Genomic DNA, 72,089 nt, shown 5'->3' on the forward strand with positions numbered 1-72,089 from the left:
TCAGTTTCAGGCGGCTGTTCTTCATCCATTCGGCTACTTCTTTCATCCCTTCGTGAAGGTTGGCTCTGGCGGTGGCGGGGTCGTTGGTGAGGGAGAGAATCAGCTGGGTGTCGTCGGCGTAGGAGATGATGTTGAGGTTGTGCTGGGGTGCGATGTCTGCGAGGGGGCTCATGTAGACGTTGAAGAGGGTTGGACTGAGCGAGGAGCCTTGAGGAACGCCGCAGATGACTTCGGTGGCTTCAGATCTGAACGGGGGGAGGCGGACTCTCTGTGTCCTTCCGGCGAGGAAGGAGATGATCCACTCCAGTGCCTTCTACTGGATTCCGACGTTGCTGAGTCGCTGCACTAGTGTACGGTGGCAGACAGTGTCGAAGGCCGCGGAGAGGTCTAGGAGGATGAGGGCTGCTGTTTCTCCGTTGTCAAGCAGTGCTCGGATGTCATCGGTGGCTGCGATCAGGGCGGTCTCGGTGCTGTGGTTGGCCCGGAAGCCAGACTGCGAGAGGTCGAGGGAACCGTTCGTCTCAAGGAAGGCGGCCAGCTGCTTGTTGACGGTCTTCTCGATGACTTTTGCAGGAAACGGGAGCAGCGAGATGGGGCTGTAGTTCTTGAGGTCGGCGGGGTCGGCTGATGGCTTCTTTAGTAGAGCGCTGAGTTTGGCGTGCTTCCAGCTCTCCGGGAAGGTAGCGGTGTCGAAGGAGGTGTTGATGATGTCCCGCAGGTGGGGTGCGATGACAGCGTCGGCCTTGTTGAAGACGTGGTGAGGGCAGGGGTCGGTAGGAGATCCGGAGTGAATGGAGTTCATCGTGCGGACGGTGTCTTCGGTGCTGATCGGGGTCCAGGCGCGGAGGGTGGTGGTGGGGAGGGTGGTTCGGTCGTGGCGTGCGTCGGTTGGGTGCTGAAGCTGTTGTGTATGTCCGTGATCTTGTTGTGGAAGTAGGAGGCGAGGGAGTTGCAGAGGTCTTGCGAAGGGGTGATGTCGTTGTTTCCGGCGTTGGGGTTGGAGAGCTCTTTAACGATGTTGAAGAGATCCTTGCTGTTGTGTGCGTTGTTGTCCAGTCGTTCCTTGAATGCGGTTTTCTTGGTGGCGTGGATGAGTTGGTGGTGTTTTCGGGTGGCGAGCTTGAGGGCAGTCATGTTGTCCGGTGTTGGGTCTCTGCGCCATGTTCTCTCGAGGGCTCGGCAGTTCTTCTTGGAGCTCTTGAGTTCGTCGGTGAACCATGGGGCTTTCTTGCGGCCGGGTCTGCTAGGCGGGGTCTTCAGAGGGGCGAGGTCGTCGGCGGAGTTGCTGATCCACTTCGAGAGGTTGGTGGCCGCCTGGCTTGGGTTCGTTTCGCTGGTGGGAGGGTTCATGCTCAGGGAGGTCGCGAGCTGGTCGTCTGTGATCTTGTTCCAGCTTCTGCGTGCAACCTGTTGCTGGTGGTGGTGGATCGTGGTCCTTCTGAAGCTGAAGTGGACGCAGCTGTGGTCCGTCCAGTGGAGTCCGGTGGCGTGGCTGAAGGCGATGTCCTTGCTGGATGAGAAGACTGCCCTGGAGCCTCAGGTGGTTCATTCCTGTGCAAGACTTAAAATCTGTGTGTTCAAGCACTGGTTCTTTCCAGACTAGATAATGGTAATTAATTTTTCTCTAGTGTCCCTAAAGTGCACCTTTCTCGTTTGAGAGCAGTGCTCCATACTGCTGCCTGCCTTGTGGTGGAACGAGGACATTTAAACACATATCTCCTATTTTCTTCTCCCAGCAATGCCTCCTCATCAATGCAAGATCCCAATTTAAAACTGCATTTGTTTGATACAAGATCTGGAGGTTATCAAGAAAATCGATATCCCTAGGACACCGCAGCTGGTAATGCTGGGCATTCAGAGTGGTGTAGATATCCCCAGAATGCAATTGTTGTTTTTCATGTTGGGATTTATACTCACAAAAAGGGATGTGGATGAAATGTGGGGACAGAAACAAGGTCCACAAAGGCCATCTGAAAAGAGGGTATGAACATGTTTATGGAGGCAGAAAGGGTGACGTACGAGGGCAGGAATGCCCAAAGAAATTCAGCAAGGTCTGAGAGAAAAGGAGAACTTATTATGGACTCCATGAAGAACCATATGATTTGTCAAGCAGTGATATCTTTATTTGGGTCCCTCAAGGGTGGACAATGAAGAAAATAGTTATGGGAGGGAGATACAGAACAGTCACTCCGGCTATCTGGGAAGAAAAGTCAATCAATATGGGGATGGTTGAAGTGTCTTGCACGGGTGAAACTGATTCCTTATTTGACCATACTGTGTGCGTTGTTTGTGATATTAAAAAAATAGAAACAGTTGAAAAAAAACTGCATTAATTTCTTATAAAGTCCTTTATGAGCACACTTTCTGCTACATGATTGGAAACAAAAAAGTCTCCACAGATCAACTAGGATCAAGAAATGCTGAGTCCTTACCGCTCGAACCTCTGACTTATTTGGCAAGAATGCTGCAAGGTCGAACTAGAACAGAAACAGGGCTCATGCCCCAAAATAAAAGTGGGCCACATTAATGAATTAGAAAGCTAAAAATGATGCAGGTGTTTACAAATTGGGGCACTTTTGAACCTCTATAGGCATTTTGCGAAAGTATTTTGAAAGTAATGGAAGATTCTGTGGATTTGAACTTGCTGCAGGCAAAACTTTAATATCAGAGACATGAACAGTAAAAAAACGGACCGGTAGATGATAAAAAGGACCACAAATAGCCAAAAACTGGCCCAATTACTGACCTACAGACCAGCCCATGGGGAACTGCCTGATTGCCCTGTAGGCTAGGCCGATCGGTTCCCTGGTAGTACAAAAGGCATTAGAATTGCCTCCTACCAGCTCTTTCCAAATCTTGTCTGTTCTCTTTCAAAAGGGAACTAAAAATCCTCCTATTTGAAAGTGTCTTAGGCTAAAAAAGTGGGAATCGTTGACTTGACCTGTCCTTATAAAATATTCTTCTCTCTGCTGTCATGATCAATTTACTGCTGATATACTATGATGGTTTGCTAGCTACTTCTTAGCCCCTAATGTTTCGCATGAAATCTTCTGCTTGCGCCTTGTTTTCTTGGTGCTAATAGGTTCTTTCATCTTTGGTATTTTTTAACTAGAACATACTTTCTGCTCTCTATTGCCTTGGTCCAGGTATGTGTTATATAAAAACCACAATCAATAAATAAAAAGAATTAAAATAATGTTGTCATGCTACAGCCGTTCAATCACATTTTCCAGTGACCCTGCTACTAATAATTGATTTGAATACGATCATGCTGATGTTATGTTATGTTATATTATGTTATGTTATGTTAGGGTAATTTTGTAGAGCGCACAGCTACCCAACTAGGGTTTCCCAGCGCTAACCCTGACAGGGGACCAAAAGCAATAAGATAGAAACAAAAAATTAAAATTATTGATCAAACATGTTTTCAAAAGTTTACGAAAAATCGAAAATGAGGTTTCATTGCGAATGCAATGGGGAGAGAATTCCAAAGCACTGATCTTTCTTGTTCTGTATTTCGGCTCAATGCGGTTTGATATCCTAAACAAACATTATTATGTAATAATTAAAAACAAAAATGCCACAGGAAATTAGATGTTTTTGTATCTTTATTTTCAAACCGGGCTTTCACCAACTGGAACATTGTAGAAACGGGAGGAATCTCTCACTCTGAGTTGTAATTTATGTTATTGCATCTCAGGAGCTGAAGAAGGTACTGTTGTTTGCTCATGTGTAAATCACTGTTCTTAAAAAGAAGTACTGCAATGTACTAGATTCATATTGATCAATATAAAGCCCTTAATCTGTTAATGTTTGTATTAAACTGCGCACAGTTTTAAAAATATATTTATATGAAGTAGTTTTTTCTATGACTTGTGTATGGCTTGGCATCTGTAGAAGAAGATAAGGCTGGGAGCATGGTCTGCTGACGACAACATGCAGTAATATGAAAGGTATAAATTAATATTCTGGCAAGGTAGACTCAGCCTTTAGACTGAAACAAGTTAATGTGATTAATAAATAAATGAAATGAAAATGTTATACATTATTAAAGAGTTTATATAAAGCTATATAAAATATGAAACATAGGTCAATAACTGCTGCTGAAAATTGAGGGGATCGAATTGTTGTAGGCCATTAAGTTATGCCCTCGAATCAGAAAAACTGCCTTTCTGAATGGATAAACTCAGATCTGGGGTGAGTAGCTGCGGCAAAGGACACCAGCAACAACCTTTTTTCTAGGTGATTAACTCAACGATAAAAGGCACTAATATCAGGATGGTTGTTTTGTTTGTTCACTCAAGGAAGCAGAAGGGCACAGGGCTTTCCCTCCTCCAAATATTATTTGTATTTGAATGAGAGATTCTGATAAAATAGTATCACCCACACAAGAAATGCACGTAGGTTAAGGCAATGACTTGAACATCTTCTATGCACGTTTATCAGATTGAGATTGGAGAGGGTATGTGTTTGTGCGTGTGTGTGTGTGTGTGTGTGTGTGTGTGAGTCTTATTTTTCCACTTCCTACCTTCATATTTGCTTACTTTATACAAGGATGCACACAATGCATTGAAGAGAGAATGGAGAGGTATGGGTTGGCCACATTTTCCCAGATTCCTGGTTGAGTTTCACATACTGGAGGTAGATGGAAAGTTTTACATATTGGGAAGAGATCTTTCTCCGTGTAGATAGATGCTCCAATCTCCACGCTGTCTGGCCCACAATAAGAGGTGAGAACTGGAGGAACCTTTTCATCAAGAGTCAGTTGACAAAATGCTAATGCTAAACTTATAAAGGTTTTCTAAAATGTGAAGTTTGCACAGATGTTAGATGTTTAGCTTATTCTTAGGTCTTGCTAAGGCAGCGCTTGCGCTATCACTTTGAGACATGCTGTATTCAGGTATGACCTGTAAGCTCTGCCTACTTTCCGCCCAGCTTTTTAATTATCTACTGTCACTGTCCTTTGTAAACGTTGGCCTTTGATTTGCTAACAGGCTTGTTTGTCCCTCCTTAGTACCTCCCTGTCTTCAGTTGTTACCTCCCATGAGGACTGGTCCTTTTACTAGAGTTGTAACTCAGTCTGTTTTATTTATAGTCACTGGCACTATTTTCTTAAATTACTTCTCCTGCCTGCCATTGCAGGCAGGACATGCTTTCCCAACCAGGAGCGAGGGCAGCAACCTAGAGCACTACAGCTCTGGAGGCCTTCACAGCAGTCGGAATGCTAGGTGAGGGGGCACCATGCATAGCACCTCTTACAAGCAGCCTGCCAGGCTGACAACATGGACAAAGGTACTTTTTCATTCTCCTCACTCCTCCCCCTTCTATGCATGTGTGTACGGAATTTCTGCTGTAACCTTCATCATGTATTATTTTAAACTCTTGCATCTTTCTAATTTCTAATTTCTTAAAATAGCTGCTCTTTCTGGCCTGGAATTCTGGGGCGCGGTCTTGCCTCTTCTAATCACCGTTGCCTTCCCTCCTGCTGATTTCATTTGTGTAAACTTAGTCAGCTGTAACAAGTTGAAGCCAGCACTGGGCACTCCTCCACACCACAGACAGGCTAAGTGTAGTTTCTGGAGGTTAAAGCAGGCTCATAGATTGACTGCATCTTTTTCTGTTCAACAAACTGAAGGCACACAAAAAGTAAGTGTGAAAAGGCTGTTGCTCGTAGAAGTGAGCAATCTTTTTCTTTCTTCTAAAAGTTATATGGCAAGAAATTACAATTTCACAGATATTGTGAGGTTTTTCGCTTTGTCATGCGCACAAGAAAAACCACGCCTTTTAGGATGATTTACATCGAACACATCCTTGGGACTAAGCAGACTTTGCATAAAACAGCAATGCTACTTTGCATGGAAGAAACTGCAAAATGTGAAGAACAGTTTATTGGCAGGACAAAATACAAAAATCTCTAGTTACTGTGCTCTGGGACTGCTGCTTAACTCCCACAGCAGTTGTCATACCTTTACCCCAACGTGTTTCCATCCTGCAGCAAATATTTTAAAATAGCACTGTATGTCCTCATCCGGCTTTTCAAAATGTCGAAATGCTTTAGTTTCTGTCTTTAACAATGTTAGCCTTTGTTTGTCTGTTTCGCGGTGCTCACCATTTTTCGCAAGAACTATGCAATGTTTTTACATCTTGTGAAACCCATTGGAAAAGAATCATATGATATTGTGCCACTGGTTTCAGTTAAGCGATCGCCGGTTTTATTGAGTTAACTCAGCAGGCTGAGAAAAAAACACACACCAGGAGATTGAGGGGGTGGGGGCGAGTGGTAAAACTGGGAGGGGGAGCAGGGCGTCGGCAGGGGCGTAACACAGGCACCTGCATTCCCGGTAGTGCGGGGGGCCCCAAGCTCCAGGGGGCCCCCTCAGCACTACACTTCGGCCAGGGAATCCTGATAGAGTCCGGAGGGGGCCCCTCCACGTACCTTGCAGGGGGGCCCCCTCAATTATCATCTCGCCACTGGGCGTCGGGACTGTGATAATGCTAGAACTGGGCACGTACACTTGCATGCAACCACAGCATCCACGGTGATATGCACATATCAACAAGGGTGCTTTGGATTCAAATAGGGGTGGGCGGGCCAACAAATTAACAGGAAGAGCTGAGCTGAGGGACTGGCCTGGCTCCAATAGTCTGTCCACGAGCTGAGCCATGAAAATGTTTGCCATAAACTGTGCAGCCAACACCATATAAAATATGATGAAGAATCAAAGTTTAAAAAGTTAGTATTTTAACTTAGTACATCAGATCATATCACTGCATTGGGAGGCAATTATAAAAAGCTTTCAAGCATAAACCTAAAAATATTTATGCCCCCGCATACTTCACCATGACCACAATGCCATTAGTGAGTTAAGAGACAAGTCAGTTGTAATTGTGCGCCCTGTATGTGGCTTAGATTCTTATATGGAGCAACGTTATAGTCTAAGTCAGACACAAGAAACATGCTTGTATAGTACACACCGGACCTCACATATTTCAAAGTGCTCTCACAAGCAATAAGGAACAAGCATTTGCAATGCAAAAGGTATCGCATTTGCTCCTGTTTTATTGCCAGCATTGCTTCTCATAAGCAAGGACTATAAGTACAAAGTGCACATTTACACCCTACGTGCAGGTTTTTAAAACACATAAATAAAAGTCATTGTCATTTACAATGCCAATAGCTCAAACTCTCGCACGTGCGAGACCTATTGCATTGCAAATGCTTGTTTTAAATTACTAAACGCTTTATGTGGTTGATCATGGTGAAACAGAATGTTGCAATTTGTTGGAGATGCTAAAACTACAAGTTATCTTTCCTTTGTAGGAGCAAATTTGCTGACAAAATGCTTTTATTAAAATAATTTGCAATGCTTATGTTAAAGTAAACGTATACTAAATGCAAATGTTGTGGTAGGCAACAATACTTAAATGTTCTAGGCCTTGAAAATGAAAAGAAATATTGACTTAAGTTAGCCTGCCGGTGCCATGCTAACTGAAAATAATGCATTATCACGGAAAGACCTGTAATTCGCATTGATTAGTTGTTTGTGCAAGATGTGTTAATTCTCTTACCTGCAGGTGTTGCCATTTCAGAAGCCTACAGTTAACTAGTGGCAACTGGGAACGGTCACACCATCCAGAGAAGACAATTACTACCTATTATTTACTCACAGATTGCATGTGGTCTCCAGCCTTACCCTTCCTTTTCCGTCATATTTCTCAGAGGATCAATTGTGAACATTTCTTGTCTGTTCATTGCTCTAAGACCCAGCATGTTCTCTAGCTTTACCCATTCTTCCTAAAGTACAGGGTTCTCAGACAGTGGTATTATATTTTTTGTCTGAAAGGCCAGCTGGAAATAGGGTCATAAAAGAAAACACATTTGTGAGAATTCATGCTAAATGGCATCCATATAGCAATGAGTTTACACGCTGGTTTATTTAACTCCATACTCATATGAAACAGTCTCATGTTTATGTCTTTATGTCGCCCTGTAGGCACATTTGGGGCTTCACCAACCGGAGTCTTGAAACCACTGAGGTACCCTGATTACTTAAAAACCTTTTATATTTTACTTCTACCGAGTAAGCACACATATAGTTCTGTTAAAAATGATGCTCCATACAATTGTTATGCTTTTAAGGCGTGTAAAGGAATATATGTTTCTCTGCACCAAATTAGGTTCTATCTCATGAACTCAGTGCTTGAAGTGGAAAAATAGAAGTTCAGGTACTCTGTTCCAGAGTACCTGCTTGTTTTTGAGAAGTGCTGGTACTCTCCAATTAAAAGTATTACGTTTCTCTTGAGAAGTTCAGGTACTCTCCTTCTCAAAATAAAAAAAGAGCTGATACTCAATACCGGACAGTACCGCCACATTTAAAGCACTGCATAAACTACGATATTCCGAACATACACACATAATGAAATGCACACGTTTGTTGATCACATTTTTTAATTTGTGAAGCAGTTAATTTGAGTCACTTTTTCTTTACTTTATGGCATACTTTACGAACGGCTGTAATAAAAGCCCATTCCATAAAGGAGACGTCCCTGAAATGCATTGCAACAGTATTCCAATTGTTTACAGAACAAAATGTACAGTTTGAATAAATATAAATCATTTTGATTAAAGTCGGAGTACCATTACTTCATGAAGAAGTGCTAATGATCCATCTGTGAAAAAAGTTATCTTTCACAGGATACAATAGACACATCTATTGGCACTCTTACGGTTTTATTTATATGTAGCAAACATACAGAATGAATCACCCCAGGCCAACCAATCCCCACCAGATTAACGTCGGAGATATTGCTACATTTTGTCCACTGTAAGTGACCATATTATTAAGCCTGGGCAAAGTACTACGCTACGCTCGCGTAGTTTGCGAAGTTCGCGCTACTTCGCACTACGCGAATTGCACGTAGCACAGTGCGAACACGCGTAGCGTAGTGTTGCGTAGTGCTGCGGTCATTTTTTGCTTGCTCGCGGTTCTCAACGTCAAGTTGGCGACCGCGAGCAAGCAAAATGACTTCCCGGCGAGACTTTTTCCTTGTTCGCGATCAGCAACATCAAGTTGGCGATCGCGAGCATGAAAAATAAACCTCCTGGCGAGATTCCCAACATGAGGAGGTCAGGTTTCTCATTGTGAGTGGTCGCGTATGCTCGCGACAGCTCGCGATGAGAAACTACCAGTTCGCGTTGAGAAAGCTGCCGCTCGAGTAAAAATCTACTCGAGCAGTAGAAAACTACAGCTCGCACTGTGCAAGATGCCATTGTCAATGATTGCACAGTGCCGGTTGCTTGTCCGCACTGTGCAATCATTGAAAACAACATCTGGCACAGTGCGAACAAGGCACTACGCAGTTCGCGAAGTGCTACGCGTAGCTCGCGTAGTGCGAAGTGCACTTTGCGTAGCTTCACGAAGTGCCACTTCGCGAACTACGCCCAGGGTTACATATTATAGACTGTTAGATCAGACTGAAATAGGCTTGAATTGAAAAGTGGCAGCTCATTCAGAGCCCTGAAAGTAATGATCTATCCATCGACAACATGAAATTAAAAATAATGGTTTTGGAGAAAAACATCAGGTGTGGTCAAATGATTACTACACCAAGCAAACTTCCCGTCTCTTGTCTGCACATTTTCAAAAATCTAAATAGGTTAAACTGAATTATCCCAAACGGGAGTATTCATTCAGGGCATCGAGAATACCCAACAAAGTTTCAGCTGTTACATATGAGTAGAACTTTGTAACTTGGTCACAAAAATAAGTGACAGAGTTTATCGGGAATATGTTATCACCATGCAAAAATATGCCCTTAGGGTCTATTTGATTCAAGATAAATGTACAAAGCATGTACTTGGATGCAATTCAGAGGGTGTGCCTGACATAAGTTACTTAATACTCCTTAATTTCTTAGTCAACATACTCTGCATGTCAGTAGCAGTATGAATATTTTAAGATATGTAGTCTGCACCTCATGCACTCGTTTTGTGAATTAAAATATTGGTGTATGTACTCTGAGAAGCATGGGCCCAATTTACAAAGGTAAACTTACACTGTTGTATACGTTTTCTCTTTGTTTAATCCTGAAGTCGCCAAAGTTTACCAAAATAGTACGTTGGTATTTGGCATTGGTGGAGTGCCCCGGTGATTGTTAAATTTGTGCCTTGCATTGCCTTCTCAGGGCACATATACTTGTTGATGGGGTCTGAAATTAGCTTGGTGACTGTCTTCCCTACTTCGCTGCCCTCAGAAATTCCTGCTAATCTTAGATTCGATCAGCAAGATATGTTTTCCATGTAGTCCAGCTTCAGTTGGAGTTCCTCAATTTCTGCTTGGATTTTGAAAGTCACAGTGTCATGTTAATTTCTTGAATCCTCTAGGTCCACAACCCTTTGCTCCACCTGGGACATGCAAGAGGTAAGCAATTGAATGCTAGCGTTGATCTGCCCCAATTGACCGTTGGTCTTTCTGTGCGCATCCTCTTGTCATATTTTCATCTAAGTTTCCCTAAAGTCTTATTTAGTATCAATTCGATATGTTGGGATCTGCGTTTGGGGTGATGACAACTATACACCGCCCTGAGACTGGACGTGTGCAAGTACATTTGGGGAGTCCCCTGTCAAGTTCAATATTTTCAAATGCTGTCAGCTGTCAGATTAAGATATTAGAAGGATTGAGAGTATTTGAGTAAACTTTGGCGACTTCAGGAAAAAAACCAGATTTGTTACATGCCACAAAGAGTAAATCATATTCCACTCCAGATAATTTTGCAGTCAGATATTTTCAGACATGCCAATATTGCCTGCATGGCAATTCAGAGACTTCGTAAGACTGATTGATGAATTTAAGAGACAAGGGGCACCTGCTGGCATTATTCAGCAGTCAAAAGTAAAAGTTCTTTTTAAGGGACAAGTGCACATTTTTCACTCTGTTGATCTAGCTAAGGGGTTTCTACATTTAATAAGGTTGGAGGGCAGGGGAGCAAGAAGTAGCACCTTCTAAGGTCTACTGTATTTTTAAATTGATTGATTTGATTGAAACAGTGAAAAAACACATGAGATTATTAGGCTGTATAATGTTTTGCTTGGTCTTAGACTAGGCCGAAGTAATTTGTGATGACTTGGCTTGCCCTCTGTTACCCTCGATTTTAGGTTCAGGGAGTGCCATGCCAGGGCACTCATCCAGGGGGGAAGGGTGTGGGAGGAGAACAAGGGCATGGGCACATAAGGGTGGGTGAGCTACTGCCTTGGAGGGAGTCTAGGACAGGTTGGGGTTCAGGTTCAGCAATAGTGGGGTGGGGGACTTGGGCCACTTTGGAGTTGAAACATACAGGTAGAAAGGTCAGGGTTTTACATTTGTTTGTGTTAAATGTAAGGCTGGAACACGCTGATGCCACAAAAGACTCTAAGTGGCTAGGATATAAGCAGTCAAGCAAGGAGAAACAGAGGTGCAGGGCTAAGTCGATTGTATATCCACCACCATGAATGTTAAATCTTTTAGAATGGTTTCATGTAATTTTAATGTGATAAATAACCTAGTTAAGTTTAAGTCCATACTTCAATGGCTTAAGGCATCTCAAGCTCAGAAAATTCTGCTTCAAGAAGCCCACCGTAAGGCAGAATCCAAATTGCCCAAATTGCCAAACTTTATCTCGCACCCATTCTATTGATCAGCCAATGCAGCTGTTCGAGGTTTGTCAATTCTGATTTCGCACAATTTTACAGGCAAGTGCAGGAGGTTGTTAGAGATCCCAAAGCCAGGTGGATTTTAGTCAGCCTGAAAGTAGACCACCAACGTTTCCACCAGTCAGCTGCTACGGCCCACTAGAGGGCAATGTAACCCCCCTTAGTAAAATGTACAATCATTTGCTCCCATTTTTGTTTTTTTGTGATGGGGGTCACTTTAACTAAGCCTGGGGAAAGCACTACGCTACGCTCACGTAGTTTGCGAAGTTTGTTCTACTTCGCAGTACGTGAATTGCACGTAGCACAGTGCAAATATGCGTAGCGTAGCATTGCGTAGTGCAGCGGTCATTTTTTGCTTGCTCGCGGTCCTCAACATCAAGTTGGCGACCGCGACCAAGCAAAATGACATCCCGGTGAGGAGGTCAGGTTTCTCATTGCGAGTGGTCGCGTATGCTCGCGACCGCTCGCGATGAGAAACTACCAGTCCGCATTGAGAAAGCTGCCGCTCGAGTAAAAATCTACTCGAGCGGCAGAAAACTACAGCTCGCACTGTGCAAGATGCCGTTTTCAATGATTGCACAGTGCCGGATGCTTGTCCGCACTGTGCAATCATTGAAAACAGCATCTTGCACAGTGCGAACAGGGTACAACAGGGTACAACGCAGTTCGCGAAGTGCTACGCATAGCTCGCGTAGTGCGAAGTGCACTTTGCGTAGCTTCACGTAGTGCTACTTCGCGAACTACGCCCAGGGTTAACTTTAACATTATTCAAGACAGGTTAGACCTGTCTCGTAAGAATAAATTACAAAACAAACCTAGAGCTACTAGTTTTTTAGCTAAAGTAATTAGTGATCTAGCCTTAGTAGACCCTTGGTGTCAAGAATACCCACAGGCATAAGAATTTACCTGTTTTTCTAAATGGTTTAATTCAGTCTATAGGATCAACTTAAAAAAAAAATTGTATCAATGGGCTAGGAGAAATCCCTGCACATTATCCAATCCATTTTTGGATCATTCGGTTCCCTCGATTGATGTACTGGTAAGCACTAATCCGGTTTGATCGACCACGATGGTCGCTTCATAAATCACTTCTAACAGATACCAGTTGGCTAACAATAAGGCAGCCCACCCTTGATGATTTCCTTTCCAGGAACATAGGCTCAGCCTTTACATTCGCAGTTTGGGTGGCATGCTAAGCCTTCATTAGGGGTAAAGTAACTTGTTATAAAGCTCAACTATGCAAGGTAAGAAAGGGAAAACATTAGTTTTTCAGCAGGAATGAGACTAAACAACGTTAGCCCATTCTGTACTTTATGCCCAAGCCTCTGGGGCAGGAAATACAAAAGCAATTTGGTGTTTGAGGAAGCATTATATATCCCAGGAAATTATAAATCAGAACACATGCTTCCAACAATATTACAAAGAAAGCGAATAAGCCGGGAGATTTCTGGCCTGGTCCGTTCAGAAGAGACGTAATAATGAATCTATTAGATCAATCTATGGCAAGGCTAAGCACCAACAGTCAATCAACCCAATGATATTAATAGGGTATTCCTAGAGCACTACACCAACTTGTATACCTCTACATCCATAACCACCTCAGAACAAATACATGAGTATCTCGGCGCAATTGAACTAGCAAAAGTTAATAGCTAACTTCAGACTTCCGCAACCCTGCCAATTGCACTTGCGGAAGTAAAAGGCACCATCAAGACATCTCCTAATGGTAAAGCTTGTGGGAACAATGGGTTACCAACTGAAATGTACAAAATGTTTGCGGCTCTAATTGCTCAATTACTAGTTATATTATTTAACTAAATATTTGGTAGCTGTGAGGTGCCTAGTTCTATTACTGAAGGCAAAAGACACACAACTGATGGTCCGAATGCAGAACAAATCAAAACATCCATCTCATTCAAGAGATCTGGGTTAAATCCATCATTCTTTTGCTCACCATGCCACCCCAGTTTAGACCTGGCCTTATGCAAATCTGTCTTGACCCTGTGCCTCAAGGGAACAGTCCAGCCCAAACTGCCAAGCCAGGTCCTCCCTGGATCGGAAACAAGCATCCTATGACCGGTTTCAGGGTTTCACCCCACATCAGCCAGGATAGCTTGATTCTAGTGGCACACTGAGCCCAGGACCCACGTCTGAGTATACCTGGCGCAGTTAGGGCGAAAAAGCAAAAGACACACAATTGATGGAAAAAATTAGAAACAAATCAAAACATTCACCCCCAGTCAAGAGATTTGGGTTAAATCCATCATTCTTTTTCTCACCTTGGCACCCCAGTTTAGACCTGGCCATATGTAAATCAATATTGACCCTGTGCCTCAAGGAAACAGTCCAGCCCGAACTGCCAAGCCAGGTCCTCCCGGGACCAGAAACTAGCATCCTAGGACCCGTTTCAGGGTTTGACCCCACACGCCAGGATAGATTGGTTCCAGTGGCACAGTGAGCCCGTGACCCATATCTGGGCATACCCGGTGCACTTAGGGTGATAAAACAAAAGATACACAATAGATGGACGGAATGCAGAAAAAATCAAAACATTCACCCCCAGTCAAGAGATCTGGGTTAAATCCATCATTATTTTGCTCACCATGCTACCCCAGTTTAGACCTGGCCATATGCAAATCAGTCTTGACCCTGTGCCTCAAGGGAACAGTCCAGCCCAAACTGCCAAGCCAGTTCCTCCCTGGACCAGAAACAAGCATCCTACAAGCGGTTTCAGGGTTTTACCCCTCATCAGCCAGGATAGCTTGATTCCAGTGGCACAGTGAGCCCGGGGCCCATGTCTGGGCATACCCGATGCACTTAGGACGAGAAAGCAAAAGACACACGATTGATGGATGGAATGCAGAACAAATGAAAACATTCACCCCCAGTCAAGAGATCTGATTAAATCCATCATTCTTTTGCTCACCATGCCACCCCAGTTTAGAACTGGCCATATGCAAATCAGTCTTGACCCTGTGCCTCAAGGGAACAGTCTAGTCCGAACTGCCAGGCCAGGTCCTCCCTGGACCGGAAACAAGCATCTTAGTACTGATTTCAGGGTTTCACCCCTCGTCAGCCAGGATAGCTTGATTCCAGTGGCACAGTACTCTTACCACACCACTGGATCTAAGCTAACCTTGCTGATGAAGAGTGATGCCCTTAAACCGGTCCCAGGATGCTTGTTTCCGGTCTAGGGAGGGCCTGGCTTGGCAGTACGGGCTGGACTGTTCCCACAAGGAACAGGGTCAAGACTGATTTGCATATGTCTGGGTCCAAACTGGGGTGGTGTGGTGAGCAAAAGAATGATGTAGTAAACCCAGATCCTTGTGACTGGGGTGAATGTTTGCATTGCCCAGCATTCTGTCCATCAATTGTTTCTTTTGCATATGTTGCCCTAAGTGGGAAGGGTATGCCCAGATATGGGTTCCTTGCTCACTGTACCACTGGATTCAAGCTAACTTGGCTGATTAAAGGTGATGCCCTGAAACCGGTCCCAGGATGCTTGTATCCCGTCCAGGGAGGACCTGGCTTGGCAGTTCAGGCTGGACTGTTTCCACAAGGAACAGGGTCAAGACTGATTTGCATATGGCTGGGTCCAAACTGGGGTTATGTGGTGAGCAAAAAAATGATGGATTAAACCCAGATCCTTGTGACTGGGGGTGAATGTTTGCATTGTCCAGCATTCCGTCCATCAATTGTTTCTTTTGTATATTTCACCCTAAGTGGGATGGGTATGCCCAGACATGGATCCTGTGCTCACTACACCACTGGATTCAATCTAGCCTGGCTGATGAAGGGTGATGCCCTGAAACCGGTCCCAGGATGCTTGTTTCCGGCCCAGGGAGGACCTGGCTTTGCAATTCGGGCTGGACTGTTCCCACAAGGAAGAGGGTCAAGACTGATTTGCATATGGCTGGGTCCAAACTGGGGTGGTGTGGTGAGCAAAAGAATGATGTTTTAAACCCAGATCCTTGTGCTTGGGGGTGAATATTTGCATTGTCCAGCGTTCCGTTCATCAATTGTTTATTTTGCATAGTTCTATTATGGAGGCAGCAATTGTTAGTTTCCTAAAAAAAGGATAAACGGTCAGACAGGCCGGGTTCATATTACCCCTTTTGTCTCTTGAACAATGACTATAAGCTATTTCCAAAAATCATAGAACCTATGTTAACCCCATTAGCAAAAGCTGTGGTCCACAGGGATGAATGTGGATTCCTACCAGTAAGAACTATGTCAATCAATACCAACTCATTGTTGCAGGCTATAGACTGTTTCTCAAACAATAAGAATAATGCTGCTATCCTCTTGTTTGATGCTGACAAAGCCTTTGATTTAGTACAATGGGAGGTCCTATTTTCTAATTTCTATGAGTTTAATTTCCCACTGAAACTGGTACATTTGTTGGAAAATCTATACCATGAATCAGAAGCCAAAGTCATCGTTAATTCTTATAGGGCTAATACTCAGTTAATCAGCCGAGGTACACATCAGGGCTGCCCTATATCAGGGCATTCACCAAAATCAAAATCTTTACTGATATAGGGGGATACAGCATAAATCAAACAAAATCAAAAGCCCTCCTTTAATAAAAGCTTAGAGTTAGTCCTACCTATTGATAGGTGTCCACTCTTCCATTTGGACTTATATTAACTCAACTACATAACAACTCTCAACAAAGTGTGGAGTCTATGACAGCAATGGCTCTAACATTTTTTAGACGTAAAACTCTGATTAAAATGATGATTCTCCTGTTGTTTCTTTATATTTTTTCCAATGTCATGATTAAAGTTCCTCAAAAATATTTTAATGAAATAGATCAGATGTTGCACCAATTTGTGTGGCAGGGGAAGAAAGCTTGCCTTAAGAAATATTATCAAGCTGGCTTTCTAGATTGGATTATTCGGGAAGTTGTGTCATGTAATTTTCTTATCAAATTGTTATCTCAAACAAATGCTCCTAGAAGATGCTATTCAGCTTTCCCACTTTCTCAAAATTTTCAAACTTCTGGAATGTAGCAGATACTATTCACCTCATATGTTGTTTTTCAGATATACTCAACTCAAAACTACAGAAGTTCCTTAAGATTTCTGGGTAGACAAAAAAAACAAGTTAAATTGAATGAAAAAGTTTATGCAGAAAGATTGGGGGCCACTAAAGAAATATCAGGCTATCTGGGATTGCGAGCCTAGTCAATGCCTAAATGATACGAATTACATACAGCATTAGAAAGCCATAATTTCATTGACATTTATTAGATATGTATATATGAATTTTGGGCAAAAGAGAATCATTGTCTATCTTCTATATGTAATATTTCTTTTTTTAATACTAATGAATTAACTGCTATTCAGCATTTTCAATGTTTGTTTCTTTATTTGTATTGTTATCGACCTTTTTTACCTGATCAACTAAATAAAATATATATTTTTTCAAGTTTTTTCTTTTTTTGATACTCACAAACAAATGCTGTAATACTAACTTTATGACTGTGGAGACTCTGCAGTCATGGTGGAGAACTCCGCACATAAAAAGTTAGGATAGGCCTAAAGTTACGATTAAATTGTTTGTTTGTGAATACCTAAAAAAGTTAAATTACATAAATGTGTAGGTTTACCTTTATGAATCTTCCCCATATTTTATTGAAAACCGGTGCATGGTCCACTTCTGAGCTTATGTGCAGGATCAGAATGGGATTGTGATACTGCCGCTTGTGGACATCAGACAAAAACTTATAAAGCAATGCTATTACATTTGGATTTGACTTTAAGTATGAGACTCTCAAAAGTGTTTGATGTGTTGCAATTATTCTGGTACCTAAAATATACAGAGTCTGTGTTTAAGCTCACAACGATAAAGGAAGCAATACAGCATGACAGATGAAAGGAATTACATCTACCTTCAATAAAACCATTATTGATGAGCACAAGGGTATTATTACATGCAGTCCTCACAAGTTATTTGTGATCTTTACCCTTCACAAGAAGCAGGTGGAAGCTAGGAGTAGGGTAGGCCCCAGCTAGAGCAGTTGAATAAAAATGTGTAGGACTACTAACTGACTTTTGTTTTTGCAGGCTTTGTTGTAAAGTTTTAGAAGATTTGAACACAAAGGTGTAAAGTTATTACAAAAGTGGGTACAGCACACATGCAATGTGTGAAGAAAATCAGAGAAATTAAAACAATGTTCCTACTTTTCAGCTGCTGCAAGCCTTTGGTGCAAAGCTCTGCTTATAAAGTTTATTAGCTAGGGTTTTGTGCCAAAAAGCATGTGAGGTAGCAAAACCTTGGGAAGTAGCATGGAAGCCCCAATGTACCACACATGAAATGCCCCCTTGACTGAACCTTCTGCAAAGCAGTGTTAAGCAGGACAAAGAGTTTATTTGCATTAGATTTAGGGCTAAATTTAGCACAAAAAAGTATTGAATTGGGTAGTTAATACTACATTAACACTTTGCACCACTTTGCAATGTGATGATAAATCTGCCCCATAATATTGAACTGACACGAAGTTATTAATAAAAAGAAAAAAATTACCTTTTGGCAGAAATTAATTTTGTCTTCATCACTTAGGAATCAAATGCATTAAAAATGCTTTTGATGCCTTCCTTTTTGCTCCACTTGGCATTTTTGTTTTGCTGAAACAAACTCCCGAACTGAGATTTTGTTTCAGGAGAACAAACATGCAGTAGCCCTCACATGCACAAGCGTTCTCCCTGATGTCACTCTTATTTCTGCCCTGTTCACTTTTGTTGGTCGTAGTGCTGGAAGTGTGGGTAGGGGTCCAATATTGGTCACTGGCCATGAAGTCAATTGATGCCCCTATGTCAATCCGAATGGTGACTGTCGGGTCCTGCAGGTTAATCTGACTCTTAGGGGTGTTCTGAGTGGTGCTTTTTTCAGCTCTACGGCTTGGATGATGTGAATGTAGTCCTCGGTGTCATCATCATCCATATCACTCTCCTGTTAGGCCTCCTGTGAAGTTTCGATGGCATATACAATCTTCTTTTTGTGTTTTGTTTGTTTTCGGTTCAAGCGAAATACTTTTGAGAAATAGTACAACTTTCCACAGTCTGAGCATTTCTTTCCTAGTGCATTACTCTTTCCTGAGTGGGGATATTGTCCTCCACATCACCAGTATTGTGACAGGAGCACACTCTCCACAGCTCTGGCTTTGTGACACAATGGCTCCGAGCCCTGTGGGGCTGGCATCCACCATGATTTCAGATTTTTTCTGGGGGTCAAAGTAGGTGAGTGTAGATGCTGCAGAGGGCACCTCTTTCATGCTGGGAAATGCTTGACTTGTTCACTCCACATCCAGGGAGAAGAGATTTTGGTGAGTTATCAGAGGGGGACAGTGAAACCAGCCTGGTTCTGTATGAAGTTTACTGGCTTCTTTTCTTCCTTTTCAGGGTTCTTTGTTGATCGATTGATGGATTATGTTTTAGTAGTTTGCCATAGGACAGTCTCTGTATGGGAGGCTCTGGATTTCAACAGTTCTTTTGAATGTCCGAGGACAAATATGGAATGCATTGGCATGTTGCGAACTTACAAGATTTTCTCTCTGAGTTTAGCTGATGCACAGCCTTAAATTAATAGCACCCTAAATTCGTCTTCCTCATCTGGCAAGGTGCAGGTGCTGGCAAGCTCCTTTAGTGGGCATAAAATGCATCCATCTTGATTCTGGTGCACCTGCCGGGGTAGGAAAGATTCATAATCTGGATTTGTAAAAGGCTAGAAGTATACTGTTATCACGTTCTTGAGTATTTCGTTGGTGCATGGTGGTCCTGCTTATATGACGTTCTTGGAGATTTTGTGACTGTCTGGTGCAGATGTAGTGGTTACTTTATGCCATTTACACGGTCTACTGCATTAAAGTAGGTTTCCAGGCCTTTAACTTATGTCTTCCATCTGGCAGGTTGTGTGGGGAGGGGCCCAGTGATCAAGAAATGTTCTAGGGCCAGAATGGACGCCATAGGGTGGGTGTCTTCCTTTGCCTGATGCAGTTAGTGGGACTGTGTGGCTATGATAGATGCAGAACTTTGGTGCTGTGTGGCACCTGAGAAATGCAAAAACAACAATTGATGGACAGAATGCAGAACAATGTCATACATTCACCCCAGTACAGAGATCTGGGCCTAAATCCATCGTTTTTTTGCTCACCATGCCGTTCCAGTTTGAACCCAGCCATATGCAAATCAGTCTTGACCCTGTGCCTCATGGGAACAGTCCAGCCCGAACTGCCAAGCCAGGTCCTCCCTGGACTGGAAACAAGCATCCTAGGACCGGTTTCTGGCATTTCAGCCGTCTTCAGCCAGGCTTGCTTGATTTCCAGTGGCATGGAGAGCAAGGGACCCACGTCTGGGCATACCCTTCCCACTCGGGGTGACAAATGCAAAAACAACAATTGATGGACAGAATGCAGAACAATGTCATACATTCACCCCAGTACAGAGATCTGGGCCTAAATCCATTGTTTTTTTGCTCACCATACCGTTCCAGTTTGAACCCAGCCATATGCAAATCAGTCTTGACCCTGTGCCTCATGGGAACAGTCCAGCCCGAACTGCCAAGCCAAGTCCTCCCTGGACTGGAAACAAGCATCCTAGGACCGGTTTCTGGCATTTCAGCCGTCTTCAGCCAGGCTTGCTTGATTTCCAGTGGCATGGAGAGCAAGGGACCCACGTCTGGGCATACCCTTCCCACTCGGGGTGACAAATGCAAAAACAACAATTGATGGACAGAATGCAGAACAATGTCATACATTCACCCCAGTACAGAGATCTGGGCCTAAATCCATCGTTTTTTTGCTCACCATGCCGTTCCAGTTTGAACCCAGCCATATGCAAATCAGTCTTGACCCTGTGCCTCATGGGAACAGTCCAGCCCGAACTGCCAAGCCAGGTCCTCCCTGGACTGGAAACAAGCATCCTAGGACCGGTTTCTGGCATTTCAGCTGTCTTCAGCCAGGCTTGCTTGATTTCCAGTGGCATGGAGAGCAAGGGACCCACGTCTGGGCATACCCTTCCCACTCGGGGTGACAAATGCAAAAACAACAATTGATGGACAGAATGCAGAACAATGTCATACATTCACCCCAGTACAGAGATCTGGGCCTAAATCCATCGTTTTTTTGCTCACCATGCCGTTCCAGTTTGAACCCAGCCATATGCAAATCAGTCTTGACCCTGTGCCTCATGGGAACAGTCCAGCCCGAACTGCCAAGCCAGGTCCTCCCTGGACTGGAAACAAGCATCCTAGGACCGGTTTCTGGCATTTTAGCCGTCTTCAGCCAGGCTTGCTTGATTTCCAGTGGCATGGAGAGCATGGGACCCACGTCTGGGCATACCCTTCCCACTCGGGGTGACAAATGCAAAAACAACAATTGATGGACAGAATGCAGAACAATGTCATACATTCACCCCAGTACAGAGATCTGGGCCTAAATCCATCGTTTTTTTGCTCACCATGCCGTTCCAGTTTGAACCCAGCCATATGCAAATCAGTCTTGACCCTGTGCCTCATGGGAACAGTCCAGCCCGAACTGCCAAGCCAGGTCCTCCCTGGACTGGAAACAAGCATCCTAGGACCGGTTTCTGGCATTTAAGCTGTCTTCAGCCAGGCTTGCTTGATTTCCAGTGGCATGGAGAGCAAGGGACCCACGTCTGGGCATACCCTTCCCACTCGGGGTGACAAATGCAAAAACAACAATTGATGGACAGAATGCAGAACAATGTCATACATTCACCCCAGTACAGAGATCTGGGCCTAAATCCATCGTTTTTTTGCTCATCATGCCGTTCCTGTTTGAACCCAGCCATATGCAAATCAGTCTTGACCCTGTGCCTCATGGGAACAGTCCAGCCCGAACTGCCAAGCCAGGTCCTCCCTGGACTGGAAACAAGCATCCTAGGACCGGTTTCTGGCATTTCAGCCGTCTTCAGCCAGGCTTGCTTGATTTCCAGTGGCATGGAGAGCAAGGGACCCACGTCTGGGCATACCCTTCCCACTCGGGGTGACAAATGCAAAAACAACAATTGATGGACAGAATGCAGAACAATGTCATACATTCACCCCAGTACAGAGATCTGGGCCTAAATCCATCGTTTTTTTGCTCACCATGCCGTTCCAGTTTGAACCCAGCCATATGCAAATCAGTCTTGACCCTGTGCCTCATGGGAACAGTCCAGCCCGAACTGCCAAGCCAGGTCCTCCCTGGACTGGAAACAAGCATCCTAGGACCGGTTTCTGGCATTTCAGCCGTCTTCAGCCAGGCTTGCTTGATTTCCAGTGGCATGGAGAGCAAAGGACCCACGTCTGGGCACCTGAGAGGCATACGCTTAATAACCGTTGGTCGTTGTAAGACCTGCTTTTGCAGCTGGGCTGCTGGAGAATCCCCACAGGGTTTCAACCTGTCAGTGGTGTAGAAAGGGGGGTGCGGTGAGTGTGGGCCGTCCCGGGTGTCATCATTGAGGGGGGTGACAAAATGGCAAAAATATGTGTTTTAAACACATATTTTTGCCATTTTGTCAAGCCGGGGTTGACAAGAAGATTTCCGCACCATGTACCACCTGACCTTGCTACGCCCCTGCAACCTGTGTAGTGGATCCTGCTGGTTCATGCAGGGATGACCAATGGATTGTGATCTGTGCAGTGGCTTCTGTCTCAAGGGCACAGAGATATGTGCTGCTGTGGTGGCAGAGGGTTGCAATGTTTAATTCTCCAAGGGATTTGTTTCTTTGATTCAATTCACGTTTATGTGCGAGGCTGCAGGCAGTTGTAGGCGGGTCTCACGGTGGTTACAGGCGGTGGCGATCCGCCCGCCAACATAATCGACCCCTAAGTTTGAGAGTCTATAATCCACATGTTTATGTTACAATCAGTCACATATAACTTGTTTTTTCTCTTGATTAAATTACACCTTTGTAAAGTGCTCTGACAACTAATTAGTCTAAAAACTAATAATAATGTTAATACGCATATAAAAATAATAATAAGGCAAATAAAAGGAGCAATCAATGGTGCAACATTTGGTGAGATAACATTGCTGTAATATTGGGAAGGATGGTATCAAGTGTAGTTCTATTTTGAAGTGCTTTCTTGTGATTTCATTGTAATGAGGGAATATTTGATGCTAATAAAGTTGAGTTTATATGATTTAAAAAACGTAAATAAATAGATTATAAAGAATAAAAAGTGAATTAAAAGTACCACATGTGAATACTGAAAAGGAGGGTAGCACATCTGCATAAATTTGAGCCACCTCTACTGTCTCCCCTCTCCTTCCATCTCACAGGCCCTTCAAACCTGTAACCTAGGAATAGGACCTCACAAATGGTACCTCCCTGGTGATGGGCCCACTCAAATCATAACGTTGACCCTGGTCAGTTTGACCTTTTTGACGGTAGCTATAGATAACGACCGTAGATGGCTTATAGATGGTGCTCCCTTCTACTACCATCAACATTCCTTACTTTGTAGGTGTCTCATCCCTATGCAACAGCTTCTATTTTTGTCAATTTTGGTCTCTATTGTAATCTATAAAGAGTGCTTTGTAGACCCTTTACTGCTTTTAATATGGAGAATGTTAGCGATTAGTCAGGGCCTTATCATACATAGAGGCGGGCAGAACTCACGGAGTTTCAATGCATGGAATTCCACAGAGTTACATGAAAACTCTGCGAGATTCCGTGGAGATTCTCTTGAATGAATGGAAATTGTCACTGTGTACTACTCGTGCTGATTTTTAGCACCGGGAGGTTGTTCCATGCTGCAAAATCAATGTGAATGGCACCACGCGGTGTGCCAAAGGGAGCTGCTTTTTTGCTGCCGCTCAAATAGATTTTCTACGTGAGAGGCAGCTTTCTCACCATGAACGGTTGTGTTTGCACGTGACTGACATTGAGAAAATCTTGCCTGGTGCCCTACTAGTGCACGAAAATCGTACTAAGAGAAGGCATTTCTCACTTGCCAACTTACAGTTGGTGAACCTTGTGTGAGAAGAACTCCACTTTGTGGTATTGGTGGAGTTTGGCCAGATCTCTGCATTACAAATGCAATGCGAAGTAACCAGAATTTATCACCCACCCCTAATTATAACTGTCCCTTGAATTCCTAAGGAACTATCTGTTTGCACATCGATTCCAATGATAAATTGTGTCATGTTTATCGCACTTGGTAATTACTTGTACCCTCTTTTAGAATTGAGCTGGTTAATAAATATTGTATGAATTTAACAAGAGGAAAAATGCGTGGAATTTAATGTGACATGTAGACTTTGGTATGTTAAACACCAAAATCTACATGGTTTTTCCCATCAAATTAGAAAAGTTGCAACTTAACACACACTCCTGGGTGTCGGATCAGGCATGATACATTGTGCTATCCCTTCAGAATACTCTTCAGGCTTTAGGTGGGAAGAGGCATCATCCATTAAGGATGAAGGGAATAACTATGGAAGCAGCTATCTCTACTATCAGACAAAATCCCCATAAAAACCCTGCAGCTGTAAAAATACTAATTGGGATGGAAAACTAGCACCCAGGGTAAAATGATTAAGAATAAAATTGTGTGGTGTTGAAAAAACTTGCAACCCATGGAGAGAAAAAAAGCACTAAAGTCAGAGTGTAGTCACCATTTCAGAGTTTTAAAACACCCTGATTTGTTCAAAGGATTGACTGAACATATGCTCAATTATTACAATGTACGGTCCAGTAAAATGCAAGGAAATAGATCAGTACCTATGAAACGAAGACATTGGACATTAAATGCTATGATCTGCATGGGCCTGTCAGGTTCATAGCAGCATTTCCAACACCCTAGGGTTCAGAATATAAAGAGACAAAATTAGCATGATTTGAGACTCCAATACTTCATGTCAGTCTTTTAGTTCACAGTATAATTTGAAAAGGGCATCTCTTATACTTACATAAAGAGCTCAAAATAGATGAGTCATATAACCTGTGTCATAAAATGTCATGAAAGAAACCATTTATTTTTATTACAAGGATTAAGCGGCTCTGGAGTTCTAATATATGAAACTCGGCTTCTCATTCAGGCACCAGCTAGAATGGTGGGACAATCAGAGTCTATAATTTAAATTGCTATTGTGATCAATACATGTATTAGATATCATTGTCAACAGTTTGCTTTTTATTCATGAATTTGTGAATAAAGAAGCAAAAATAATTTTATGCACTTTGGAGATTAATCCGCCACCTGCAGTTTACATGTAGTGCAGATCAGATTACCTTTTTATAAGTCCAATTCCATTGTTTTGTTGTGCTTTTCCTCAATTGATGTATCATTGTAAAGTTTTCTCTTGGAACTCTAGGTCTGTCAGTAATGAAAGGGAAGTATTTATTGTTGGCACTGTTGTATAACCCATGTCTTCCTGGGCCTATAATACTCTAGAATTTCAATTTCATAACCATGTTAATGCCATTGGAAACTTGACTCATCAGGGGAGTCAACTCTGGTCTGTATAATGCTAACTTTAAGGGGCAGCTGATATCTGATACCCAAATACAACATAACACAGTAAAAATTGCAATTCCAGAAGTAACCAAGGTGCTAACAGCTTCTAGATTTGATTGGAACCCAGAAATTTGTATAGCTTTTACCTAATATGACCTAGATTTTCTAAACATGTGCCGGTCTATAACAAATGTCATCCAATGGGGCATTGGCTTTAAGCTCTGGTTATCTTTCAAACTCATTGGAGGAACATAACTTTTTGTAAGAATAATCTCAGCCAATCCAGTAAAGGGTCTGAGAAACAGGCTTTAAATGTAGCACATGTGTCATGATACCTCTGGCCATCTGTTTCACTGCTTTCTAGTTCTGGGTAACAGTCAGATGTTATACCAAGAGACATACATACTTTCCAATCAATCAGCAATAGAATTGCTTATGTTAAAACTAGGGTTGATTTAAGGTTGCATGAGCCAAGTGGTTCCCGTTTCAAGTTATAACAAAAGTCTGATAGTTGGAGTTCAATTAAATAACATTTTAGGCAGTGGCCAGTTAAGGATCTAAGCGGGCTCACAGACCTTGCAATGGGGCAAATGTAGCAGTCGGTAAACATTCACTGTGAATTTACCTGTCAAACCTGTATCTCAAAAAATGGCTGACTTGGTCAAGGTTGTTCAGTAATAGGAACACTTAACAGAGAGAGAGCACTGATTTACCCAAAAGACTCATTAGCACCAGCGTGAATCTTCACTTCATGATAATAGTCCTACTGTAGTTTCAAACCACAGTAACTTGAAACCCACAGCAGTTAGACTCAAATGGTTCTAGAATCAGCATTCCGAGCATCAATCAAATTCACCTCCATAGCAGAAGAGGGAACCCATGGGACCCTCTGGGGCTGCGGGAAGATGGCTCCCCAGAAAGGATACAGGGGATGGTTGCTGTATCTCCTATACTTAGGTACTGCTCATTAGAAAAGTGTGTTCTTGGTGTCGTCCTACCTATCTGGGTTGTAGGAATTTCATGGCTCTTGGACAGATTGATTCATTGCAATTTCCTCCACACAGATGTGCTGTTTGCAAGCCTTCCAGATGTTGATATTGTCTCCTCATAGGACTGCCCAGCTCATCCCATTTCTCTCTGGTCACAGCTGCAAGGTTTGAGATACTGAGGCAGACTCCAGCCTGAGGGAGAACAAACACCAGCAAAGGATCTATCCCTGACAACATCTATTCAGCATTGATGTTAAGTGTCCCCTCAAAGTCCATGCAATCTACAAGTTAGTGGTCCAGATAAACTACCAGGATACATTAAAAGCAAAGTTATGAATGGTGTTAGATTCATTATATGCTAGCTATGGCTGCCCAAATGTATTATATGCTAGTTACGGCTGCCCATGGCATTCATCAGTAAGTTAGACCATAGACAGTTCAGGCATACACTAAAATGGGAAACTCATGTACCTCAGCATTGAAAATTTAACAGCATACATCTCAGCACATAACATTTAAATAACTTGCTAGGGACCTGGAGACCCTCAAATCAAAGCATATTGTTCTGTTTTTAAATCATACAGGACAACTCAAGGCCCTTATATATAATGCTGTCCTGCTAAAACTGCAGATTTAATAGATCCGACTACTCTTTGGTCTATTTGATCTAGGATAAATCTCTCCAGCTTGATAGGAAAAAGGTTAATCTAGAAGATTGTGTGTTTATGTGAATGAAAGTGTTGTACATAATATATGTTATTGCCCAGAACTAGATACAGTAAGAAATCATTATACAATTGCATTTTTATACAGAACAGGTACTCATGATGTTAGTGACGTAATTTAGACTTGAATTTGATTTTAAGGATTAACAGCTTTTTGGTTTTGATAATGTTATGAATTTAGTTGTTATGAAAGTAAAGATTTGCAGGTAACGCTGCAATTTTAACTGTTCTATTTTCAGCTAGCCATTGTTCCTTTGCCCACTATGCAACCACAGTTTAGACCCAGTCATATACGAATCAGCCGCGAACCAAACGGTGGGTTGAAATGCTACCCCGAGCGCTTGCTAGTGGTTGGACTTTTTGCAAGTATTCCTCCAATCACGTTTTGTGTGTTTCATAAAATGCCCTAAGTGACAAGGGTATGTCAAGAAGTGGGTCCCGTGCTCACTGTGTCTTTGGAACAAAGCTACACCTGGCTGACGAGCCCCAGTCAGGATGAAACTGACCTTGTATTCCAGTTCAGGGAGGACCTAGTCTAGCAGTTCAACTGGACTGTCCCATTGGAACAGGATTGAGCGTAATTTGCATATGTCTGGGTCCACCAGTTGTGTATTTAATATTTGTTTAGTTTCTCTTCAGTATATGATTTTCACTTATGTGGAACCTTGCACTGATCCAAACAACACTTATGGTGATTTTAGTAATCTTAAACAACCTTAGAAAGCTCTGTAAGTGGTAGGTGTTGAGAGCAGCCACCAGGCTTAGTCCAGAAGGAGTGTAAAGCAGTTTGTTTTACCAGAACATAATCCTAAAGGTATAGATTAAGTGAAAAAGAACCACACAGTGTATTTATAAGAATATGTATTTATTATGAGACACTCACTAACACATACAGATATCTCCTAGCCGGAGATGTACACAATGCACACAATACTTGATAATAGAAACAGGTAAGTAGCACAGAATACACAGTGGTCCCCAGGGGGAGACCAATCCATATACTAAATACAATAGTGGTATGCAAACAATGACTCGAGTTAAGACAATACTCAGAGGACATAGAAGTGCCGGGGACCCAATGAACCACCCCAGGTGAGTATCTAGGAGCCCCACGGAGGTCGTGTGCAGGGTAGGAACACAACTGCATTCTCCGTACAAATCAACGTGTAAGTCGCAATTGCAATTTTAAAAAAAAAGTACCCTTCTCAGTGGACCCTCAAGAAACCTTGTAGAAGACAGAACGTTGGAGAGCCACCCCACCCGTGGATACCTTAGGAACCAGGATACCTGCCCCAGGGGAGCTGGGTGCATAGGTGTGAAGTGGTGTCAGAAACCACATTCAAACCCAATGGAGGATTTCAGGAAGATGCAGCTGCTGGAGAAGGTGAAAGTGTCCGGTGGAGCCCATAGGTGGATTGAAGTTGAAAAGTACCTGAAAGCAGAGGTGACAGAGTCCATGCCACTTGGAAGTGACCAGAAGGCACGGAAGATGAATGCCCACTGATGTTGGGTACTGTAGAAGAGTTGACATGACCTTGGTGCTGCAGCTGTGAGGACCAGGCAATGCTGTGGAAGACCAGGAGCTGTTCACGAGCTGTCCCACATCAGATGTTGAGAATTGAGGGGTCGGTGTCAGTTGGGGCCACCAACAAGCCTTGGCAACTGCAATAAATGTGGAAAGTGAAGAAGATACAGTGCCGGGACCAGCAAGGACCAGGAAATTCACCAAAAGTAAGAGAGTCAGGGCAGGCCCTGAACAATCAGGGAGCCCAAAGAATTCAAAGGTGACCCTCAATAGGACCCACAGGCTGGAGGTACTGGAGTTGCAAGATGACCACCAGCAGCTCACCAGAAGAAGCAGGCCCATGATGCAAGCGATGTGGTGTGGTCAAAGATTCTGGTCACGGGAGATGCTTGAGGTTGGGGCTACTTGGAGCTCGAAGATCTTGGTGGAAGGAAGCCAACAAGCCTTTGCAACTGCAAGTCAACACAGTGCACAGGGGTTCAGTTCCTGCGGTTCCAAGGGGTACTGGCCTCAAACTTGATGAGAGGGCTGGGCAGGTCTCACAGTATGCGAAGAACTACCACCTGTGTTGCTTAATCTCTCAGACTCTGAGGGAGCTCAGGGTCAGCAGACCAGTCAGCTTAGTTGCGGTGCCTGCAGAGGCAGGGAAGTGACTCCTTCACTTCAAGGGAGATTTCTTCAGGTGTCTTTGAAGCCCACAGGCCGTGGAAGGCTTCCTGTATGGAGTACAGGCATGGACATTGCAGCAGTTGAGCAGGGCTAAGAGATCAGGAGCAGCAGGAGCCTTCCTGGTTGCAGGCTTGATGCCCAGAGTGAAGTCCAACAAAGGCCAGAGTGCCTAGACGGTCAAAGTTGAAGTGGTGTCTTAATTGAATCAAGTTCCACAACAACTCTAGGGACCCACCCTCAGGTGATCCCTTAAGTACCATAAGGGAAGGGTTGGAACAAATCAGGGTGCCCTCCAGGGGAGGGGTTGGACAGTGGGGAGGAAACTCCCATGTCCTTTATCCAGTTTCTTGCCAGAGTGGGAGCCAACAGATCCCTGAGCTGGTTTGAACTGGATTATGTATGGAGGGCACCAAGTGTGCCCTTAAAGCAGACTGAGTGGTGCTGGCAAGCTCTCCCACCCAGCCCCAACAGACTAAACCCTCCTAGGAGGTGATCACACCTCGATGTGACAGGATACCTATTGTTCTGCACTACCCTGCTTGAGCTTGGCTCAGCAGCAGAAGGGCTGAATCGTGTCTCTGTCTGGGTCTAGAAGACTGGTACCGGGAGCACTGAGGGACAAACGGAGGGCCTTTACACTGCTAGGAATCATACCTCCCACACTGTGTATGGTGTGGGGGGTATGATTCCAACATGTTTGATACCAAACATGACAGGGTTCATGACAGCCAGTATTGAGATGGTCCTCGCGTAATGACGCAGTGCTCCTCTATATGTTATATGACTGTCTCACTTACAACCTGGGAGAATGGACTCTGAAGGCTGTTGGGGCATCCTGCTCATGCAAGGGCACCCTCAGATTTAGAACCGAGCAGCCTGCCTTCAGGATTGGGTGGTTTTACCTACTTGCAGTCGCTAGTAGGTAGTTATAGTTTGGACCTAGCTTCCATTGGAAAGGGATTTTTTCCTTTTGCCAATATCTTTGGCGCCGTTTGATGAATCTTCGTGAAATTTTAAAAAATAATGGAGCACTCTGGTCAGCTCCTGTCTTGAAAGTTTCGGGGTGATTAGTCAAGTGGGGGCCGAGAAAAAAGGGGGGTGCCAAAACATGTTTTCTTCATGTTAATTTCCATAGGAATGTAAGTGCAGATGCACAGCTTGAGGTTGTTGAGAAAAACTCTGTTTCCTTCATCTGTGAAGTAAACTCCATCACTACTGTAGATGTCATCTATATCAAAACGTCGATTGTTTTTATAGATGGAGCCCATCCTATGATCTCTGAGGTAAGCAGAAACGGATTTATTGACATTCTTCCTAGCTTTCTCAATCTGTGGACAGAATTGATTTGACCACTTACATTTTTGTTTTGACATATATTAGGATATATAAAGACAAATTGAGGCAAAAGCAACATCAATTGTGCAAAGGTATCCTTCATTAGCATTTCCAGCCCTACCCCAGTCAATGTGCCTAGGTCTTTGCCACCACGGTGCACAATCATGAGGTCAGGGGGTTGGAGATGCAAAAAGATTTTAACCAAAGGCATCAATTGGTGCACCTTTAGTCCTCTCTGTGCAAACCATTTAATATGTACATTTCGCAAACCTAGGTCTTTGTCAATACCTCTGTGCTCAGTATACATTTTGCCCCAGAAAACATAGCTGTGCCCTACAATCCATACTGTAAGCATCTTGAAGGGATGTCTGGAAGGAATGAAAAGATGTCTGTAGCTCAGGTAGTCAGTTGATAGAATGAGAGGTATCTAAAATGGTGGAGAAGATGTGGTTTTTGAAAAAGCCGATAAGTGATTGGCTGCTTATTAACATTGTGCACTCAAAATAGAAGGCACGTTATTTTGCTCTAGAAGCATGTTTCTGATTGGTTATTGAAAAATGTTTGAAAGGTACAGTAGATAGGATAAGCTAATATGTTGGAAAGGTCAATCACACCTGCTATTTCCTTTAGTAAACTACTGTGCTGAACTTGAAAATATGGTGAACTTGCTACTTTCTGGTAGAGTTCAATGTTGCAAAAAGTGTTACTATGTAAACTAGGATTAATCAGAATGGAGGAAGGGTTGAAATTAACTGTTGTTTTATATGAAATAAAAACAATATGGAATGCTAACTTATATATAAGTGAGATGCTGCTACAGTACGTTTTCCCAAATAAGTACTATGTTTAGAAGTAGTGTGATGTTAAAAAAATAAAACTAATATAATTGGAAATAGGTTTTTGATCTCCAGTAAGGGCTTGTGGCTCCATCGGAACACTACACTCGTTACATTCAGAAAGGGTTAATATGCCTAACCAATTGAAATGTGTTTCACAATTTGAAATAATGCAGGAAGAAATTTGATTTGTTACTTACATGTATTTGTGTGGAGAAAGAGAGGGAAAGTTTGCCATTACTGGTTTTACCTTTGTTGAGAGTGGGGCATTACATTTATTGTGTGATAAAGAAAATCTTTTATGAGTTTCTGATATTTTATATTCTGCAAAGGTGAGTTACACATATGTAAGGTGTATTATGTATTATGGAGTAGTGCTTCACTCTTTGTAGTGATATATTTTGATTTGAAAAGCATTATTTTAAAAGTTTTGAAATTATGAGAGAAGTGGGATGTTTGAAATATATTACAAAATTTACAGATTTGTATTGTAGTTTGTTTTATTGTACTGAAATGAAGATTGAAATAGTTTGTGCATAGTAATATGTGTACATTGCTAGATGGATTAGTGATTATGGTAGTTTGTATGAGTTTGTGGAAAACTACAGTTGAAGTATGCCGCATAATTTTAGGTGTCTCTTTGAAATGAAAAGTTCCGTCTGTCAAGTTTTAAGTTCTGCATGGTCTTGTGACAGAGGTATGTGTCTACTCGCACATGTAATGTATTATGCATCTGAAGATGTTAGATGTATAAAACACAGGTATACATCTAGTTGTATGTTTGTTTTATATATGATACCACTAGCAAAAGGTACAAAGACATGCATGCATGCTTTCAGGAATATGGTGAGGCTTATAACATGTGAAAGGGTACTTGTTTATATTTGGGTAGGACCAACCCTCTGAATAGTCACTGAATAGCGAAGCTGCAAGAGAAAAGTGAGGTTTAAGACATGCTGGCAGAGCGATTAGTGATTAGGTACTTTGTATGAGACTGTGGAGAGGTACACTTCAAGTATGCCATAAACGTTTAGGTATCTGCTTCAAATGGGAAGTGTAGTCTGTCAAGTTGAAAGAACTGCATGGAGTTGTGACTGAGGTATGTCTGCACTTACACATTATTACATATTGGGCAATTAGAACAGTTACCTTTTTCCATAGCAGAGACTGATTCAGCTGTGTGATTAATACATGGGGTTATTTCTAATTTTTTCAGTTCACGCCCTGCATGAAACAGTACGCAATTGATATATATAAACCCCTTGGCAATAATTATATTCACGAACTATGGTCGCTAATGTTCACCTATAGATGTCAGCGTGTGGAAAGGGTAGTTTTTCTTACAGGCGAGGACTGCGATTATAGAGTAGGACATTCCCTAGTATGCAAACAAGTTAAGTTGCACAGGGTTGTAACATTTCGGCTCCTAATTTGGCTTGTTTTTTAAAAGGTATTCCGGTCCCAGCTATTATTTCTGCGCTTAAGTTTGCTTTGTAATGGCAGTTATCTTATTTTGAATAACCACGAGTGCCATGGCTTACGGGCTGGTGTCCCGTATATAGTAACTGTTTGTCAACGAGTTACATGTTGCAGCAACGTTCTGTTTCCGCCCTGTTAGGAAGCTGGCTCTGTATATACTATACCAAAGTGAAGTACAGTGTGCATAGTGTCCAGTTTAACCCAAAAGGTAGGCAGAGGTAAAGTAGATAGCACCTCACATTCTATTTGTGGTAGTGTTGTAGAGCAGTAAGGTTTCATCAGACGACAGTGTTAAGCATTTATTGTAAACACTCAGTCAGCAAATGAATTCCCACACTCAAATACTGAACTTAAGACCAATTGTTTTTGTAGAAAAATATTTTTTTAGTTATTTTATTTTCTAGAACCAAGCAAGCCTGGCACAGGTAAGCAATAAATACTTTACAGTAGTAATGCAGTTGTAACACAGGTTGGATTGCAATTGTATATGCACTTTGTTTTAATTTACAGTACTGTTACTGAGAAATGCAATGCTTTGGAAATACAGTACATATACTTTGAATTGCCATTTTAGTAAAATTACCAGTACATTACTTTCAGATTACTTTTCTTACACAGTGTAGTATACCTGGATACTACACTGGGGCATTTCCTGTAAACAAGTAAGAAAAAGGGTTTTTGTTAGTTAATACAGTTGTAAAAGGTTTTCATAGATTTTCCAACTCTAAACTTGGAAACATTTTCGTAGAAAAACAGTCAATGTTATCCTATGGAGGATAATAGTGTTATCGGGTAACAGGTAAGTACTTTGTTGTGGGATTTGATATTCTGGGGTTAGACTCAGGGGTCCCCCAGGGTCAAGGATGCACTCTTGTTACGCCCTCAGCAGCACTAGGGCGGCCGGCTGCAGAGTGCTGAGGTCCAATGTTATCCAATGGAGGATAGGGGGCCTCCGGTTGGTGGCTGCTGATGAGCAGGCCACTGGGTTGTGGGAGCAAAGTTCCTGGACTTAAGCTCAGGGAAAATGGGGGTTTAGGCCAGCACAAAAGATGCACCCTCAGCGGCACTGGGGCGGCGGGAGCAGAGTGTGGTTTTGGCGTCGGGTGCCCTGTAGCTTTCAATGGGGAGTCTCCAGTTTCCAAACACACTGCAGACTCAGGCACAAAAGTTTACAGGGTGCGACCACCACTTGGAGAAGTAAGTTGGGATATTGGGGGTTAGTTAGGCACCGCCGATTGGGCCACTCAAGTCCGGGGGGCATCGGGTGCAGGGGTGCCTTTTAGCGTCAGATCTTCTTACCAGCTCCTGGTCTCGGTTTGGGAGACCTTCCGGTTTGAGGCTGCAGGCGTTGGCTGGAGGCTTGAGGTAGGTCAGGGGTTGCTGGATCTTGGGTCAGGATCACTGGGGAGACCTCGTCTTGGTGTTGGGCCACTCAAACTTGGGCTGTGGGCATTGGGTGCAGAGTGGTGCAAACTCGCAGATCCTTACGGAGCTGGAGTCTGTTGTTGAACAAATCCGGTGTTCACGGGAGACAGAGTCTTTGAGATGGAAGGCAGGCAGGTCATCCAAATTTCTTGAGGTTGCTGGCTGCAGGACACACCGGGATTTCGCTGGAACAGGTTCGTGGTGGGGACAGGCCAGTGGGGCTGGGGCTAAGTCAGTGGGCGTCCTCCTCTTGTTAGCTTCGGCACAGCTGTTCGGTCCTTCTTCATATTTTCTTCTTCTGGTTTCTTGTCAGAGGAAGCAAGGTTCTGGGGTGCCCCTAAATACTAGATTTATGGGTGTTACAGGTAGGTAAAAAGGTTGGGACCAATGGGTCCCTTTCCTGGTTTGGGTACACCCCCTAATATGCCACCCTCCAGTGGGAGGGGGGCATAAGACTTTCCCTGATTGGCTGGGTTCCTCCATCTGCAAGATGGAGGGGACTGAGAGTTGTGCTTCACCGCGCCTCCCCCACCTGAGGGGTGGAGTTGGCAGAGGTGGGCACACCTCTCTTCCTCACTTGTTTTTCCCGCCGGTTCTCCAGCCCAAAGTAGGGGTCAGAACCAGTGGGGACCAGTTGCTGAAAGCAGCAAGTGGCCTGGGGAAGCTCACAAAAGCGGCAACCCTGTGAAGCTTCCCCTTCGTGGACCAAAACACGCAGCCTGCCAAGGCAGTGTGTGAGTGTAATGGTACAGGGCCTCTAAGGGTGGCACAATAAGTGCGGCAGCCCTTAGAGGTCTTCCCTGGTCACAGTTCCATTTGGCCTTCAATTTCAACTTTGAAAACAGATTACAACAAACTAGGCAGACTCAAAGTGCTATTGTTTCATCTAGAAGTCGCTCTCAGATCGGCTTGAGAGACCTTTGAATTGCAGGTGGGGACAACCACAAGTGAGATAAACTCAGTGCTAAACACAAATCTCCCACTCTATTTTCGAGAATTAATACAATAAATATTTAATACGTCTAATACAGAAGGCCTTGCTCACTTTTTTAAACTTGTGGGATGTGGCCTTGTTTCTTCCTTTGAAACTATTTTTGAAGTAATACCGGTCTTTATTCATTCTGTGTTTTCCAACGCCTTCGGAGGCTTCCCCTGTTGCTCCTGTTGATTTGCGGTGTGCTGGCTCTTATACTGTTGCTTCGCAATAGCTGCTCGATTTGTGGAACTGCCAGGTGTAGTCCAGTTGCAGCTGTACCATGATTGGATGTGGCAGCTTTTTGGTTCGATGCCAGTGACATCCTTTGCCATGGACTATTGGCTGACCTTCCATTATGCCTACTTCACCTGCATGCAACCTGTGTCCCACTGCCTGCAGTGCCCCTTTCAATGGGCCCTGGATGTCTGCCTCTCCAATACCACAGGAGCCACCCTGGATTAAGAGCTGCTAATGGGTCCCTTAAAGGCCTATGACCAGGAATGTGCTATGGGGAGGCGCCTGTTGTGTGATACTTTGCTTGGACCAACAGCAGACTTGAGTACCTGCGCCCATGAGCAGCGCCTCATTACACAGAGTTTCATCGAAGTTGATGCAGGTTGCCCTGTAATGCTCCTAAGAGCCTGTGGATATGAGGAGTATGAGTATTCGTTTGATCTCATCAGCTGGATGGCAAACCTTTTTGCAATGGAAGAAACAGAGAGCGTTCTGGAGTTCGTGGCATTCCGCTTTCCTCGCAATGTTTTGGTCACTGATGATGACATGTAAATGGATGGCTTTTTGAGTGCCCAATTGGCAAAATGTTGTCTTTCCACACAACATACTTTTGAAATTACAACATTTTTGGGGCCTTTTTTCCAATCTCAATTGGACTGCGACTAAGACTGCTTATCTCTGATTTGTGATTCCACATATGGCTAATGCCATGGCCAAGGGTAGAGTGTCACATGGCTTATAGGGACATTGTCATTTTTCACTAAGTTAGCGTGGGCACTTCGCAGCTTGCCTGCTGCTTTTGTGAACGTTACTGCATATGTTTATTTTTGCAATATTTCAATGACTGCTTTCACATGGGAAGTCATGGCTGTGTTCACTCTCTGCAAGTTCCTGAAGTTTTTAATGAACATTATGTGCAATGTCAAACAACAATGCCCCTTGTTATTTTGTTCTGGCCAGGCCTTAGCCCTTAGAGAAAACATACTGATGCAGCTATTGTCTGGGCAGCATACTTGGGTTTTATTAGTAGGGTACATGAAGAGGTGAGACACACTTGGATAGGGACCTTTCCAGGGAGAAGATCTATGACGAAGATATACCTTGTATAGGCTAAGATATGGGGTATGGAGACAAAGCCCAGAGATCTTGTATTATATAATAATAGTTCTTCTTAGCAAGGAGAGGGAGCTTAGGCACCATAGTGTTTTTCTCCTTTGTCTTTTATGATGACATCTGCCTTTATGATGAATGGACTCGCTGCTATGCTGACTATATTTGCATTATGCATTTTCCTGCGTGTTGTGGCACATATAATGCATGTTAAGGCACATTACTTAAAATAAATATTTTAAACTGTTTCGTGTCTTTCTTAAATCCTATTGTGGACAAGTAGAACAGTGTGCGCGAAAGGGTGTGCTTGTTACTGCGATCCTGAGAGATCTGGGAGTGTTGTGTTCTGGGGTATCTAATGATTTGTTTCTCCAGGAATTGTGTAGTGGAGCAAGGGAGACACTATAGCTAGTTCGTCCTGGGTCCATGGATAGTAAGGTGGTAGGAAGACCCAGTCCGTATATACCAAGGCCCCAATCTTCTGCGCATAGTTCTGTATTTGTGCAGAATCCCTGCAGGTATAAATCTATTTGTATGTTTCTTTTATATATGATGGCACTAGCAAAAGGCACAGACACACAACAGAGGCATGCTAAGGGTTGATGCTTCATATTTGGTTATTTCCAACACTCTGAGTAGTCACTGAATAGTAAAGCTGGAAGATAAAAGTGAGGTTTAAGACATGCTGGCAGAGCGATTAGTGATTAGGCTACTTTGTATGAGTCTGTGGAAAGGTACACTTCAATTATGCCATACAAATTTAGGTATCTGCTTGAAATGGGAATTGCAGTCTATGAAGTTGAAAGAACTGCATGGAGTTGTGACTGAGGTATGTCTGTACTTGTACATGTATTTTCACACATGTTCTGCACCTGAAGATGCTAGAGCTATAAAACACAGGTATACATCTATTTGTATGTTTCTTTTATGTTTGATGCTACTAGAACAAGGCACATACACATGCCTGCATGCTTTCAGGAATATGGTGAGACCAGTGGTCGAAGTGGGCGGGATCAGCAAGGCACGGCGTGCCCCTACTTCTTTAAATCAATATATTCCATTCTCCTACTTTTTTAATTTAAACATGCGTCCCAGGACGGCAGAAATAGCGGAGGCCTACAGATAAGTTTCGTCGTTTTTCACCGTTCGGGCCGGGCGGGCAAGCAGAGAAGGAACAAGATTCTATCTCTTCATTCTTGCCTAGAAAAGACAAGTACAATGTCCACTTGTGCCCTGCCTCTGGCAGCTACTCCCTCTTTTTCTTCCTCTTATTAACTCTCTTTCTGTCTATCTCCTCATCAGTTACTGAAAACCGTGACTTCAAGATATGGTTCTGACCCTCTCTTTCCTCTTTTCGTTTTTGCTCACGTGAAATGGGTCAAAAAAACAATACAAATAACACTTTTGATGGAAATGTTGTCTTTTTTGACATTTTCCGATTACAAAGTGCAGCCTCGGGAATAAATGGTCCAAAATATGAAAATTAAATAAATAACAAAATAAAGCAAGGCAGAGTGGTCGCAAAGTGTCCAGAATGATTTTATTCACACGCAAACACATTAGCATCTCTTTACAGAGTTTACCAGTGAAGCGCTACTTTTGCTTTCTTGTCTTCCTTTGAACAGCATTGTTTTCCCACAGTGGGGAAGTGCACCAATCCTGGAGGTACGGCAATACCTGATTATTGGGAGAATTGGGAAAATAATGTGTACCACAGCTCAGTGTTCATGGCTGTGATCTTTTTGAACCATACTTCTTACATTTTATAAGAATGTAAGAAATGGGTATTGAAATAGGTCCCTTCCGGGCCCTGTAATCATGTCCTTAACTTTTTAGGAAAAAGCACTCACTGATTTCTGAATAGGGTTAACGTAAACATGTTAAGGTAACCATGTTGTTCTTGCTTACATTTCACATGCTTTACTTAATCTTGCATTCCCTATGAGGGTTTTGTTTTTCCAGGATGTTCTTACATTTTGTTTATGCAGCATATTGCTCTTGTCTATTGCGTAATTTGAATTAAGGCGCATCCAGGTGTTTATGGCGTGGTACAATTGGGTTGTAGTTGAAGGCAGTGCGAGTTTCCTTTAGTTGGGGACTATGGTGTTTAGTGTAAGAGTGGATGTTGCACTATGTTGAGAGTTGCCGAATTTGGAACTGGGGAACCAGGTTCAGCCTTTATGACCAGTCCCCCAGACCACCCTCTGAGGGAGCACATTCCCATGCTTGACCTCAGAAGGTTCGGCAAGAGCTTAGAAGACCTGGTGTCATTGGCACGACCAGGTGGACCCTAGCAGTGGCAAGTGTGGGTTAACCTTGAAGTCCTGTCCACCAAAATCCATACTGAAGTTCGCCTCCAGTGTTGCAGGTAGCCTATAAAGCAGCACACCCTAGAGCATGAGATTACAGGATCCTTGAGAAGGGCCAATCTAGGGCGGTGCGAGTGGTGTGACCATACCAGGGCTGAGTTTGGGTGGGGGCATCAGCAACAATAAAAATGTCATGATTACTCAGGTGATTAATGTAAGAGAGATAGAGGTTAGAGTTTTGTCTAGTGGAAGCTTTGACTCATAGAAAGGTAGAGCAGAGGGTTAATGTGTCTGCTGTAAAGAACATGTACCCTGCAGATCACAAAGTGTACATAATGTAAATGGTTCAGTGGATTACTGCTTTTGCCAGAGGGATCCTTTTGGTACTTGTAGTTTATAGGTTAAAATGCGAACATAGAATGGTTGTGAGCTATTAAATGTCATATAAAAGCTGCATGCAAACTGCAAGGTATAAATTAGAACATTATGTTTTTTCCCTCAGTCTTTCTTATTGTAATGTTGCAAAAAGTGTTCATTTGGATAGAAATTAACTCTGATTATTGAAGTGGACCCCCCAACCATGGTATTATGTTTTCAATTTTGAGTTTGTGTTTCTCAAGATCAATGACTATTAAACTATATTTCCTACTAGTATGATTGTCATGTGACTGCTACACCTTGTAGTCGTTAGTCATATATAGGCTTAACTATACAGTGATTTATACACGTATAATTGATTGTCTCTGTGTGATGTGTCTGATGTAAAGTGCTCTGACACCTACACTGGTAGGAGTAGCGCTGTAAATCAAATTAAATGCATGTGAGAGAGAGTGTGGTTATGGAGACTTGAAGGGTACTGTTGAAGGGTGGTAGTGAGGGAATCCATGCCGGAGGTGGTCATTGGGGGGCACCAACAAACATTGTTGCACAGGGAGCCACCAGTGCTAAAGCCATCCCTGCCCTTGAGGCCAGTCCTCCTCACCCATATATTACCTCCATTGGCCATGGTTCAGCAGTAGTAGCTGCAACTCACCAGGGAACGGCAATGCAGGATTTTCACGCACGCCAAACTAAGTTAGCAAAATTCACAGTTTCTTTGCTTCATGCACAAGCACTTTTAAAATGGGCTGCCTGCTTTGGGGTCATTGTAATTATGCAGCAAAGGAGGACAAAATGATGCAACAGCGTTGAACAAATTATGCAGTAAAAAAAAGCTGCAGCGTAATGCAGTATATTTTGTGATACTTTATTACTTTGACATATTTACACATGCTAACAGTCTCTGGAAGGATTTTTTGTTTTTAGTATCAGTGTAACATACAAATGAAGCAGTGAGAAAGGTGATTAGTTAACCTTTGCAAAGGGCCGTCCACTTCTCAGCAACACAATTCACATTTTTTAGTAACTTTTGATCCGTTTGAGCTACACACAATTTACTTGTTGAAATTGTCAGATTATGCAGCAGATTATGTATTATGTGGCAAATATGGAAGAGCCATAAATATATAGAAAACATTTGCAAACTTGGATATTTTGCCATTGATTGATGTTTAAACTGATCTTGTGGAAAAAGGGAGAAGTGCCAACAGAAACTCTATGGCTCAGAGCAAATGGCTTGTGTTTTTACTTTTTAGAGTATTTGGGACATTCTGTGATTGGAAACATATCCCATTTTAACTCATATTATTGCTTAAATAATCACGTGCATCCATTGGTTGAATTAAATAACATAATGCACTGTAACTGGTCATTGAAATGTCAAACAAATACTTACAATTGGAAGATTTTGTGCATTCTGGTCACACATCTGTCTCCGCCCACTGATCTCTTCCTCAGGTTGTTCCCGCCCTCTGATTCTCCGCCGACAGATCCCCTACCTTTTATTTCCCCACTTCGACCACTGGGTGAGACTTACAACAGAGACATGCGAAGGGTTACTGCATTATATTTGGGTAGGCCCAACACTCAGAGTAGCTGCTGAATAGTGAGGCTGCATGATAAAATTCAGGTTTAAGACATGGTGGCAGAGGGATTAGTCATTAGGCTATTTTGTATAAGTCTGTGGAAAGGTATCATTGGAGTATGCTATATAATTTTAGGTGTTTGCTTGGACTGGGAAGTTCAGTTTGTCAAGTTTATAGGTCCGCATGGTCTTGTGACTGAGGTATGTGTCTACTTGCAAACGTATTCTGATATGTGTTATGCATCTGAGCATGCTATACGTGTGTAGTACAAGTATACTACTATTTGTATGATGCGTTTGCTAAAAGGTAGAGATGCATGCATGCATTTTTTCAAGAATATGGTGAGACTTACAAAAGTAACATTGTAAAGATTGCTGTTTTGAATTTCTAGTGCTCTCTTGCTTCTTTTTGCACTTTGCTTGATTATTTCTGCATCCTTCTTGTCTGTTTATGCACCTCTTTTGCTTCTTTGTGCAGCTCTCTTTCCCCTTTCTGCAGCTGTTTTGCCTCTTTCTACACCTCTGTTACGTGTTTGTCAACTTGTCTTCCGTCTTTATGCACTTCACTTTCCTGTCTGTGCATCTCTTTATTCTTTATGCACTTCTCTTGCCTCTTTGTGCACGTCTGTTGCTTCATTCTGCACTTGTCTTCTATTTTTGTACCTTTCTTGGTTATTTTGGCACTTATCTTGTCTCTTTTTGCATGCATGTTGCTCTTGCTTGTTTCCATAGTTTTGTTTTTTTATTTGTAATAAAGAGAATAGCAATGTAATTGTAAGTAATTGTTTACTAGTTAATATGAATATTGATATGTAATTAATTTAAAAAATGTTAATTCATGTTACAAATTATTGAAACTGTTCTTTGTTTTTTAGAAAGTTATTTTGTCTGGATCACAAATTGAAGATGACAAGAAAACATCAAAAGAGAAGACAACAAAAAACAGATCTACTTAAACAAAAGTAAAAAGAGTGTATTAGAAAAAGAGATACATTTTACCAAGAATAACGTCTGGTCTGGTAAGAGGACTTAACAGTTTCTTAACACAGTTGTAGAGAAATTAAATGAACAGAATAAAAATGCAAGAAAAACTGAAAATTTTACAACAAAGAAGGAGAACAATATATATATTATAGTAAGAAAACAACACATGCTTGAAGAAGAGTAAAACAATTTAAAGAGATACGCACAAGTATCTTTCAAAGTAGAGTAATTCAAAATGTATTAACAATTGTAAAAATTATAAAAGAAGATAGCGTATAAGAAGAAGCAACAAATTGAAAGTGTAGTAGATACTGCTTCTGAATTGAAATGAAAATTATTTATATTAATATTGAAGAGAATGAGAACATTGGATAAAACAATGGTGTTTATGAAGTAGAAAAGCAAAAGAAAAAGACAAGTTAATAGAAGTAACTTTTGTAAAACTTTTACTGGTGATGTAAACACACTTCCACTACTGAGCCTTTCTTTAATGAAGAAAGCTATTTTCAACAGAATACATTAATGCATGCAGTTGATACTAGTGGTCGATGCTATGAGATGAAAGATGGTTGTCCCATCCCTAAAGAAAAAATAGTTGTTAGGATTGTGGAAGAAGTAATAGCTCAAGAAGTTCAAGGAAAGTGTACACAAGGTCCTGTATATAAGTGGGATTGTGGCAATATTTGCAGTATTCGACAGAAATCTATTGACATATAGCGAATTGTTTTACAAGAGTATGCAAAAAAAAGTCTTAAACAGAAGATTAAGATGTTACAAGGACTAGATCCATGTCAAATAAGAAAATATAGTACGTTGCAGGGTCATTCTCTGGTTTGTCTTTCAAGAAAGGTGTGTAAAAGTACTTTTCATATTTTAAAATGTTAGCAGTACATCACTCAGAAATGCGGAAGCTAGTAAGGAGAGTTTACTATGTAAGAACTCCTGCATTATGTTTAACTGAAATGAACACAGCTCTTTTGACTGGTTCAATTTCAGATGTACAAAAAGTTTGTGATGATATACAGTTTCGGTTTTTTGGTTCACAAGAGGAGCGTGGAGAAAGTTAGAGCTGTATAGGTGAAAGTGTTTAAGAACATGCAAAAGACATTAGTATTGATGAGTTTGCAGCAGAAATTACAACGTTTAAGACAGATTTATGTGAAAAACCAAACTATGTTTGTATTTGTTGTTGACGTACTTATTATAGAAGTCAAACTAGGAATGTAGACATATTTAAAAAGTGAAAAAGGAAATAATGATAAGTGGGAGGAATTTGGGGCTTATTTGTTGTTAGAAGGTTGGTTTGAATTGGCTACTGATCAAGTTATTTGCAAATATTGTTACAACTAATTAGAAGAGAACCAAATGCTAGCTAGAGCAGTACATAACAAGTTAGAGTTGGTAGCTATTCCTCCAGAACTGGCCGATTTGAATGCATATGAATCCATTTTTATACAATCCGTGCACCCATTTCAGGCTATATGGAGCATAAAACAGGTACGCTACCTCCAACAGATTTACAAAGAGGTCTGAAAGTAAGAGTTGTGTACTTACCTTTTGATTTTAAGAAAAATATTGAAACTGTTGGTGGAAAGTTAGGCAGTAGTTATTCTAGTTAATGGTGTACCAAAAAAGAGTAGAAAAATATGGCAAGAGTTTGTAGATGTTAAACTGCAAAAGGCTACATTATAACTGGTACAGAATAATATTTATTTTAAGAAAGCAAATCTTGATGAACAGGTAATATGCTTAGAAGTTGAAACATACATTTCAAGTGGCCAAGTTGAAAAAGTGGATAAGTCCAGGAATGAAGAGATTTATGAACAATATATTATACATCCTCTACATTCAAAAGAAGTGATAGGAAACAGTATTGAATTATTTCAAATGAAGAAAGCAAAGGGAACTCCCATGAGTGTATGGGAAAAATGTTTAGTAGCTTGTTGTTTTCCACAGTTGTTCCCCACTGGAGAAGGTGGGCGATTTAATGAGCGAGCTGTACAGATTTCAGCTTCAGATGAGATTGTACTCTGAAGATCCAAGACTTTGACAGTGCATTCCATACATATTTCATCTTCTGTTTGAAAGTGATTTGTCTGTACTTTCGTATGCAGTTAACCACATATTAAAAACAGGAGTTCATCTTCCACATGTTTCTGCAAAAAAAATCATAGAGAAAGTTCAACAAAGTGATGAAAATTTAGAATCACAGTTAATTAATTTGGCATGTCAACATGGTATCAATGAATATGGCTTTTGTCATCACGGTGAACTTACATGTAGGTTAAGAAACTTTGGTACACCTATATGGTTTGTAACTTAGCTGTGCAGAATATGTGTGGGAAGATTTACTTGAATTTCTACGAGAAGCAAATTCAAATGTGAAAAATATTGAATTGAAGTCACCTGGACAACTTTGTTCCTTTGATCCTGTAAATGTCTGTAGGTATTTTAACCTTAGGTTTCAAAGTACGATGACATTTACCTGCAATTAAAGTATTCCTCCACTTGGAGAAGTTACTGATTTCTTTTGGTGAAAAGAGTACCAAGTTAGAGGTGCTTCTCATATACGCATGCAATTATGGATAAAGAATGCTCCAAAATTTGGAAGTGATACTGACGAAAGTGTTTTGTCTTTCATCGAACAGTATGTTACCTGTGCCATACCAAGACAAGGAGGAGAAAAAAGCTTGAGACAACAAGTTTTACGGTTTAAAGCCATCAATGTGGAAAATACTGTCGACGAAAATACAAGCCTAAATGAAATTTTATACAAATTTCGTTTTGGATTCCCACATCCAATAATTTCTAAAGGAAGAGTTAATAGTTTTATGCCAGCAGTGAGGCATACAACAACTCGGGAATCTCCGAAGAATACATTCAACTTCAAAAGAACTGAAGATTAAAACTATATTAACTACTACAATCCAGCGATTTTGAAAATGTGGAATGCAAACATGGATATTCAATGTGTTGCAGATAATTCAATTGCTGTTGCTCGCTGCTATGTTACATCATATATAACCAAATCTGAAAAGAGAGAGATGAAAGAAATGTGGGAAGAAATTTCACAAGAGAAGAGTCTTAGCAAGAAATTGTACAGCTTTAGCTTGAAAATGCTTTCCCATCGAGAGATTGGATCCTATGAATGTTAGGATCACTTGAGCTCTGCTAATTTATATTCAAAGTCAAGAGGAATCATTTGAGTAAGTTTAGATCTTGCCTCCACACGAAATAGAGTATTGAAAACATTTCAAGAAATTGAATACTTAGCACTGAATTAACCAGAAAGTACAGATATTGTTAAAACGAATATTTTGGATACATACTATCCCAAAAGGAGTCCACATCTTGAAAACCTATGTTAGTATGAAATACTTCAACATTACAGCTTTAAAAGAAAAGTTACAGAAAATATAAAAGAAGAATAATATACAGTAATTGGATGTGACAGATGTTTAGTAAAACATGCCAAAGGAAATCTTATTAACCACAGAAAACTCAGTTGCAAAAGTCCAGATAAGAGGGAATTTTTAAATTTAGCACTTCTGCAACTGTTCAAGCCATGGTGCAGTGAAACAGAAGTACTTGGAAATTTCGACTGCTTTGAAGATTCTTTTAATGCAAGTAAAGATAGAATTCAATGCACAATTTTCGCTATATATCTACAAATGTTAAATGATGAGATTGGACAAGAAAGTACTATTGCAACTGAAATAGCAAGAGACTGTTCTCAAGATAGTCAAATTTCTGGGCCGCTATGTCAAGATTCACCGGGACAACCAATTGTCAAAAATGAAGCAGCAATAGCTATGAATGAGGTAGAAACGTCAATGCAACAAGCACAACAGGATATTATTCCATAGAAAAAGTTAGAGGAACATCTAAATGTTGAACAAAAATAAATATATATACAAGTGACACAACGGATACAACATGGTATGCTGCATGAAAAAAAGAATTCCAATGTTCATCATTTAAACCTATTCTAATGTGTACCAGTGGTGAAGCTAGAACAGGAAAAAGTTTCCTAATTAAAACTTTTGAACATTATCCACAGAAAACTACAGAATCACATGTATCTTGTGTTGTAAAAGCTCCTTCATGATTAGCAGCACACAGCATTAAAGGGATTACTTTATATAGATTACTTATGCTATCAGTTGAACATGATAATACATTGAAATATCAGAAGCTGTCTGTAGAAGCTTGTTATGAAGTGTCAAGAGTACTGAAGAAAATGAAAGTTTTAATCATTGATGAGGTGAGTATGGTGTCAAACTTAATGCTCACCTTTGTACACTTGAGAATGCAACAGATTTAAAAAACAGATTAGGATGTTCTGTTCGGAAGAAAATATTTAATTGTGTTCGGAGATCTACTACAACTAACTCCTGTAAAAGGACAACCTGTTTTTAAAAAACTTGTCCAAGAAGACACTAAGAAATCTTTGAGAAGTATTGGAAATGTGAACATTTGGTTACATTTTGAATATAAAGAGCTTAATAAGAATATGCGACAAGCAAATGATGAAGATTACAGAAATATTCTTCAAGACATAAGAATTAGTGTCTTGACGAAACATGGTAAACAAGCTTTAGAAAGTCGGCTATTAAGGAACCTGTTAACATGCTTGGAGAAAAGCAATCTATAGTTTGCCTAATGCCTCACTGCAAGAGTGTTCTACATTTAATCAAGAACTTTTGAAACTGGAAAAACAACAAAAATGGGAAATTGAAGCTATAGATAAAATTGAACACCAGGGAGTGACTATTTTTCTCACAGAGAAACTACAGGCTAAATGCATTCTTTGGAAAAGTCTGTATCTAAAACAGCAGACTTGAAAAAGTCTTTACATGTATGTATAAACTGTTGGGTAAATTTACGGCGTAATTTGAATGTTGAAGAAGGTTTAGTAAATGGAGCAATGGAAAAAGTTGCTCATTTTGTAAAATTTCAGAACAGAGAAGGAATAGAAGTTTTTATTATAAAATGTGATCCGATTAAAGAGGTAAGATAGATTGGGCGCTGTCTTGTAAGTTTTTTGCTTGTAAAAGATTTGTGTGTTCGGAGAAAACAATTTCTTCTGTTGTTAGCATATGCAGTGACTATTCATAAATCTCAAGGTTTAAGTATAGACAGTGCTTTTTTAAGTATCGGAAGTATAGTGTTCAAAGAGGGAATGGAATACGTAGCATTATCTCAATTAAGAACATTGTCTGGTTTGTATTTGATAGATTTTGATGAGAAAAAGGTTAGAGCTGATGCAAATTGTGTAAGAGAGCATAATCGTTTAAGAAGACTTTATACTCCTGATTTAGGTGAATATCCCTGATGAGATCGTAGGATATCAGTTGGAAAATAGTTCAGGTATCAACTGCTATGCTAATGTGATTCTGAATGTTGTGTTTTATCTAGAAGATCTTCATCGTGAAATCATGGGGAATCATGAAATAAGATTCTGTTCTTTACTACATCATGTATTTCAACAATTGGTAACTGAGAGAAGTGAAATCCATACTGCTTCTTCGTTCGGCATTTTTTGGATATATGTACTGGTTCATTGACATACACTCTTAATGTACAACAAGATGCACAAGAATTTTTAACGCTTATGCTTGGAGTGTTAGAACATGAAGGAATAAGGATTGAAAACGTATTTGGACTAAGTTACAGATGGGATCATAAATGTGACGAGTGTTCATTTACCTCTACCACAGAGATAGAAACAGAACGATTCATATACTTGACGATACCAGTCTGCAAATCAGTACCTTTTAACAAATTGATAAATACAGTCAATCAGGACATGAAATGTCCACATTGTCGATCAGAGATGTTGTCTACATTCCATATAGAAAGATTTGGAAAATATCTAATTTTAATGCTATAACGTTGTAGAGCAAATGGAAGAAAACTGGAAACCAAAATTAAATTTTTTAATGCAAGTCAAATATCTGTTTCAGGAAAAACGTATATAGCAGTGGCTATTATTTTCCATAATGGACCTACTACAACATCTGGACACGATACTGCGTATTTAAAGTGTAATAAAGGATGGACACATTGCAATACTGCCCACTAGGAATTCAAACTTAGATTGCCTTATGAATTACCAAATTCATATTTGATATTTTTGAAGCCCAATTTTTTAACACATCATTTGGCCAATTGGGAAGATGTGAACAGAAAGTAGAGAGCAATGCAAACAATTAGTATTTATAATTAGGGTTTTGGAATATTATTTGCCCTAATTGATATTGCATTTGGAAAATTGTATTTAAAAGGAAATATTTTATATATTTGTTGTGTATATTGTACCAGATTTAAATGAGAGTCTACATTTTGGCAAATGTATTTGACATAAATAATAGAGTTAATGTAGATGAAGGAAGTAATTAACAAAGTGTAAATAGAAAAACACAAAGCTTTTTATAATTATGGTAGGTTACTATTTATTTTATAATATGCTTTTACACTCATTTCTAAGTAATCTACTGCTGTTATTTATGAAATTTGACTTTAAATTGTAGCAAATCACACATTCTTTTGGCTTGTTTGCTAAGATTAAGGATAATTTGGGTGATAGATTGTTCCATTCTTAGTTGTTGGTAACGTTGAACTTTTCATAATGCTTTTTTCTACAATCAATTTGATTGTTTTTTCCCCACTGTTCAATTATGATACTACATTGAAATCACTGTGCATGGTGAAGTTAAGTGGAATCTGAGAATAGCAAAGAAGGGAAACTGAAAATGTTATGTAATTACAAATTTATGTTCTTACAAATGTAATGTTATAATTTGTGTAATCCATTACATTAAATATTACTACTAATGAAGTTTGAAAACAATTTTAATGTTGTTTAGGACAATACTAATCTCTAACATACTTTTACTGAGTAATGTATGTAAATTCATTTAAAGGTAGGAATACATAAAATAATATGGATGATAACGTGAAAAAAAGTTTGAAGTTTATTTATATTCATTGAAAAAGCTTAGGTTTCAGGGACGTTATAGTTAGGAATTAGTATTTAAAATAACTTAGAAATTCATTGAAAAACCATAGGTTTCAGGAACGTTATAGTTGGGAATTAGCATTTTTAAAGAACCTTAGAAATTCATTGAAAAACCATAGGTTTCAGGAACGTTATAGTTAGGAATAAGCATTTTAAAAAACCTTAGAAATTAATTGAAAAAACGATAGGTTTCAGGGACATTGGAGTTAGAAATTAGCATTTAAAAAACCTTGGAAATTCACTGAAAAAAACAGAGGTTTCAGGGACGTTATAGTTAGGTTGAGATGTTACTCGTACAAAACCAGAGAAATGTGGCTGTATAGTTAGCTGAGCTAACTATAACTTGCGCCCCCACAATGCACTGCTGATGACGTCACATATTACATCACTCATGACATGGTCAGTGACATCACTGATGACATCACTGATGACATCTCAAATGACATCACTGATGGTTATTCCATCATTTAATAGAGTGAAGTGGCCATCTCTGTGACATGGCAACTCAGTGGCACAACCATCTTACGCTGCCTGGAGGTTATGAAGCAGTTCTGACTCTAAATGAGTTGGAGAAACTGTATGTTTGTCAAGACAGGAGCTCCATGACTTCTTGAGACAGCACCTCAAATGACAGAGTATAAATAAGGTCCTAAGACAGTAATACAGTCATTTGTCTGCGGGTGCCCAAGGGTCTGAACTCCTTCTACACACTGCAGTACCGCTAGGCAGGTTGCCCTGGGGAAACAAATACATCCACACAGTTCTCCAGGAGTCTTTTTATTGATAATCTATGTCACAGCATCAGACTACACCATGCTGTGGATACTGCAAGGTGAAAATCATGAAACCCCCTCTGCAATTATTAACTGATGGGGTCTCTCATGACTCACAATACTACATTCCTTCCTTATCATGGAATAACAACAACAAATCCCATACAAGTGCTTGTGAGCTGTGCTTGCATTCCTAAAACATCTTGAGGGCAAAACACATAAATGAATGAACAACAAACATTTGACACTAGACAGGCACAGCTGGTGTTTTGAGGGATGATTGTCCTCAGTATGACACAAAGTCTTTGTATCATTATGACAGAACTGGGTTGGATCTCAGCTGAAATCTTCCTGCTCTACTGTGCTGAGTTAGGGCGTGTGAAAATTGCCCTTCCACTGGCAGGTGTTTGAGCTGAGAGTCACTGCCATGATGCAGGTCCAGGGGTTGGCAAAGTGTGGTTCCCTATCCACTGCTTGACTCTTCCATCAGCCACTGTATTTGGCTTGCAAGGGATTCCCCTGTATGACAGGTCCTTGTCTGGCTAGCAACTTTCTCTGTCTTTCTGGAATCGTTTGAAATGCCGGGTGACTATTTCTGCTTCTTGTTTCACAAAATCTGGAATACCAGAAATAAAAACCTAACCATGGGGAAGAACAGGGTTTTCATTACACATGTATGAACATCCTCTTTCCAGATAGAAAAATTATTTTCTAGAGTCCCCTCACCCACCAGGGTTTCCCCTAGGTGGCATGCTTCATCATTGGGGTCCTCTCAATCTGCTGCAGATTGAAGCGAGGCGAGCTGCGACTTGCGGAACTACGTAGGAGCACTAAGTTGTGGAAAATGTGTAGTGCAGTGAAAGTGGAGTGGAAAAACAAAAAGTTAAAAATACCTAATTAGTGGGCTACTATTTTATGGATGCCCCTAGTTGGTATGACTAAAATCAGGGGTCAATAATAGGGAAAGTCTAACTATAATGTGTATAGAGTTCCTAGTATTGGGTCGACATGTTCCGAGCTGTCCCCTTAAAGCTCTTCTTCAGGACCAAACAAGGACCAGCCCCATGCGTGCCACTCCTAATCAAACCTATAATTAGGAATTAATGAGGTGCATACCTACTGTGTATACAGCTAACACGTAATACATACGGTTAATCACTGACACGTAGTATCTGAGGAAATATCACAAAAAAAGAATGAAAACGCGCCCGCCTCCCAGCCAGGCTGGTAGGTCCTTAACACATGCGGTGCTTAACTTAATCAATGTACTCCTCTATAGTGGGTGGGTGTAATTAAAAGTAATAATTAGTGTGAACATCCAGTGTGGTAAGAAACTCACCCCCGTGACACCTGGTAATAAATAAGTGGTTAAGTAAGTGGTTAAATACATAACGAAAAAGCACTCATGTAGAGACACCACGTGACATACAACCTATAACACTTAATTGTCATCATATTAGTGACACATACTTTAGTTTAGACAGAATTTTGCCTCATGATCTGCAGGGGTAGATGAGCTTGTAGTCACACCCAATTAAATAATGGGGACACAGAGTGATAATTAGCGAGGAAAAAACCTGAGGGGAGTTCTCCTGGTGTCCCACAAGGATCTAAAATGGGATATTGAAAACTCATTAGTTCCTAGGAAAGGAACTTAAGGAGAAAAGGGTTAGCAAGATTTACTTCATCAAAGCGCACCTCTGGCACATCACCTAATGGCACCCCCGGAGATCGCATCTTACCATGTCTGTCTCCCGGAGTCCATTAAATACTGCCAGAACTGCCCAGTCATGATTGCCTTGACAACTAGACCGTACCCCTCCAAAATGGCTGCTCCATATGGCAATACCGGGGGCCATCCTACGCGAGTGACTCAGATGCCTTTCGTTGAGATCTCTGAGTGGCATATTTCATAAATGAAATGGGATCTGAAGATATGAAACCAACCCAAAAGTGAAATACTCAAGGGTCTGGTTAGTGAATGCAAACAGAATGCTCAAAAAGAGAGGTCGGCTAGAATGGAGATAATATGGAAGGAAGCCATCTTAAAATGTCTAAAAACGTCAGGGGGCATCTTGGAATGTCTAAGAATAATGTAATGGTACGGGGGCTCTAAACAAGTGGACCACTGTAACACAGGTGTTAGACATAGCTTATACATTCTTAATGTGGGATGTCGTGGTGATCAGGTTGATGACAAGGAGACCACGAAAAATGGTATTACATAGTGCCAGTGTGGATATCCTAAAGGGATTGATCATTCCCCTGAGTGATACTTCTAGCGAAGTATTGTTCCTAGAACACTGTATCTAAATTATAGATCGTGCGTACCAGAATCATTTTACGAATTGCCCCCATGGAATGTTGTCATTCAACCCTTCAGCATCCGTGTGTAATTTGTACACCCATCTTTGTTCTTTCTCTAGTAACCTGTGTTCTAGATTGTCAGTGTGTTTGATGTGTACTAACACCACCCAATGCAGATCGTTTGGGGTATGTTGCATTTCTTCAAAATGTGATGTCATGTTTTTTGGTGATCCTATTGCACCTGAAGTTGCTTCTGTGCTCGCATATCCTGGTGCTGACCTTTCTAGTGTTCATACTTACATAATGCAGGTTGCATGTGCATGTGATCATGTACACCACCCCAGGGGTCTTGCAATTAGTGAAATTGCATAGTTCCCAAATCATCTTGTTGTTAAAAGTCACTTTCTTTGTGGTGGAGGTAAGATGACACACGCTACAATTACCGCAGGGGTAGTGACCCATTGGTAGCGTACTCAGCAATGGTTATGCTTTATCGTTCCTAGTTTGGGGTTTGGGGCGGGTGTGCACCAAAATGTCCCTTAGGTCTCTCCCTTTCCTATGTGGTAACATGGGTTTTGTGATGTCAAGCTTTCCACTGTTGAGGGTACGCCAATGTTTTTTTTTACTATTTTGGAAACAGAGTCCATTGCATTGGTGGAAGTTGTGATACATATTGGTCTTCTGTAATTTTCTGTGTCTTGTTTCTGATGTGTTTCCAGAAGTGCTTCTCTGTGGTTGTTTGTGGCTCTCTTCTTAGCTTTTGCTATCAAGTTCTTAGGGTACTTCCTAGTGAGTAATTTCTCAGATAGGTCTTTGGCTTGACGTCCTTACTCTCAGAACAATTTTGTCTGAGCCTGAGAAACTGTCCAAAAGGGAGGTTATCCTTCAGGTGTCTGGGATGAAAGCTGTCATAGAGTAGTAGACAGTTTTTTGCTGTGGGTTTAAAGTGTGTGGTTGTTTTCAATAGACTATCTGTACATAGATATTGAGGTCCAGACAGACCAGTTGTGATCTACTCATGGTATGTGTAAAATTAGGGAAAGGGTCCTGGTGGTTAAGCCACTCAATGAACTCGTTGGCTTTGGATTTATCAACTTCCCAAAATTAGTAGAACATCGTCGATGTATCTTTTCCAGAGTTGAATCTTCTGGCGATGTTGGTTGGTGTTGGTGTTTTATGGTATTTTGTGCTTTTCCAGGTGATATACATACAGTCCTGCCACACTAGGGACAAAAGTGCTGCCCAGACTGGTCCCGTGCTGTTGCCGAAACAGGATATCCTCAAAATGGAAGAAATTCTCTGTCAGGGCCCACTTGCAGCACTCCCGGTCTAAGTGCCTTGGTGTATGATAGGTTCACTCTTCTTCATATAGGACCTTTTCAATGATTTCAAGGGTCTCTTTGTGGGGTAGGCTGGTATAAAGGCTCTTCAAGTACAATCCAATGCTTCTTGGCATGCCATTATCATGGTTCCCTTAATGTCTGTAACTGTCCACTGCGTTGGTTCAAAAGGGAACTTTCCCCCTGGATCACAAACTTTCCACAGTACTTGCTCTCCAAGCAGTATATCACAATGCTTGGAGTACCTCTGGCAACAGGTATAGTTATTGTGGAATCTTTGCCAGGCATTCAAGCGATTCTGAGAATCTGGGTGTTCAGCCCAATGGGGGTGATTGGAAATAATGTCAGCTATGGCTCACCCCATACATAGACAGCTCCCTGAAATCCCTGTTGTGCAGTGAGTTGTCACACTGTTTTCTAGCAACAATGTGCAAATGGCATTTTCTACACTTCTCTTCGTACACTTCTGCGATAAGGATACCTTAGGTTAGGGTCCTTATGAATCTTACTACTTCTACATTCTCTTGGGGCCACCTTAGTGTGATGCGTGTATGTTTCATGCTCCTGGATTAGAGGTATTCAGTCCACTCTTGGCTGTTGAATGGGGGCCCATTGTATGTGCACATCACCCCTTTGAAGTCATGGGTTGCCTTGTGTCAGGAGTCTGTACTCAGAGAATGAAATCTTCCAAGTCTCACAGGAGCAGAATATGATGCCTAAACCCAACTCCCCTCTTATACGTCTCCCAGCTTCCACTTCATTGAAAACTGAGTGAACCCAAAAGGGAGAAAGGGGATGGGGATAGAGAAGAGACTGCCTTGTCTAGTTCTTCTTGATCACCATGTAACCTCCTTGTCTTCTTTTAGTTTCTTTTGTTTTTAAAACGGAGATGATGGTTCACTGCAATCATAAAGCACAACTGTTACTTTCCTCCTACAGTAGCTTACAACTCACTATAGTTTTAATAAGACTTTTTTTTCTTAAATTGCTCTTACCCATTAGACTAAGACCTTAGCTTCTCTTCTGTCTTTTCATTCTCTGAAACTAATAAAACACTTCTGAATAATTTCTCCTTTCTTCTTTTCTTCTCTGAACTGATATAACCTTTACTTGGAATATTTTCTTCTTTAAAAATTCCTGGTATCTTTCAATAACACTGTTTTCATTTTCTATGTTCTCCAATTATGAACTATAACGTTAACATCTTTTTCTCTTCTGCAGGTAATTCTACGTGCGTGTCTGAAGTCTTCTTAGAACTCAGGTAAGATCCTTTCGCCTTATTTTCTTAACCTCCTCAACCTTGAGGAGGTTTCATCCATGAAACAGAGAGCTCAAAAACGACTGATTGACTACACCGCCCAACCATGAGCACACTAATCTACGAATAAAAGTAACGAGTGCATAGCGAAGACACTACCCTGTCACTTACTAACTACTCACACACGCGCTGTAATGGCATCTCCTCCATGAAGGAGTTGAGGTGAAGTGCACAGTACCAAAGGCTAAACGCACCCATCACCTCCTCCAAATTTCTTGCAAGAGTGTCATAGCCAAGACACTATACTAGCAACTTCCACCCACTGCTGCTTTGAGTCTTCCGCCTCTCCTGGAATGCTGTCTAATAATCCTGTCTCTCGTCTAGGGTTTTTAGGCACCCAGTAGGCTGACTGAATCTTCCTGCAAACACCTCAGGGTTCAAATTCTGCTGGCCCAAAACCGTGCAAATGTTCCTCGGGTCAAATTCAAGCTCTTCGAGCGAACCCTGACACCATGATATTTTCCACTTTTGGTATGATGTCAGTGGCTGATGTGGATGCCACTATTTCCATTTCAGGGTACTTTGAGAAGTCATCTAAGATTATTATCATGTGTTTTGTCAGGCAAAGTCTGTGCTAGACCATTGCCATATGACACTTGGTCCTTTTTTAGTGACGACAGAGGCTGGGGGTTCAAGGTGGTTGGTCACTTGAAATGCATCGGACCTTTGTACAACCTCCTTCACAAGTTGGTTCAGATCTGGGAATCACACTGTGCTTCTGGGTCGGCTTTTCGCCTTCACCACTCCTTGATGGGCCCCATGGACAATCTGTATTGATTGATGTTTGAGACTGCTGGGGGGACTAGCTGTGTCCCTCACATGAGTTGCACTTCTGCTGTGATGATCAGCTCTTGTCACACATGGTAGAGGGACTGAAGTGTCAACCATGCTTTTTCCATACTTTGAGGGTTCCAGCTAAGAGTTTCCAGTTCTTGGTCTTGACTGCTGTTATGGCTAGTTGAAGACCGTCATCTTGGTCAGTAGCAGCCATGACATCAGAGATAGACAATGGGAGTGGCTTGGCTCTTTCTAGCACCAGCCTCATGTGTGCTTAGGTGTTGTGAGCTGCTTCTTCTTTGGCAGGTGTGGCAGGGCGAAAAAGTCTCAAGAGGAAGCCGGTGGGGTGGTGTGTGCTGTATTGGTGCTCAATAGTGAAGTCAAACTTCTGGAGCAGCAGAATCCATTTTTGCGATCTGTAGTGGTGGTTTGGAGGCAGTTCCCTTGAATAGTGGAATCAGTGGCTTGTGCTCCATGTGGATAGTGAATGGGTTTTTGTAAAGGTATATGATGAACACCCCCAGGGTAGCGCAATTGCCTCTTTTTCTATTTGCAAGTACCTTTGTACAGTGGGAGTTAGCGCTCTGCTTACGTAGGTTACAAGAGCCCACTCTCTGCAGCTCTGGCATTGTGAATAAATGGCTCAGAGCCCTGTGGGGCTGGCATCCACTGTGAGTACTGATTCTTTCTGGGGGTCAAAGTAGGTGAGTGTGGAAAATGCATAATCTTGTTCACTCCTTACACTCAGGCAGGAGGGTTCTCAGAGGGATGCAATGAGATTGGCCAGCTTCTGTATGATGCAGCCACTGTATTGGACCATTCTGAGAATACTCCAAACTCCTGGCACAATGGAGGGGGCTGGTGCCTCCTTGATATCATTCACCTTTTCTCAGGTGGGTGCTGCTCCATGCTCTGAGAATTGGTAGCCAAGGAAGCTTATGCCCTGCTTGAGAAATGTGCACTTCTTTCAGTTGAATAATATAGGTTGGTCCCTTAGTCGGTTAAACATGACTCGTGGTCTTGACAGGTGGCTTTTTTTATGCCAGTTTTCAACAAACAAAATACTGAAGCACACCCTATTTTAATGATTCGTTTTGACTTTGATCCGATTTAGCGTGCATCACTCGTTGAGTGCTCCGTTCCGTTAGCACGCATTGCATTAAATCGTGAAAGGGATGTCCCGCGCTTTGCAGTTCATCACGAGTTGCACAGCTGTGTATACTTAGTGTTCCAAATGATTCACTTTCACCACGGTTTTTCCAAAGTTAATCCATATTTATTTTCATAATTTATCCAAGTTTCATCGTCACGCCAGGGTTACGAGATTCCTTAAAAACTTATGCATATAAGTACTTCATGATTGCCCATCCAGGCCTAAACATGTGCAATGTTCAGAATCTCGAGTCCTCCACCTTATTTCAGAATTACGTCACTTCCAATGCATTTCGGTAAAACCTTCGTCAGGGGTATGTATAACGTTAAAATATACATGTGTGAATCACTTTCTTTTAAACACACAGGCGACATAGTTCACAAATACTTTTGAAAAAATATATTTGAAAAAATATATTTGAAAAAATATACCCATTGTAATTCTATGACTTGAAATGAACCCATTATGTGCCAACAGGTCTTCAAGACCCCATAATACCCATACTAATCCTAATACTACCCCAGTAGTATTACAAAAATTAATAAAACCACCCGTCCATACTAAATCATCAAACAATACTTCCTGTAACAAGCAAAAACACTAGCCTCCCCCGCGCTTCAACCTCCCCTACCACGTAACTTTACTCGATTCAGATATTACCCCCATGTCATTTGAGTCATCCTCTATATGAACCTTTTGGCTCCTCTGCCCCAAACAAAACACTATTTGCTATTGACTCACTTCCATTCGTACCTGGTATAAAGTTACCACGTAACGACCACCATGATTAAGTATTTGTGAACTATGTCGCCTGTCTGTTTAAAAGAAAGTGATTCACACATATATATTTTAACGTTATAGATACCCCTGACGAAGGTTTTACCGAAATGCATTGGGAGTGACGTAATTCTGATATAAGGTGGAGGACTCGAGATTCTGAACATTGCACATGTTTAGGCTTGGATGGGCAATCATGAGGTAATTATATGCATAAGTTTTTAACGAATCTCGTTAACCCTGGCGTGACGATGAAACTTGGATAAATTATGAAAATAAATATGGATTAACTTTGGAAAAACCGTGGTGAAAGTGAATCATTTGGAACACTAAGTATACACAGCTGTGCAACTCGTGATGAACTGCAAAGAGCGGGACATCCCTTTCATGATTTAATGCAATGCGTGCTAACGGAACGGAGCACTCAACGAGTGATGCAAGCTAAATCGGATCAAAGTCAAAACGAATCATTGAAATAGGGTGTGCTTCAGTATTTTGTTTGTTGAAAATTTACTACTACCGTTCCAACCTGGTAGCACCCCATGAATAAAATGTTAAAACTAAAAGGAGCATATGAAGGTCACGCCAAGGATCACCTCATTAACTCATCGATATTGAAGAATGTCGGATTATGCATGGGTCACTGTTTCATGTAATCAATGAGACATTAGATCTTGACAATGTTACAAATACAAATAATTATGTGTGATGGGGAAATGTTTATGATGCACGAGTTCATTTTCACTTGCATTTATTGTGTTGATATGGCTTTAAATACGTGATGTTTTTTATTAACGGGCTTGGGAAGTGAATGGGGCATAACAGACACGTGATTAAACACACCAATAAGATATAAGAGGGTACGTTAGGTTCATTTAAATTGAGCGGAGCATAGGCAGACAAGTGAAATGAAGGATTAACATGGTGGTCGTTACGTGGTAACTTTATACCAGGTACGAATGGAAGTGAGTCAATAGCAAATAGTGTTTTGTTTGGGGCAGAGGAGCCAAAAGGTTCATATAGAGGATGACTCAAATTACATGGGGGTAATATCTGAATTGGGTAAAGTTACGTGGTAGGGGAGGGTGAAGCGCAGGGGAGGCTAGTGTTTTCGCTTGTAACAGGAAGTTTTGTTTGATGATTTAGTATGGACGGGTGGTTTTATTAATTTTTGTAATACTACTGGGGTAGTATTAGGATTAGTATGGGTATTATGGGGTCTTGAAGACCTGTTGGCACATAATGGGTTCATTTCAAGTCATAGAATTACAATGGGTATATTTTTTCAAATATATTTTTTCAAATATATTTTTTCAAAAGTATTTGTGAACTATGTCGCCTGTCTGTTTAAAAAAAAGTGATTCACACATATATATTTTAACGTTATAGATACCCCTGACGAAGGTTTTACCGAAATGCATTGGGAGTGACGTAATTCTCATATAAGGTGGAGGACTCGAGATTCTGAACATTGCACATGTTTAGGCCTGGATGGGCAATCATGAAGTAATTATATGCATAAGTTTTTAAGGAATCTCGTAACCCTGGCGTGACGATGAAACTTGGATAAATTATGAAAATAAATATGGATTAACTTTGGAAAAACCGTGGTGAAAGTGAATCATTTGGAACACTAAGTATACACAGCTGTGCAACTCGTGATGAACTGCAAAGCGCGGGACATCCCTTTCATGATTTAATGCAATGCGTGCTAACGGAACGGAGCACTCAACGAGTGATGCACGCTAAATCGGATCAAAGTCAAAACGAATCATTAAAATAGGGTGTGCTTCAGTATTTTGTTTGTTGAAAATTTACTACTACCATTCCAACCTGGTAGCACCCCACGAATAAAATGTTAAAACTAAAGGAGCATATGAAGGTCACGCCAAGGATCATCTGATTAACTCATCGATATTGAAGAATGTCGGATTATGCATGGGTCACTGTTTCATGTAATCAATGAGACATTAGATCTTGCCAATGTTACAAATACAAATAATTATGTGTGATGGGGAAATGTTTATGATGCATGAGTTCATTTTCACTTGCATTTATTGTGTTGATATGGCTTTAAATACGTGATGTTTTTTATAAAGGGGCTTGGGAAGTGAATGGGACATAACAGACACGTGATTAAACACACCAATAAGATATAAGAGGGTACGTTAGGTTCATTTAAATTGAGCGGAGCATAGGCAGACGAGGGAAATGAAGGATTAACATGGTGGTCGTTACGTGGTAACTTTATACCAGGTACGAATGGAAGTGAGTCAATAGCAAATAGTGTTTTGTTTGGGGAGGAGGAGCCAAAAGGTTCATATAGAGGATGACTCAAATGACATGGGGGTAATATCTGAATCGGGTAAAGTTACGTGGTAGGGGAGGTTGAAGCGCGGGGGAGGCTAGTGTTTTCGCTTGTTACAGGAAGTATTGTTTGATGATTTAGTATGGACAGGTGGTTTTATTAATTTTTGTAATACTACTGGGGTAGTATTAGGATTAGTATGGGTATTATGGGGTCTTGAAGACCTGTTGGCACATAATGGGTTCATTTCAAGTCATAAAATTACAATGGGTATATTTTTTCAAATATATTTTTTCAAATATATTTTTTCAAAAGTATTTGTGAACTATGTCGCCTGTCTGTTTAAAAGAAAGTGATTCACACATATATATTTTAACGTTATAGATACCCCTGACGAAGGTTTTACCGAAATGAATTGGGAGTGACGTAATTCTGATATAAGGTGGAGGACTCGAGATTCTGAACATTGCACATGTTTAGGCCTGGATGGGCAATCATGAAGTAATTATATGCATAAGTTTTTAACGAATCTCGTAACCCTGGTGTGACGATGAAACTTGGATAAATTATGAAAATAAATATGGATTAACTTTGGAAAAACCGTGGTGAAAGTGAATCATTTGGAACACTAAGTATACACAGCTGTGCAACTCGTGATGAACTGCAAAGCGCGGGACATCCCTTTCATGATTTAATGCAATGCGTGCTAACGGAACGGAGCACTCAACGAGTGATGCACGCTAAATCGGATCAAAGTCAAAACGAATCATTAAAATAGGGTGTGCTTCAGTATTTTGTTTGTTGAAAATTTACTACTACCATTCCAAACTGGTAGCACCCCACGAATAAAATGTTAAAACTAAAGGAGCATATGAAGGTCACGCCAAGGATCATCTCATTAACTCATCGATATTGAAGAATGTCGGATTATGCATGGGTCACTGTTTCATGTAATCAATGAGACATTAGATCTTGACAATGTTACAAATACAAATAATTATGTGTGATGGGGAAATGTTTATATGATGCACAAGTTCATTTTCACTTGCATTTATTGTGTTGATATGGCTTTAAATACGTGATGTTTTTTATAAACGGGCTTGGGAAGTGAATGGGGCATAACAGACACGTGATTAAACACACCAATAAGATATAAGAGGGTACGTTAGGTTCATTTAAATTGAGCGGAGCATAGGCAGACGAGGGAAATGGAGGATTAACATGGTGGTCGTTACGTGGTAACTTTATACCAGGTACGAATGGAAGTGAGTCAATAGCAAATAGTGTTTTGTTTGGGGCAGAGGAGCCAAAAGGTTCATATAGAGGATGACTCAAATGACATGGGGGTAATATCTGAATCGGGTAAAGTTACGTGGTAGGGGAGGTTGAAGCGCAGGGGAGGCTAGTGTTTTCGCTTGTTACAGGAAGTATTGTTTGATGATTTAGTATGGACGGGTGGTTTTATTAATTTTTGTAATACTACTGGGGTAGTATTAGGATTAGTATGGGTATTATGGGGTCTTGAAGACCTGTTGGCACATAATGGGTTCATTTCAAGTCATAGAATTACAATGGGTATATTTTTTCAAATATATTTTTTCAAATATATTTTTTCAAGAGTATTTGTGAACTATGTCGCCTGTCTGTTTAAAAGAAAGTGATTCACACATATATATTTTAACATTATAGATACCCCTGACGAAGGTTTTACCGAAATGCATTGGGAGTGACGTAATTCTGATATAAGGTGGAGGACTCGAGATTCTGAACATTGCACATGTTTAGGCCTGGATGGGCAATCATGAAGTAATTATATGCATACGTTTTTAACGAATCTCGTAACCTTGGCGTGACGATGAAACTTGGATAAATTATGAAAATAAATATGGATTAACTTTGGAAAACCCGTGGTGAAAGTGAATCATTTGGAACACTAAGTATACACAGCTGTGCAACTCGTGATGAACTGCAAAGCGCGGGACATCCCTTTCATTTTTTTGTGCCAGGGCATAAATCAATATGTTGTCACTGACTTTTCACACACCAGCAGACCTGGGAGTACTTCCTTGATGATGTTTTGGAAAACCTCAGAGTCACTTGTGATGCTGAGGTTTAGCTTTGTATATCGACATAGGCTTACATAAATGTAGAGAAGGTAGTTATTTGGGGTAAGTCAAAATTCAATTGTATTTGATGGTGCCCTGATCTTATGTCCATCTTTGAGAACTATTAGGACCCTGAAAGCTCCCCGATGATATCTTCCACCATAGGTATTATGTGTTGCACCCTTTTGATGGCTAGGTTTGGTATTCTCATGTCCACAAAAATTCTCATTGCTCCCGGTTTCTGCCACCACAGTGGGAGCGTTCTCAATGTTACCTGTGTATACCAAGTGTTTTATTTCTAGCTCCACTTTGGGATGGAGGTGGAATGCAATCCTTTGGTGTCAGACAGCCACTGACTCAATTGATTTGTCCATGTGAAGATGGACTGCTTTGTCTTTTGGGCACCTGATGCCATAGAATAGGGTAGTGAACTCTTGTACCGATGCTTCAACCTCAATGGCATTTATGCTAAAGGTGAATTGAACCAGACAGAGGTCTTGTGCAATATTCCAGCCTAGAAGGAAGCCTAATCCTGCTTTAGAGATGTAGATCTTTGCCTTCTTGGTGGTGTCACGTTGGCTGATTTCAGCGTGGAAGATGCCTGCAAGTTATAGTGGGGTACTGTTGCCAAATGCATAGACTTTTACTTTTGTTGGACATAGTGCTGAAGGTGTGGGTAGGGTCCAATATTGGTCGGTGGCCATGAGGCCCTGTGTCAATCAGAATGGGGACTGTCTGGTCCTGCAGGTTGATCAGATACTTGGGGGTATTCTAAGTGGGTGCGTTTTTCAACTCCATGGCTTGGATATTGTGAATGGACTCCAGGGTGCCATCATCATCGCTATCACTCTCTTTTTAGGCCTCCTGTGAGGTTTCAATGGCATATACAATCTTCTTTTGGGGTTTTGTTTGTTTTTTTCGGTTCAAGCAACATACCGTAGAGAAACGATTCGGCTTTCCACAGTCTAAGCATTTCTTTTCTAGCGCATTACCCTCTCCTGAGTAGGGATGCTGTCCTCCACATCATCAGCATTGTGACAGAAGCACACTCTCCACAGCTCTGGCTTTATGACAAAATAGCTCTGAGCCGTGTCGGGCTAGCATCCACCATGATTACCTATTCATTTTGGGGATCAAAGTAGGTGAGTGTAGATGCTGCAGTGACCACCTCTTTCATGTTGGGAAATGTTTGATCTTGTTCAACTCCCACATCTAGGGAGAAGAGATTTGGTGAGTTCTCGGAGTGGCGCAGTGAAATCTGCCAGGTTCTATATGAAGATTACTGGCTTCTTGTCTTCCTTTTTGGGGTTTTTTTGTTGGTCAGTTTGATAGATTATGTTTTAGTGGTCTGCCATAGGACAGTCTCCGTATTGGAGGCTCTGGACATCAACAGTTCTTTTGAGTGTCCGAGAGCAAATATGGAATGCATTGGTATGTTCAAACTTGAAAGATTTGCTCTCTAAGTTTAGCTGATGCACAGCCTTTAATTAATAGTGCCCTAAATTCGTATTCCTCATTGGGCAGGGTACAGGTGCTGGCAAGTTCCTTTAACTGGCATAAAATGCATCCATCAAATCGTCTTGATTCTGGCGCGCCTGCCAGAGTAGGAAAGGCTCATAATATGGATTTGTAAAGTATGCTGTTATCACGTTCTTGAGTGTTTCATAGGTGCATGGTGGTCCTGCTTATATGATGTTCTTAGAGATTTTGTAATGTCTGCCCCTGCTAGGTGCAGAAGTAGTGGTCACTTCCTTCCATTATACTTAAAAAGAGGAGGAACAGGGGCTGTTTATGACAGGTCCAGCATACATAGCCCAGATGTATTCGAATAAGTAAGAAAGTATGCTGTTCCTAAAGAGAATTACTGGTGAAAGAAGAGATAAATGAGTCCCTGAGGTCAGGAGGAAAATCCTCCTTTAGGAAAAAGACCCTCACACACCCGGCAGACTAGCTGTCATATGTCGTCAGCATGTGGCCCAGATGTAAAGTGTCATCATCGGGTCTGCTCCGAATCGGGGCGGCGCTGCAATCCCCGATCGGCGACCCCAATGGCGCCTTTTAATGGAGATCTTTATTCCATAGTTGCCGGTGGGTGAATGCAGGTAAGGGCCTTCAAGTGAGAAGTGTGTGGTGAGGGGAGTGTATTAAAAATAAGTAGTGGGGAACCTGAATGGTGTTTATTAAATGACTGTGGTCCCACTCTTACAATAAAAACAATAGAGTGCGTAATATTACAGTTAGATTGACTGTATTACGCTGTGGTTATAGATGGTCAACATGTTTCTTGCTTAAGTAAAGTAACCGCAATTCTTCAGGACCAGGTGATTCACACACTCATTGGTAGTGGTAGTGGCTTAATTTTGACACTTACCACACATACAGCACCCTAATAAGTGGTGACTAGTGCAGGTTAGGAAAAAATGCCTGAAAGAGAAAAATATATACAGGGACACAAACATATAAATAACAATCACATTGTGACAAGCATTATAGATCTTATCTCTTAACAACTACGATAATCAGTTGTCATGCAAATTCAATACTGCCAAGTGTTCAGCTATAAGGTGGTACTAGTGGTGAACACCCTATAGAAGTGGACTAAAAACAGGAGAATTCTAAAAAAATAAAAAATAAAAAAATATGTATTTTTGACCACTTCCCACTGTGACTGGTGCTAGGGCAGAAAATTAAGAACGCCGGATGCGCGAGGTGTTTGGTGGCATCGGGGCAGAGATAACAGTTTATTTTAGTTCAACCACTCACCCTTCACTGCAGGGCTGTAAAATCCAACGAGCTGGCGCTGGAGGCAGACACCGGATAGTACAGTGTCCTAATGATACACAGAGCGGCGACCAGCGGGCAGAAGGTGCAGCCACAAGAAAATGGAATAGAGAGCTGATCATTTAGTAGCATGATCATATAGTAAGGAAATCCGCAGAAAATGAGGACCCAGAAGCCACGAGGGGATACTTACAGAAGTCCGTAGTACAGGACGCCTATCCACCTACCCTTGATCCACGCCGACTCGGGGGACGAATCTCAGAACTCCCGAAGGGATTATCTAGCGCAGACCAGCCAATCCGAGCCGTGCACTAATTGCTACGTCAGAGAGATGTTGGCGGAGAGACTAGTGCGCGATGTTTACATCCGGTAGAGGAAAAGAGAGGGATATGGGCGTGTAGCAGGACGCGCCGTGTAAACCACAGGAAATGATGACGCGGGGTCACGTGTGACAACAGTGTTACGTGAGGAGCCCTTATTGGTTGTTAGAGCTGTGGTTGCTGTGGTAACCAATTGAAATCGTGTCAGTCTAGAATGTTTGGACTTGACGTAATTCCACAGATCGAGCCGCGAAAAGGTATCTATATAAGTGACAAATGCGTGTTGTTGGCACATGATGTAATGTCATCATTGTGTTGCCAACTCGCATATTTTACGTTGCCAGTTCGAATGTTAGGGAAACTGGCATGCATATATCATAGGATATCTATAGGTATCTAATGTGAAGTGATCATTTTGTTGACAACTTGCATGTTAGGGAAACTAAGCGTATCAGAGGATGCCTGTAGGTACATATATTAATATGCTCTGGTGTCTAAGCGTCACATGCTTAAACGAGGGGGGCACACAGGTACAGAACGTCTATCGGAGACAGCTAGTTCAGTCACGTCAGATGTTTGTAAGGCTGCTCCACGGGATGTCCTCGTTCAATCCATCGGTATTCGAAGACAGTCTCATCACCCACCTCTGCTCCAGGGTGAACAGTTTGGTTTTGGTGACATTTTTAGGGGACTGGAGAACTACCCACTTAAAAGAGTCAGGGGAGTGGTTATTTTCACAAAAGTGCTTGGTCATCCTAGTGTTCATTTTTTTGCATCGGAAATTACTCCGATGCTCAATGATTCTCGTCTTCACTGATCTAGTCGTCATCCCTATGTAAGGTAAGTTACACGGGCAGGTTATCAGATAAACGCAGTAGGCAGTATTACAGTTAGTGTGCGTTCTGCATTTCCACGTGATCCCATTAGGAAAGACAATGTCTTTGGTTATTTTAGTTTGAGGACACACCACACAGTTACCGCAAGGGTAGTGGCCCCTGACGGGAGGAAGGTTCCATAAAGTCGATTGATTGGTGTTCACTGGTGGTTTGGGTTTGGGTCTAGTATGTATTAATCTCTCCTTCAAATTGGTGGTGCGTTTGAAGGCAAAACGGGGGTTCGGTATTGTAAGTTCCCCGGTGTGGAGGATACCCCAATGTTTGTTAATGATTTTCTGGAGTTGTGAAGAGTTAGGGGTGTAGGTGATCACACAGGTGAGGCAGTCGTCAGTTTTTTTCTCTCTTGGTTCAAGTAACCCTTCCCTGTTATTGTTGCGGGCACGTTTGTAGGATCTCTGGATGTCCCGGTTCTGGTACCCCCTCTGGAGAAGATTGGTCATGAGGGTTTGTGACTCCTTTTTGAAGTCAGTAACAGCGCTACAATTCCTCCTAATACGGAGGAATTGACCAAAGGGTAAATTTTGTTTGAGCGCCCCAGGGTGGTAGCTATTGAAATGTAGTAGACTATTTCTGTCAGTCGGTTTACGATGTAGTGTGGTGCTCATTTGATGATCGTCTAATATGATCAGGAGGTCCAGAAAGGGAAGCTGGTGGTCAGAGATGGTACTCGTGAATTTTAAATATGGATTTAAAGTATTTATCCATTGGCAAAATTCGTTGCAGTGTGCTTGATCACCCTTCCAAAGGATCAAAATATCGTCAATGAACCTCTTCCACAAAAGGATATTAGCTCTGTAAGGGTTCGATTCATTATGGATGGCTCGTTCCTCAAATGCTGCCATGTAGAGGCAGGCCACACTAGGGGCAAAGGTACTCCCCATCGACGTGCCCTGTGTCTGATGGAATAATTGGCCTTCAAACTCAAAAAAGTTCTCTGTAAGAGCTAGAGTGGCACATTCAATAATGAAAGGGCGGGGGGTAGGTGATACCCATTCCAGACTACTCAGTGCATCCTCTATAACATCAAGGGTAGCCCTCTGGGGGATATTCGTATAGAGGGCCTCAACATCGAGGGTGATGAGGAAGTCAACCTCTCCCTGATGTTGGGTGTCCTCTAGAAGCCTGAGTACATCGGTGGTGTCTCTTAAGAATGAAGGGGTGCTTTGGACTAGAGGTTTAAGAAAGTAGTCTGCAAACTGGGAGAGGGGTTCCAACAGGGAACCAATCCCCGAAACAATCGGTCTCCCTGGGGTCGGATTAGTGCCCTTATGTATTTTGGGGAGACAATAGAAGTAAGGAGTTCTTGGTTCGCCGATGACTAGAAAGTTAGCCTCTTTTTTTGTGATCCAGCCCTGAGTTTCGGCATGGAAGACCATGCTCGCGATCAGGGTTTTGAGCCTGTTGGTGGGGTCCTCATGGATGGGAGTATAGTATTTCCTATCCCGTAACTGGCGTTCACACTCAGTGCGGTAATCACAGGTTGACATGATTACCGTTGCGCCACCCTTATCTGCTTGTTTTATGGTGATAAGGGGGTCGTCATTAAGTGAGCGTAGTGCTGCTTCTTCCTCGTTGGTGATATTGTGGAAGGTCGCAGTAGGTTTAGCTTGCTTCCAATCTTTAAGAACGGCCTGTTCATAAGTTAGCACCTCGTTAGGGACCATCCCGCTGTGTGGTGTAAAGGTAGAAGGTTTACGGAGGCCAGAGTCTTCACATTGACCCTCCGGTCCATCCTGAAAGTAAGCTCTAAGGCGTACTTTGCGAAAAAAGGCCTGAATTTCACACATTTCTTTAAAGTGATCGACCTTAGGAGTAGGTACGAAGCCCAGACCCTTCTCAAGTACACGCCTTTCTGTGTCATCTAGAGTGCGGGAAGAGAGGTTAACAACTAGCGTCTCTTGTTCTGGGCTTGGCTCCTGGTCTCCATGGATGTTGAGGGTTGGTCCTGCCAGTGCACTTTCTTGTCGTCTCCTCTTCTCCGCCCTCTTCCTCTGCCCCAGCCTCTGCCTAAAAAAGGGGGGCCTTGTTGGTAGAAGGGAGGGGGCGGAGGGGGACCCGGTTGGAAGTTGGGAAAGTGCCAGAATGGTGGGGTTGGCTGGTATTGTCCCTGGAACGGGATCATAGGATAGTGGGAGTAGTTCTGTTGTCTCTGTCTATTCCGATTGTTGGAGAAGCTGCCCCCACTGGAATCGCTACTCGTATTGGAGTTGCGTCTGGAACCACTAGACTCCTCTTCAGAAGAGTAGCTGTTAAGCGTTGATGTATAATCCGCCTTAAGGTAGGGATAAACCTTTTCATTATCAAACTTTTTTATATCTTTTTGTAGTTTGGTAATCTTTTGTTTCATTAAAAACTCTTTGTTCTCCGCTATTTCATTGTTGATTTCAGACAATTTAGTTTTGAAAATTGCCGTGGTTAAGGTGACTTTAACAGCCCCCTCCGCATTCTGAATTCTGATCAGAAGAGCATCAGCTAGTCTCTTGGACGTATTAATTATTAGAATCAACCAGTCCCTGGTGCATTTCCATGACACCAGGGACCATTCCTTTTTGAAAATCATATCGTCGAGAAAGAGGCGAGGAAAATTTTTTACAATTAACCCATTCGGGGCGATATTGGCCCTCAGGTATTCTGTCATCATCGCTCCATGCAATGTGATTTTAAGCCATTCCCGTTTCAATGTGGTAAGGGTCATGAGGTCGTCTGATTGGGCTCCAGAGGTGGAACTGTTATCAGGCCCCAGAAGAGACGGAGTTCGTAGAATTTCTGCAGCTATGTCATCGCCAAAACTCAAACCTTGGCAATCATCCATGGTTGAGTGTAAGGTTAGTCTAAGATAGAGGGGCAGCCAATGTACCCAAAATCAGGGGAAGGTAATGTGTAACACAACAGAAAATATATATATATATATATAAGGCCAACAGATAATCTAATGCCTTATGTAGTGTGAATGGACCAAGGCTTCAAAATAATGAATGTCTCTGGTATCCTATGTGGTTCCTACGGGATGACCCCGTGCAAAACATGATACTTAAAAAGAGTCACACGTGACCCCGCGTCATCATTTCCTGTGGTTTACACGGCGCGTCCTGCTACACGCCCATATCCCTCTCTTTTCCTCTACCGGATGTAAACATCGCGCACTAGTCTCTCCGCCAACATCTCTCTGACGTAGCAATTAGTGCACGGCTCGGATTGGCTGGTCTGCGCTAGATAATCCCTTCGGGAGTTCTGAGATTCGTCCCCCGAGTCGGCGTGGATCAAGGGTAGGTGGATAGGCGTCCTGTACTACGGACTTCTGTAAGTATCCCCTCGTGGCTTCTGGGTCCTCATTTTCTGCGGATTTCCTTACTATATGATCATGCTACTAAATGATCAGCTCTCTATTCCATTTTCTTGTGGCTGCACCTTCTGCCCGCTGGTCGCCGCTCTGTGTATCATTAGGACACTGTACTATCCGGTGTCTGCCTCCAGCGCCAGCTCGTTGGATTTTACAGCCCTGCAGTGAAGGGTGAGTGGTTGAACTAAAATAAACTGTTATCTCTGCCCCGATGCCACCAAACACCTCGCGCATCCGGCGTTCTTAATTTTCTGCCCTAGCACCAGTCACAGTGGGAAGTGGTCAAAAATACATATTTTTTTATTTTTTATTTTTTTAGAATTCTCCTGTTTTTAGTCCACTTCTATAGGGTGTTCACCACTAGTACCACCTTATAGCTGAACACTTGGCAGTATTGAATTTGCATGACAACTGATTATCGTAGTTGTTAAGAGATAAGATCTATAATGCTTGTCACAATGTGATTGTTATTTATATGTTTGTGTCCCTGTATATATTTTTCTCTTTCAGGCATTTTTTCCTAACCTGCACTAGTCACCACTTATTAGGGTGCTGTATGTGTGGTAAGTGTCAAAATTAAGCCACTACCACTACCAATGAGTGTGTGAATCACCTGGTCCTGAAGAATTGCGGTTACTTTACTTAAGCAAGAAACATGTTGACCATCTATAACCACAGCGTAATACAGTCAATCTAACTGTAATATTACGCACTCTATTGTTTTTATTGTAAGAGTGGGACCACAGTCATTTAATAAACACCATTCAGGTTCCCCACTACTTATTTTTAATACACTCCCCTCACCACACACTTCTCACTTGAAGGCCCTTACCTGCATTCACCCACCGGCAACTATGGAATAAAGATCTCCATTAAAAGGCGCCATTGGGGTCGCCGATCGGGGATTGCAGCGCCGCCCCGATTCGGAGCAGACCCGATGATGACACTTTACATCTGGGCCACATGCTGACGACATATGACAGCTAGTCTGCCGGGTGTGTGAGGGTCTTTTTCCTAAAGGAGGATTTTCCTCCTGACCTCAGGGACTCATTTATCTCTTCTTTCACCAGTAATTCTCTTTAGGAACAGCATACTTTCTTACTTATTCGAACACTTCCTTCCATTCCCATTGCCTAGTGCAGTAAAGTACATTTCCAGGCATTTGACTTATGCCTTTCATCTGGCAGCTTGTGTGGACAGCCGCCCCATGATGAAGAAAGGTTCTAGGGCAGAGATGGATGCCATGGAGTGGGTGTCTTCCTTCACCAGTTGCAGTTCAGTGGGGCTCTATGGCTATAACAGATGCAGGACTGTGGTGCTCTGCGGTACCTGAGAGGCATAGGCGTAATAGCCGTTGGAGATGGTGAGAGCTACTTTCACAGCTGGGCTGCTGGGATGGCCACAGGGTTGCAGCCTGTGTAGTGGGTCCTGCTGGTTTATGCACGAATAGCCAATGTATTGTGATCTGTGCAGTGGCTTCAGAGATCTGTGCTGCTGAGGTGCCATTGAGTTGCAATGTTTAAATCTCCCAGGGATTTGTTTCTCTGATTCAATTCACATTTATGCATGGGGCTGCACGCAGTGGTAGGCGGACCACATGGTGGGAAGGATGCTGCTGAGTATCGCATCATGCTGCAGGGCCATGTGGCATTATCACACTCCTTATTCCTAGCAGGTGTCATTGAGTGGCTGGAAGCAGCTGCCGAGCAAGCCACATGGTCGTGGGTGATATCAGGATTGCCATTGGACAGCTAGGACATAGGATGCGAGCACTCCCTCCTTGTCGCCAGTGTGATGTCGCTAGCTAGGTTGCAGAGGGGAACATAATTCACCCACACTGTGCTCCAGTCTTGGGTTAGCCCTGGCTAGAAAGGGAGCCTATTTATTGATAATCTACGTCACAGAATCAGACCGAACCATGGTCTGGAGGCTGCAAGCTGAAACCCTCCCCTGCAACTATTAACTGATGGGGTCTCCCATCACTGGTGATACTACAGACACCAGAACATGTTCTGAGGACACTTAAAACAAGTGAAATATTTGTGTTGCCTGATTTGTACGATATCAAACTGTTAATAAAATCAAAATCAGATAAAATCAAAGTGTCACATCATAAAAGAAATTTCCGATATCAAATAGGGTTTCTTTTGATAATAACAGTCTATTTTCTTATAATTCTTAACTGACTTACAATTAATTTCATTGTATTGTTGTATTTGTTTTTTATAAATCAAACAACTCTGTCTCTGTATTTTTAAGCAATTCCTTTTCACACACTAAGGCAGAGTAAAAAGTGTCTCAGTTTAAGAATCTATAATCCACATGTTTATGTTACAATCATTCACATGTAACTTGTATTTTCTCTTGTTTAACTTACACCTTTGTAAAATGCTCTATCACCCAACTGGTCTAGAAAACTAATAATAATGATAATACGAATATAAAAATAATAAGATAAATAAAAGGAGAGATCCATAGTGTAACATTTGGTGTGATAACATTGCTATAATATTGGGAAGGATGGCATCAAATGTAGTTCTATTTTGTAGTGCTATCTTGTGATTTCATTATAATGAGAGAATATTGGCGATAGAAACCAAAATTGTTTATGAGTATTGATTTTGCATTGTTCATGATTTTAATGCCAATAAAGTTGAGTTTATATGGATTGAAAAACGTAAATAAATATATTATAAAGAATAGGAATAAGAAGTAAATTAAAAGTACCACATGTGAATACTGAAAAGGAGGGTAGCTCACCTGCACCTATCTGACCCGCCTCTACAGCCTCCCCTCTACTTCCATCGCACAGGCCCTTCAAACCTGTAGCCTAGGGGTGGGACCTAACCAATGGTAACTCCCTGTTGATTGGCCCACTCACCTCATAACGTTGACCCTGGTCAGTTTGACCTCTTTGACTGTAGCTATCTATAATTGCCGTAGTCGGCTTATAGATGGAGCTCTCTTGCATATTTTCTATCCCTCCCTCAGCAATACCACCATCAACACTACTCCCTTTGCAGGTGTCTTGTCCTCATGCAACAGCTTCTGTTTTGTCAATCTTGTTCTCAATTGTAATCTATAAAGAGTGCTTTGTGGGCCCTTTACTGTTTTTGATATTAAGATTGTTAGCGATTAGTCAGGGCCTTATCATG

The sequence above is a fragment of the Triturus cristatus genome, chromosome 12 (genome assembly GCF_964204655.1).
Source record: "Triturus cristatus chromosome 12, aTriCri1.1, whole genome shotgun sequence".
NCBI classification, from domain to species: domain Eukaryota; kingdom Metazoa; phylum Chordata; class Amphibia; order Caudata; family Salamandridae; genus Triturus; species Triturus cristatus.